Consider the following 72,089-nt stretch of genomic DNA (forward strand, 5'->3'; position numbering starts at 1 on the left):
TTAAACAAAAGTGTTTGAGAGGAAATCAATTATGGTCTTATGAGTAAAAATGAAAAAAAAAAAGAGGATGGTTATTTATCCTCATAAGACATAATTGAGACATAATAAGCAATCTTCAAATATGCAAAGTCAAGCCTTTTCTTCTTGTCTTTTTTTTTTTTCTTTTCCCTCCTAGTGGTAGTATATCACTGTTTACTATTTGCAGGTTAGACAGAATTATGGAAACTACAGGAATGGATTTATAACTGAAATTTAAAAAATACTCCTGGATGGACACTTTGATTCATTGAGTTAATAATAGTAACTTATACAAATATAACACTCTAAGGCTTGCTTGCAAAGGACTTTACTTATGATAGTTTTGTGATAGAGGTAATTCACTTATTATTAGTGCCATATGACAAGGAAGGAAACTAAAACTCAATGAATTTAAATGGCTTATCTGTATTTGAAATAAAACTAAACCAAGGTCTTCTCATTTCAATTGCAATACTTTTTCCATTAAAATTTTCTGCCTTATGTTTTAGCAAATTATTCTAGGTTATAGGATTCCCATTAAAGAGCATGGAAACTTAGATTTTGTCAGTTGGAAGGGAATTTAGAGGCCATCCAATCCAGGTCATCTTTTTTTACCTCCACTTTCCAACTCTATCTCCTCTACCCCCACATTGTCTTTATAATTGAAGAAATTTAAATCCTTAAAGGTAGTTATTTGTACTCAGTCATATTTGTACTAAATTTAAATCCTTTCTATTCAAAGGTATCCTGGGTATTTAAAAGTAGCCATATCTGAGTCCAAATCCTGCCCCTGATATTTATGAATTATATAAACATGAAAAGGTCACTTAATCTCTATGAACTTTAAAGCTTTTTCTCAACAAAATGGCAAGAGTAATTAACAATAATAGTAATCTCACAGTTTTGTTGTTTTGAGTACCAAATTACATCATGTATGTGAAGTGTTTTACAAACCAAATATCATCCATTACTATGTAATCTGTTCAAGTTTCCTATTAGCTTTATGTAATTATAGATAATTTTTTTCTATTGAAATATAATGCATTCTAATGAAATAAAATTTTGAATTAGGACATGGTTATGCCCTGTCATGCTAAAATATCTTCACTTAAAATAAATTCAACACATAAAGAACATCCTCAGGTCATAGATTAGTGGGGAGTAATAATTTATAGTCAAGTAGTTTAAGTTATTATGCCTTCTAAAAGGAACTTATTCTCCACACATACTTTGGTACTAGAAGTATATGACACAAAATAAAATTTTAATATATTTAGATTTTTTTAACTCTGTATGATTTAATGTGCATTTTGTTTGGGTATAAGGAGAAATGCGCACACACACACACACACGCACAAGCATGTAGTAGTGCCTCATAAGGCAGCATGAGTCCTATATTATCAAGTATGGTTAACATGTCTATTTTGCTTATCCGTACATGTGTCACACAAGAAAATCTTGCATTTTGGTGTGGGTATTTAAAAGTAGCCATATTTTTAAGGCATCAGAATTTTTTAAAAAATACAAAAACATTTGTTTCTCTATTTTGTTCATTGAGTAGATACATACTTTTTAATATTTTAGGTTACTATTTCCTAAAATGGTAGGTTTTTGTGCAACCTGGTTTGTGCTAATTATTTTTCAGCATTCCACATACAAGTCAATTTGAACAGAAGTGTTTCTCTTAAAGCTCAGCCTTTGAGTTAGTTGAGGTTTAGACTGCTATATTCGATTTTTCTTTACTATCCCAGAAAATGTCAAGATATACTATTGTATATGCATTTTCTTTCACACAGCCAGATGTTGACATTTCCTCTTTAAGTGTCCTGTTTGCCAGTAATATATCTAGAAAGTATTCGATCTAGAATGAGAACCCTACAGCTTGTTGCCTACTGCTGCTAATTTGGAACATACCAAATTGATTTCAGAAGATGGTCAGATGTGCTTTTATTCTAGCATTCAAGGAGATCCAATTCCTATACTAGGAAATATGAGTGAAAAATTCAAATGTATAACTGGAGGCAGAGTCAGCTTAATAAATTTGAAGAAAAAGAAAAGAACTGAGCAGCATTTTTTTCCTATAGAGATCCAAGCTTGCCAATCAGATAGTCAGGCTTCCATGCCCATCATAGAGACATAAATCAAAATGAGATGACACAAGAATTTCTCATTTCACCTCTTGATCATACAGGGAAACAAGATGCAATGGAATTGAGATATTTGTGTGAGCTTCCCCTCTTTCCCTGTCTTTGATTACACTCTTGTGCAGCTCATCGGTGACAGAAAGAAATAATGCATCACATAAAGAAAAGAAGCAGAGGCAGCAGTTGGGATGGGAAGCAGAAATGTTTTAGTAGTAAGTAGCTGGATTCTGGTATATACACAAACAATAGCAGGAGAAGCTGCATGAGTAGCAATTGTCAGGAAATAGTTTGGCAAAAATAGGGAAGAAGAGATTATAAACCAGAAACTTCTTACTTTCTGTAATCATTTGTTTAAAGTGTTTGTGCATTTTTGATGTAGTGGCCATATTGTGAATGAACTTTGAGCAGTAGATAATTACTGTTATAAAACTGTGTGAGTTAATTAATTATGGGATTGAAAATAAGTGCTATATTTATTAAGAAGTACTTGAGAACTATGTTTAATTTCTAATTATGTTATCATCCTGAATAACTGAGTAATCAAGAAGATTCCATGAAGTTAAACACTCTCTGTTATATCCACCATTTGAAACTAACTTCGCATACAACTTATGGTCTTGAATACAAAATGGGATCCTGTGTGAGTTAGAAATACAAAGACTAATAATAAGGAAAGAAGTTTGGTGTTTCAAAGTGAAATCAAAACCTATCACTTCTAAATAATGCATTCATAGTTAGATGAAAATGGAAGACATTACAAAGAGGAGTGCTGAAATGGACATGTGCCTTTACAAGTTTTTTATTTTTCCTACAAAAAAAATAAATGTACAAACAAAAAATACAGGAAGATATCATGAAGTTTATATAGTTAGATCACTGGAAAACTTAAAAACTGAAGTGAAATGAGAATTTATATGCAGCCAAGTGATTCCAGTGAGCAGTTCCCTTTGAATTCTCTATTTTTCCCCCAGACTTCAACCTGAACTTTGAAAGCATGTATCACACCTGTACCCCATCCCCCACATACATACATATGCATTCATGCACCTAGGGCTGGTTATTGAAAATTATCAGATTTGGGAGGTGGTGGTAAATGAGGCATAAATACACTTTCTCTTTTCAGTCAGTCCTCAGAATAATTCTCTCACTTACAAGTGGTCTAGGGCAAAGTAAAGATTTATAGATGGTAAATTAAGACATCTGCATATTTGCTTTATAACCAGGATCATTATGTAACCTCCCTTTGCTTGTTTCCTCTTCTGTAAAAAGGAGACATTTCTAAATTATCTCTTAAATTCAGGCACATGTTTCCTAGTAGTCTAGTAAGGTATCATAACCATTACAACCAATTCTATGGGTATTAATTGGAAGCTAGCAAGATAAGTGACTAGTTGAGTTGGTTACAGAATTGTTTTCATTTCCAACTGAAATATCATTTCACATATAAAACAAAATTATGGAAATTTATAGGAAAGCTATCTTCCCACAAAATTCTTAATATCAAAATTTTCTCTTCTGATTTAGTGTATTTTATTGATTCTGTTGCTGGCATTGCACATTAGAATATTAACAGGTTTGATTTTATTTCTTTTTAATTTCCGTCCCTTAATGTCTTTTTCTTTGATGTCATCACATCAGAGTCCATTCACAAGTATACATTCAGTTTATGTGATGTCCTTGTTCTCAAGAGTTACAGATATCATTTTCTCATTCAGGAATGTAAACAGTTTAACCTTTAAATTATATATATATATATATATATATATATATATATATATATATATAATTTCCCCTGTTTACTTTTCTATGATTTTCTTGAGTCCTGTGTTTGTAGATTAACTTTTCTGTTTAGTTCTGTTTTTTTCAGTAGAAATGATTGAAAGTCTCTTACTTCATTGAAACTCCATCTCCTCCCCTGAAAGATGATGCTGAATCTCATTAGGTAGGTAATTCTTGGTTGTAACCCAAGTCTTTTGCCTTGTGGAATATGGTTTTCCGGGCCCTCCAATCCTTTATTATAGATGCTCCAACATCCTGGGTAATTCTGACAGGTGCTCCTCGATATTTGAATTGTTTTTGTCTGGCAGCTTGCAATAGTTTTTCCTTGAGTTTGTAGTTTTGGAATTTCACAACAATATTCCATTGGGTTTTGCTTTGCAGGATCTCTTTCCAAAGGTGACCTATGGATTCTTTCAATAAGTATTTCCCCCTCTGTTTCTAGAATATCAGGATAGTTTTCCTTAATGATCTCTTGAAGAATGCTATCCAGGTTCTTATTTTGGTCACGATTCAGGTAGGCCAATAATTTTTAAATTATCTCTTCTGGATCTATTTTCTAGGTTGGCTGTTTGTCCAGTGAAGTATTTTACATTTTCTTCCATTTTCTCATTTTTTAGCCTTTTTGACTGATTTTTGCTGTCTCACCAAGTCATTAGCTTCCATTTGTGATATTCTAGTTTTTAACGTGTGTTTTTCTTCTGTTAGTTTTTGTATCTTTTTTTTTTCTCATTTCGTTAATTCTACTTTTTAAGAAGTTGTTTTCTTCAGACAATTTTTTTCCTTCCTTTTCACAGAGTTTGTTATCTGAGCTGAGGTTGAAAGGGCCCCACTGATTTGCTCCTGTTATATTCCAGAACTGAAGGTCTTAGTTGTGATTTGCTTTAAGACCCCTCACCAGCTTTCCTAAAGGCTATCTGACCTGGGCTGAATATTCTTTTCACACCAGGGAAACTGACTTTTCTTAAAGTTTTTTCAATCTCTCTTGAACTGGAGAGTGGTTTCCTTCCATCATACTCTGTTCAGATATTTGGATTCATGTGGTTTTCAATGGAAAACTGGGAGAGTTCGAGCAGCTTCCTGGCTTTACTCCAAAGTCTGCCTTCCTTTTAAGATAACTTTAGTAACCATCATAAATTTTTGATCAATTTACAAAGACTAAGTTTCACATAAAGCATAGATAGTGTATGCATTCCAGGGCTTCAGGACTTTCATTTTTATTTGGGTTCAGTTACAATCCTGTGATTTTATGTTTACATGGAAATTAACCAGAGCAACCAAAGCAGGTAAGTCATTCTTTTGATGCTTATCATATTAGAGATTTTCCTGGAGTACTATGAGGTTAAAAGCTTTGTCCAGAATCACAAAGAAGGGACCAATACCTAAGGTTTTTGAAATTTGACTCTGATAACTATTTTATATCTCACCAAACTTTCTTATAAATTTTATATTTCAAAAATATCCCTTTTTTGGTTATGTATGTGTCTCTGTGTTGTAAGAGTTGCAAAAATTGTCCAAAATAATGGAAACGCTTTGGACATAACTTAGCATTACACATACCTAGTATCATCAGTATTTATTAAACTTGGGTGAATCTCTAGGTTGTACTATTTCAAATTTCTCTTTCCTTTAAAAAATCTTGTTGTAGGAGTCTCTAGATAACCTTCTTGACATCTGGTGTTAGTACTGTGTGCTTGCCTTTAAATTCCCCTTGCTACTATTCCCTTCATCAGGCTAAATTTTGAGCACACCGAGCTCCACATCTCAGTGCTTTTTAAAGCAAGGTGCTACCAAACTACAGGAAGATGCAAGCTGTCCTGTGAAAACCCTTGGAAAATTAATCTTCAGATTGGCTTCCAGATGGCCTCCTATAAAAATGAGAGTGATAAGAAGTGTCACTGCAACTTTTCTGTCTTCTTTAGGAAATAAGCAAGAGATTCTTGGAGTAAGAGCATTAAGTGCTTAATGAAGCCTCTCTGTTACCAAGGTAACATAAGATACATTAAAAAAGGTTACAGCTTTATCCGTTTGTTCATGAATAGGCACTGAGCATGAGTCAATGTTCCTTATGCCATTCTCAGAGAGAGGAGATAACTAGGGGTGGGAGACTTGGGTGACAGTTTTGCCATAACAGTTCTTTATCAATAAAATTATTTTTTTTTATGAAAAAACATCCTATGAGCATCCAATATGAGTGATTAATATTCTGACACAGTTAAAGTTGACCAAATTAAGCTCAGTGATGTCAAGATAGAATAGTGAAGGCATGAATAGGACGGGAAAGTATAGCCCCCCATGAATTGAGCTAATCCAGAACTTGCTGTTTTTCCTCAATGAAATAACACTGTGGACAATGGTTTAAATAGGCTGAATTCTTTGTAACTCACAGGTTCTTTTCTCTGAGTGATGGAACTGTTCATAGAACCTTGACAACATCTCACAACAGCAGGACCTTGCAGGGAAGAACTAATAACCATGAAATTGAAGGTGTCAGCAAAACAGATGCTGTCATAAATTTTCATTAATTGATTTAATCGATTTGATTTCTTTCAACACATTAGCTCCTTGGTTCCTGGCAAGGGTGTGTGTATGTATAATTTCTTTTTTAATACTTGAGCACTATGCTCAGCACACAGAAATTTCTGGGGTGTGTGATTGTAGTTTATCTTTTGGGTGCATGGAAATATTTCATTGGTATCTTCAGGGTCACTGATTTAGAACTGCCAAGGTTTCAGTGGTCAGCAAAGTAGACATGGAATATTATTTTACAAAGGACAATTACTTAGACATGGTGTTCAAATAGCATAGGCATGCTATTTCTGTAAGTTCCAATATGAGTAGCATGGTACCAAATAGACATAGATAATTCTTTATTAAATACATCACTAGTGCTATACCTGTGATGGAAAAAGGCAAATTATAGGTAAATTAAAACAAAAGATAGTAATGAAAGAATGTACATGTATGTATATGTATATATATATATACATACACATATACATATATATACATACACATATACATATATATACACATATACATATATACATATACACACACACACACACATATATATATGTGTGTGTGTGTGTGTGTGTGTGTGTGTGTGTGTGTGTGTGCCCAGTCATCTATAGGTATGCACACACATATGTATATGCATTTTTTTTGGTATGTGCATATTACCCAGACCTTCCCTAAATTAGAATGATAGATTTAGAACTGAAAGCAAAATCTTAAGCTTTCTACTAAATGTCCTCACTTCTCACTTCTCATTTTATAAATGGAAAAATTGATGCAGAAATTCAGGTGAGTGACTTTATCAAAATAATACATATAATTAGTGACAGAAGTGAAATTTAAATTCAAGTCACTGGATTCTAAATTCTCTTCTTTTTCTAATAGATGTTCTGTTTAGATTGATAAGCTAATTAGATGGAATTCCCTGAGAATAATAATAAATGGAGAAAGAAAGGTAGCCCAGAGTTTAAAACCCAATATTTCATTCAATTATAAAAAAGTAATATTTTATGCAACCTTCATCAGAACAAGAAATATAAAATAATAATAATGATAGTAATACTTATTTTAGCACAGGTTCTATCTGAAACCTCTTAAAATGAGGATAATAATAAGATAGGGCCTGTGAATGAGAGGGACTTTCTCAAACATGGTCAAAATTGACTTTTGTCATGAAATCCTTAAAAGTACTGATTCTATGATCATCAAAACATCAGAATATACTCTTGATATGATCCCTTGGTATTTCTCTTACTAAGATTTCTACTATTAATACAAAGCAGAGCCCTTTCCCAAAAGAAAAGCATGAGGTAACAAATTATATAAGGACCCTCACTTTTCTTGAAGAAACATGTTTTTAGAACAAGATCTTCTCCCTTTTGTGAGGTTTTGATTTCTGTTTCAAAATCTCTTTTAATTTATGTTAATGTTGTAAGGGATTTGCATGTGAAATTCTTAATATTTTGCATTAGTTATGTAGTTCTTTAGAACCTAATTAAACATCTATGATAATTTATTAAACTAGACAAATTATATGAGAAAAGTATCTAAACTCTAGAAGTTGATGTCATTCTGGAATCCCTCATTTTTGGAGACTAGAAAATATCAGTGATCACAAGATGGTCAGAAAGTCATAATGGTAATGCTTATATTATTTTAATTTCTATATCCTCCAAAAATTTGATTATATTACTTTGATGTAATCAAAATTTTTGCTTAAAGGTATTTTGTAATAAGATTGTAAAACAGATATAGAAAGAGACAATATTATGTTTGCAGAGAACTATGAAAATTAAATTAACTTGTCTCTATTTTATAGCCAAGAATATTGTTATCTGTGACTAAAAAAAATGTGGAAGTGGGATAGGTAATGTTGGAGAAATTCTGAATACAACAGACCCTGCGTGAAAGTAGTTGAGATCAAGGTAGGCCAGTTTCAAAGGAGTGTTATAGTACTAGAATAGAAAGGTGTGAGGTGGCCCAGCAGTGATTATTTGATAGAAGTCTGTCCAGTGTTGAACCAGGAGTTGATGCACAAATGCAGTGGAGGAAGAATCCCAATTACTGCCTCGTTATTATAATTCTAAGTCTTATCCACCTCACGATAATCATAGCTCTTGGTCATCTTCCTACCTTCATTAGGAACTGCATCTGAACCATTATAAATACAGAATGTATGTTGGGAATACATAATGGATTTATTAAGTCAACATTCAAATCTACTCTAAAATCTACTATAAGAACTGCCTTGTGATAGATATTAAATAAATCGCAAAGGTAATCCCAGCCTTCTCGTGTAATCAAAGACAAAGGAGGACAAAGGAGGAAATACATGGCGATGCTTCAGCATTTGATCACTTCATTATTTATGACTTTTTCTCTTACATATATATATATATATATCTGATAAAGGTGGAGAAAATCACATGACTATGCTGACTGGGTCTACTACAAATTTATTTTACTTACTGTCAAGTATGCTCTCACTCTTGGTAGATAATTTTTTCAATATCTACTAAGTCATTAAAGCACTCACAACAGTAGCTCTTCCAAAACTTTTCTTCTCTTGTCAAACATTGGATTGATTCTCTTTGCTCACACTCTGAATTAGGAATTTTGCCTCCTATTTTATATTTAAAAAAATAAGTCATGGACAATAAGCTCTTTATTTTTTCCATCTCTTTCATATCATTGTTTTCTGTCATGAATTAATGTATTACATATATCTTCCAGGATTTGACTTTACTCCTTCCCAAAAGCAATTTTTCAAACCATTACATTCCTTACAATCTTCTCCAACAACTTGTTCCATCTGTGGTCTCCATTACATCATTTATTTTCAATCATTCTCTCGACTGTTTCATGTCTTAGTGCCTACAATTATTCCCATGTCTCCCTCATCCTCAAAAACAAAAACCTCTTTTAATCCTTTCATCCCTTTTAACTATCATTCTATATTTCTTCATCCTTTTTTTGCTAACATCCTTGCAATGGTCATCTATAATATCTGCCTCCACTTTTTTTCCATTTCTCTTGCCACTCTTTCTTAATCTGCTTTGTTGGATCCTCATTCAGATGACATTTGCTAATTATAAGTATTCCACATGGTTCCTTTTTCTGATATTTCATTTGTTAACTGCATCAGTTTGGATGGATTTAGTTACCATTTCTATACAGATAAATTCTCAAATCTACCTATACTTCTCCAGCCTCTCTGCTGACCCTCAATCTTGGATCATCAATTGCCATTCAGACTTCTTGAGCTAGATATCCAATAGAAATCAGAAAATCAACTTTTCTAAAATGGAACTTGTTATCTTTCTTTTTAAATCATCTCCTCCCTTTTACTTTCTTTATTACTGTAGAGTAAAATACCATTCCCTCAGTCCCTTTGGTTAAAGACTTAGTAGCCATTTACAACATCTTACTAGATCTTATCTTCCTCCATATTCAATCTCTTGACAAAGACTATTGATTTCACCTCTGTAACATCTCTCATATTTTCTCCTTTCTCTCTTTGACATTGATACTCTTTTGGTTCAGGCCATTATTACCTCAGAACTGTACTATAAGCCTATAATCGTGGATTTGCTTGCCTCAAGTCTTCTATTTCCAGTCCATTCTCTATTGGGTCACTAAAGTGATTTTCCTGAAGGGTACATCTCATTGGGTCATCTTCCTTCTCAACACACTTCAATTGCTCATTGTTGTTTCCAGCATCAAATGCAATGTTCTCTGCTTGTCATTCATCATGCTTTATAATCCAGCTCCCTGATATCATTCTAGTCTTCTTATACATTATTCCACTCTATGCACTCTGATCCAGTATTACCCTTTACTCTCAAGTACAGACATCTTCTCCGATTTCTCCCATGTTCGAAATGCTTTTGTTCTCCATGTCTGTCTACTATTTTCTACCTTTTCCTTTTAGTGCCAACTAAAATCCTATCTTCTACAGGGAGCCTTTCTCAACTCCTCTTAATTCTGGGGCATTGCCATTGTTCATTATTTTCCATTCATCCAGTACAAAACCTGTTCATATATATTTGTTCACTTATTATTTCCAATTCATATGATTTTGTTCAGGGATGAAACTGTCTTTTGTTTCTTTGTGTGTTTAGCATAGTGCTTAGCATAGTGACCTGCTGTGCACTTATTGATTGACTATTGACTTATTCACTGAAAATACTTATTTATTGATTAATAAATATATACCATGTGGAGTTCAACAAAAGTTAATAGTTCTCACATTCATAAATGCCATTTATTGAAAGTATATGACAACATACAAACTTGTGTTCATAGCCTATCAATTTAAAGAATTAAAATTATAGAGAGAATATCTATAACATGTAAGTGATTAAAGCCAGTACATTGGTGTTTGTTCTGTGTGTGATTCCCAGTTCAACATGTCTGACCACTACATTATTAATTAATTAATTAATTAATTAATTAGTTTATTTATTTATGCATTTATGCATTTATCTATCTATCTATCTATCTATCTATTTATGCATTTATCAATCTATCTATTTATTTATTTATTTGCTTATTTATTTATCCATTTCTTTATTTATGTATTCACTTATTTATTTATTTATCTATTCATTCATTCATTCATTTATTTATTTACTTATTTGTTTGTTTATATTTTTAATTAAAGGACATAAGGCATTACTTCTTGACTCCTTAATCCAAAGCTTAAATCATACATCAAAAAAAGTGATGACATTTAGGTGAAATTTTTAAGTCACTAAATTTACATATGTTAGAAATTACTAATAAAAGATATATGTGGCAAATAACCAATTAGTTTAGAAGTTGATTTCATTAAAAATAGGGAAAGTAGGATGTGATCATGAGAATGTTGGACTTGGATTCAGCAAGAACTCATTCCAAATATAGTCTCCAGCACTGATTCACTTTGTCATCATGAGAAAGTCACCTGAGCTCAGTGAGACTCAGAATATTTATTTGTCAAATTCCTATAATACCAAATTCATAGGTTTGTTGTTAGGTTTAAAACAATTCAATGATGATTAAATACCTATTATTTGTCTGGTTCTGTTATATTAGGCACTGAATGCACAATGGTAAAAAAATAGCCCCTTCCTTTAAATATTTTTCTAATAGGGATATGAGGGGAAGGAGACAATTTATAGAGAACATTTATATCGAAAAGTAAACACCAATGTATACAAAGTAAATTTGAGAGGACACTATCAACTGGTACAACATATTGTAACAAAGGACACTTAAACTAAACTCTGAAGTCACTAGGGATTCTAAGAGCCTGAGGTGAGGAGGAAATACATTTTAGTATGTGGTATTATTTACACATGCAGATGGGAGGTTTGAGCGTCTACAGTAGAAGGTCCCAAACATCTACAATTGGTGCTATACTACTTAGCATTTTATCAATGACTTGGATAAAGTTATTGAGATTACGCTTATTAGGCTGCAAACATCACAAAGCTGGGAGGGATGGTTAAAAGCTGACAATACAATAAGATAACTGAACAATGAGAATTATAAATTATTGCACATGTGTCCAGAAAGTCAGTATCATAAGTATATATAGATGGGTGAGACAACCATTGTCCTGAAAAGAGATCTGAGCATTTTAATGGCTGTGAGATCAATATGAGCCAGAAGTATCATGGGGCAGCCAAAAAGCTAATGTGAACTTGGTGTTCACTAAATTGGAACGCAGTACCCAGCTATTTGGAGAAACTATATTCTGCCATCATCAGAATCCATTTGGAGTACTGTGATCGGTTCTGAAAACTAAAGATTGTGAAGGGCACTGATAAATTGAAGATTTTCCAGAAAAGGGCAAACAAGATGCTGAAAGTTGATTCTATGCCAAATGGGAAACAGTTGAGGGATTGGGGCATATATAGTCTGGTGAAACACAGACTCAAGGGAAACATGAAAGCTGTCTTCAAATATTTGAATGGCTTGATGCAAAAGAGACAGTTGTTATTTTTGTGCCCAGTGGGCAAAAGCAAGAGTAAGATTCGAATTTGAAAAACTGCCAATTTAGACTTGAAGCAGAAAATAATTTTTAAAAACCAGAAGTTTCTTACAGTGTAATTAAGGTCTAAATAGCTGTTGCTATTCCCCTCCCTGGAGATCTTTAAGAAGAAGTTGAATGATCACTTAATCTATGACAGAACACTAAATAAAGTATCATATACAACCACCATATTAGATATGTTTACTCAATTGCTTCTCTTTATCATATGGAAAGGTTAAATCTAGAAAATGGAAAAGATCTTTTCCACCCCAGAAATAACTATTATATTTACATAAAAAGATATCATTTAAATAGACTAAAGAAACTATTTTAGTTTCTACCAATAGATGATTTTTGTTGTTTATGGTTATTTTATTTTTAATTTATGGAATCAATCAACCATTTCTATAACTTAGAACAATTACAAAAAATGACTCTGAAAATACATAACTTGCTATTCCTTTAACACATACACACACACACACATACACACACACACACACACAATTTCTTTTCTTTTCTTCCCATCTGCCCTAGAGCTAGCTACAATTAGATACAAATAGGTATATAAATGTAAAGTTATTCTGTACATACTTTTATTTATCGATACTTCCTCTGGATGCAAATAGAATCTTTCTTTGAATATCTTGTATAATGGTTAATTTGGGCATTTATAATAGACAAAAGCATTCTCTCAGAGTTATTCTTAAGACACTATATTTAATACTGAATTTTGCTTATAGTAGGAAAAATTTAAAACATTGTTTGAATTTAGGTTAAAAACATTTTCAAAACAATACAGTTTTGACCTAATTCAATCAAAATATTAAAAATATGTTTCTGCATTTTTCTGAAAGGATAAACGGATGTAACATCAAGAAAATTTCAAATTGATTAAGTGTTGTAGGACTTGCAAATGTTGGTAGTCAAACAAACCAAAGAGAATAAAAAACAGAAGAAAATGTGAAATACCTCACTGGAAAACCAGTCAACTTGGAAAATAGGTCCAGAAGAGACAGTTAAAAATCATTTCCCTGCAAGAAAGCAATGAAAAAAATGATTTTTTTTACAAGAAATCATTAAGGAAAATTGCCCAAATATTCAAGAAACTGAGTGGGAAATACTGATTGAGAAAATCCATTCATTACCTCTGAAAAGAGATCCTACAAGCAAAACCCCAAGGAATAATGTTGCGAATCTCCAGAACCACAACCTCAAGGAAAAATAATATAAACTGCCAGGGGGGGGGGTAAAAAAAAAATTTTATATATATATATATATATATATATACATATATATATTTATATATTTATATTATATTATATATTATATTATTTAATTATATATATATATATTTATATTATATATGCATATATGTATATATACATATATACATATATGCATATATATAATATAAGAAAAAACACAAAAGTAAATAGAAAATTTAATCTACAAACACAGGACTTAAAAGAAGCATAGAAAGCTAAACAGGAAGAAAATATATATCATTTAAAGGTTAAATATTTATATCCCTAATTGAGAACATATATCTATAACCCTTGAGAAATGTATATCTCTCTGGGGCAGACAGAGGGAATCATCTCATGGATTGAGGGTGTGCTTGTGAATGGATTCTGATAATAATAAGCAGAATCTATGTAAAATAAACAGCAAGTATTATTTTTGTAATGGAGAGAAGCTGGACACATTTCCAATAATATCAGGGGGAAACAAGGATGCCTATTATCATAACTATTGTTCAACACGTACTAAAAATTCTGGCTTTAGCAATGAGAAAAGAAAAAAAAAATAAAGTAATTGGAATGGGCAATGAGCAAATAAAACTATCACTCTTTGCAGATGATATGATGATATACTTAGACAATCCTAGAAAATCTTCTAAAGTCATGCTAAATAGTTCACAGCTTTAACAAAGTTCCAGGATATAAAATAAACCCAGACAAATTATTATTATTTCTATATATTACTGACAGAGCCCATTAGCAGGAGATAGATAAATTTCATTTAAAATTACTATAGACAAAATAAAATATTTGGGGTGTACTTGCCAAGAAAAGCCCAAGAACTATATGATCACAATTACAAAACACTTCTTACAGAAATAAAATCAGATATAAAGAATTGGACAATATTAATTGTTCATGGATAAGCTAACCTAATATAATAAAAAATGACAATTCTGGTGCAGTGCCATGCTGCCAATACATTATTTTATAGAACTAGAAAAAATAATAACAAATTTCATCTGCAAAGCCAAAGGTAAAGAATATCAAGGGAATAAATGAAAAAAAAAAAATACAAAGGAAGGTGGTTTACCAGTACCAAACCTAAAACTATATTGTAAAGTAGCAGTCATTAAAACCATTTGCTACTGGTTAAGAAATAGAGTAGTGGATTAGGAGAATAGATTAGATACATAAGATACAATAATCTAGGCCCATAGCCATCTAGTATTTGATAAACAAACCCCTAAACTTCAGCTTCTAGAATAAGAAGTCAGTTTATAACAAAAAATGCTGGGAAAATAGGAAAATAATGTGTCAGAAGCTCCACATAGAATTACATCTCACACCCCGTACCAAAATAAGGTCAACATGGATATATGATTTGGGCATAAAGGAAGATACCATAAACAAATTAGGAAAACAAGAGATAATTTACCTATCAGATCTTTGAGAAGGGAGAAATTTATGAGGAAAGAAGAACTAGAGAACATTATGAAAGGCAAAATAGACAACTTTGATTAAACTAAAAATGTCTTGCACAAACAAAACCAGCAAAAATAAGAATAAAAGGGAAATATAAAGCAGGGAAAAACATCTTTCTAGCCAGTGTTCCTGATAAAGGACTCATTTCAAAAATATGTAAAGAACTATGTCAAATCTGTAAGAATACAAGTCATCCCCCAATTGATAAATGGTCAAAGGATATAAATAAATGTCAGATGATGAAATTAAAATCATATGAAAGGGGGGCATCTAGGTGGCATAGTGGATAGAGCACCAGCCCTGAATTCAGGAGGACCCGAGTTCAAATCTGGTTTCAGACACTTAACGCTTCCTAGCTGTGTGACCCTGAGCAAGTCACTTAACCCCAGCCTCAGGGAAAAAAAAAAAAAAAAAAAAAAAATATATATATATATATATACACACACACACATGAAAAAATATTCTCAATCACCATTGATTAGAGAAATGCAAATTAAAACAATTGAGATACTATCTCACACCTCTCAGATTGGCTAACATGATAGGAAAAGATAATGATAAATGTTGAAGGGGATGTAGGAAAACTAGAACACTATTGCATTGTTGGTGTAATTATGAACTAATCTAACCATTTTTGGAGAATAATCTGGAACGATGACCAAAGGGCTATAAAACCATGCATACCCTTTGATCCAACAGTGCCATTACTGTGTCCCTATCACAAGTAAATCATAAAGGAGGGAAAAAGGACTCACGTGTACAAAATGTTTTCAACAGCATTTTTGTGGTATCAAAGAATTGGAAAATTAGTAGATGTCCATCAATTGGTAAATTATTGAACAAATTGTGATATATGAACATAATGGAATATTATTGTTCAATAAAAATTGATGAATTAATGGATTTTGGAAAAACCTAGAAAGATTTGCATGAACTGATGCTGAGCAAACAATCAGAATTACAAAATAATAGCAAGAACATTTGAAGATCAACTATGAAAGGCTCAGTTCTTCTTAGTGGTTAAGTGATCTGATGCAATTCCAACAGACTTTGAACAGAAAATGCCATCTGCATCCAGAAAATGAACTAAGGTCATTGAAGGTAAATCAATATATGCTATGTTCACTTCTTTTTTTTTTTTTTTTTTTCTGTTTTGTTCCCCTACCTCATTTTTTTTACATGTTGTTTTTCTTTTTCTCTCCCAACATGATTCATAAAGCAATATGTGTTAAAAAAAATTTTAAAAAAGGAATGGTAATCCATTCTTATGTCCTATCCAAAAAAGTCACAAATGGGATATTAAAAATTGGACATATGATAAGAGACTGTAATGAAAAGTTATATAGCACATTAAAGTTTTCAGAATACTTGTCAAACTGTGAATTTTATTTTTTTGATTTTCACAAAACTCTGTTAACATTTTTCATCATTATTTTATATATTAAGAAACTGAGGCTTAGAAAAGTCAAATCATTTGCCTAACATAGCTTACCTAGTAAATCCTTGAGATGGGATTCTATCTCTACTTTCTCTGTCTCGGAGAATTATCCTTCTTCACTTTTCATTAATTACAGAATGAAATCTTAGACTATACAATCATTTCTCTTAGTAAAATCACATAATAAAATTTTAGACTGCATGTCTATTCCATCTTTTTAAGCTGGAATTTTAAACTGTATGAACTTTTTTTTTTTCTTAAGGTTTTTCTTAATAGTTTTTATTTACCAGATATATGCATGGGTAAATTTTACAAAATTGACAATTGCCAAACCTTTTGTTCTAATTTTTCCCCTTCTCCGCCCCCCCCCCAAGATGGCAGGTCGACCAATACATGTTAAATATGTTAAAGTAGAAATTAAATACAATATATGTTGTATGGACTCTTAATATTACAGTTCACAATATGTTTTTTTTCCTGATTTTCTATTGAATCCACATATCACTGATTATCTATCCATTTATTTATTCTAGTATGATTCTTTGCCCATCAGCTGATGGCTTTTCACCTACTTTCCTTTTCCACTACATATTTAAAACATAGATGTATTTCATTTATCATTACAAAAAACCTGTTCAATTAGCACAATTTATTTCATTCCACTAATTCATTTAGTCCATGGAAACCCATTCTTCTCTTTGGTCAACATAAAATTGATCTCTGTCCTTTGTCAAATGAATTCTTAATGACATAATGATCTCTTTCTCACTTATTCCTTCCTTTCAATGATTATAGTAATATAGCTACCTTTTTAAATAGCTTAGTAAGATCTATTGCATGAAAAAAAATCATTATCTTCAGACTTATTTTCATCTTATTATTCCTTCTAAAGCTTATCTAATTCTAATTCTTATCTAATTATCTAATGGTATCTCTCACTATGCATTGCAGAACTTTTACCCCTCACAAATTTCTAAGAACTAAGCTTTTTTTCTTCCCTATAAGTAATATAGACTTACTGCAATATTTAATGACAAAACAATGATTTGGTATTTTTTTTCCTTTAAGTAATTTTCATTATTGAAAAAAATAATTTCCAAGTAGAATTATGTTTTGTAGGAGTACAATATAGTTTAAAATATCCGATTAATTGAGAAAAATTACCTCACTCCCTAATCAAATGGTCTGTTCACATAAAATTGGTGCTTTTCCATTGCTCCCCACTGAATTTTTGTCCATTTTGTTTTCATTGTAATAAAAATGTCCCTTTACACACTGGCTAGAAAAGTCCTATCTTAATCACAAAAGATCACATATCTAAATCTCTACTATTTCTCTGAAACTTACAAAATTGCATGTAAATTATCCTTTGTGAGGTGGTCAGAAATCATGTTTTCCATGGAGATCTTTAATTTTGTAATAAAAAATAAAAGGAACAAGTCTGAAGTTTAGCAGCAGAGAATTAATCCATTCTTTGCTGCATCTCAGCTTCAGAGGCTGCACTAAGGACACAATCATTTGAAAACAAAAAAGTTATGCATCAATACTCTCCATTTTCATTTTGACTCATAATCTTTTTAAGTTAAAGAATTTGCCATCAGTGTGGCAGTTGATCTTGCCGTCATACTTTTCCTCATTGAAGGCATTTAACAACATGACTGAAAACAAAATGATAAAAAGCACAGGAGCATGCTTACAGCCTTGTTGTATTCCATTAGTTGCTGGGCAAGGTCAAGAACCAATATTGTCCACTGTCCAGAACCCAAGTATGCATGCCATTATGAAATAGACATATAATACTAATGAACTTTTCTGGGTAACCATAACTTTCCGTAAGACTCACAATTGACAGACAGTATGAAAGCCTTGGTCAGATCATCACTTGTCATGTATCGACCTCCGTTTTTACCCTGGCATTTCTCCTGGAATTGTTGGGCAACAAACACTGTATTGACTGTTTCTTGGCACTTTCTGCAGCCACGTTGGCCTCAGATACATGGGCAATGATCAGTTTATCAAGGAAGACTCTGACAATGACTAAGGTAGACACCATTCCATGATGGTCACAGAACAATCTATTTATTTTAACTTTATAGAAATGGACAGTAGAAACATTCTGGAAATCCTGGGGGATAACATCCTCTTGCTATATAATCTGAAAAATTCCTGTCGGCTTTTGTATAAGCAATGGACCCCTCACCTTATAAATCTAAGCTGAAATAGAATCAACACTATGTGTTTTGGCACACTAAATGGCCTTCAAAACCTCTGGAATTTCAGCAAAGAAGGGATTGACATCAACCTCAGGTAAATGACCAATAGCTTCAGTACTGGCTGAAGACAGTCCATTGATAACATTATGGAAGTTTTCAGACCATCTCTCTAGGATCATGTCCTTATCACTACATCATCACTGAGTAGTTGAGATGCTACATAGGTGTTTGTTCTATCATTAAGAGCTTCACTAAAGTGCTTTGTATTATTACTATCAAGATAAAACTGAATTTCATCTGCCTTTTTATTGTGCCGAGAATACTGCATCTCTCCAAGCTTTACTTATACTTTAGTTTTGATTAAATTAATCTTAGATATTGATGAACTATAGTTCTGGTCAAATTGTGCAATGATCAGTTATGAAACTCAATTTTTCTCATTGATTTGGTGATCCAAGGCAATCCCAAAAAACTAAACAGAAAACATCATATGCATGCAGAAAGAGAACTAAGGTGATTAAATGCAAATCAACATATTCTATGTTAACTTCCTTTTTCTGATTTTTTTCTCTTATTGTATTTTTGTTCTGATTTTTTCTCTCCCAAAATGATTAATAAAGAAACGTGTTTTGTAAAAGTATAACATGTATAACAAGGAAAAAAATTAATCAGAAAAAAAGATCTATACTGATAGTACACCATGGGGAATTCTTCCAAATCCTGTTAAATTCTTTCTTTTTTTTCCATGTTTAATTCTTATTTTTCAGTTAGTAGCTCCTGACTTTTCCCAACATTTTTATCAATCTACTCTTTATGTTTGTAGGTATTCTGACCCAGATGAGTAAATTCAGTGCTATATAACAAAGCTCTGAAAGCTGCTGACTTCTTTTCTGCTCCACTATTTCTAATTGTGACAACTTTCCCTCCAAGTCAGCAACAAACTGTTCCCACTCAGAGAAGCTCTAATCTGTTGACATTAATTCTAATGATAATTGTTTGCCTTGAGGCCACAGTTTTTGCTAAAATTGAAGATTTAGTTGGAAGAGATTAAGTTTGTGATTGGTCCAGCACTTTGCACCACACATTGTCTTCATCACTATCATATTCTGGCTGCTCTTCTTATGATCACATAGTCAAAGAAATGCCAATATTTGCTACAAGGGAACATCCATGAAGTTTTATTGCATACGGTAAATAGAAGACAGTATTGGTGATGGGAAGGTTATGAGATGCACAAATTTTCAGTAGTGAGTGATCATTGCTTATTGTTTTTTTTTTTTTTTTTTTTTTTTTTTTTTGTTGTTGTTGTTGTTGTTGTTTGTTTGTTTGTTTTTCCCCCAACCTATTCTTCCCAAAGACTGCCAGCCATTTCTGGTACTCTAAACCTATTCTAACATTAGTCACCATAAACTTGTACCCTTTTGCCACATTGATGATGAGTCTCAAGTTTCATTTATTTAAAAAAAAAGTGCGTGTGTGTGTGTGTGTGTGTGTGTGTGTGTGTGTGTGTGTGTTTTAAACCTCATCAGGGTTTATGTATCAGTGTGGGATCATAGGCATTTAAGATGGTGGCCTGGCATTTTCTTTCAATTGGCAATTTCATTATCCTGTGAATAATCCTGAGCCTGTCATTCACAGGTAGGCTTCTTAAATAGATTAGTTTTGACGGCAAAACCTTCACCAGCTTCACTGTACACCCCTTAAGCATGGCCACTGAAGAAAAACCTATATCCAGTTCTGACTTCAGTAAGTTGACCTTCATTTATCATCTTCCTTTCACTCAGAATGATATTTGGATACCACACCTTCTGAGCAAGAGCTGTTTGTTTTTTAGGTCTACTGGATTTTGTATTATCCGTAAGTGTGTGGTGCACTGAAATTTTTATACATTTATTTGAATGTGTTTTGACCACAGGGTGGCAACCCATTTGCTGCAGTCATCAGGCCAGGGTTAGACACACATAGACAATTTTAGAGTAATTTTTCTAGCCCTTTCCTCACATCAGGAGGTGAAAAGTATCATCCTTAAAAGGATCCACAGACACACAGAGTGAGCTGTTGAAGTCAAGAAAACTGGTGATGGCTCCAGATGTAGTGGATGACCATGGTATCCTCAGGATCTAACCAAGTTCTTAGCACACCACAGCACCGACTTCAGCTGCTTTCACAGTCATTGGAACAAATTGCTCTCCATTCCACCAAATAAAGTCTTCACATGCTTGGGGTAGACACTTATCTAATTCACTGATGATTTTGAATCGCTTTGGTTACCCTCAACCTGGTTTAGCCTGTTTATCAGTATGGTTTATAGGGTATGGCCACTGTATATGCTACAGCTTCTTGGAACCATAAATAAAAATTGGGTGGATCAAGTGGGTATCAAAGGTGGAAAGCATTCCTCATATCAGAGACACTAGTCTTCCTTGGAAATATATTTTACCGCTGGGAAATCTCTACATACTTATATACACAAATACAGAGATATACCCATTTCTATATAAAGTCATACATTCTGATAGCAATATATATATATGTATATGAATATATATATATATATATATATATATATATATATATTAGGCATTTACATATGTCTATATATGATAATAGGACAGCTAGAATGTTCTGTGGATAGAGTACTGAGTATAGAGTCTAGAAGATATAACTTTAAAATCAGCCTCAGACACTAGCTGTGTGAATTAATCCCTGTTTGCCTAGTGAATAGCTAGGTGGTTCAATGGATAGAGTACTGGGAATGTAGTGAAGACCTGAGTTAAATGTGATTTCAAACTTTTACTAGCAAGTCTTTACTGAGAAAACTCTATAGATAGTATCCTACATTAAGTCATGAAGAATGGAAATGATAGAATTGCCATACAACAGATATAAAATGATAGACTATATGTTAAATACAATATAAACTTCATATTACATATAATATAAATAGCCATGCATGTATCTTTACATGTATTATATATTTTATTTTATTTTTTATTAAATCTTTTTATTTTCAAAGCATATGCATGCATAATTTTTAGCATTCACCCAGGCAAAACCTTGTTTACACGTATTATTATGCATTTGTATGTCAAACTATTGCTCTCTTCATAAAGAAAGAGAGGATCCTTCTAAAAAGGCCATCCAGAATAGATGTTTGACTACAGGGGCAGAAGCTGTTTATTAATTCTATTTTCTATTCTGTTGCTTAAATTCACTTTAAAAACAATATGCTCTCATTACTGTCAGCCTCATCCAATAATGCAAAGATAAGCATGCAGGGCTTTGCTTTTGTATTGGAAAAAAAGAAAAGCTGCTTCCTATACATAAAATAAGTGCTATGGCAAAGAACACCAGGTGGCAAAGTGTCAATGCTTTGGGAGGTAAAACACATCAGGGTTATTTGTGTGTTGTCCAGATATGAAATCAATGTAGCCAAACTGAATGAAACTAGATATTGCAATTTTAGATGGGAAAAATAAATGCCTGCTCTCCTTTCTTTAGGGAGAAGCTTCTGATTTCACAATGACAGCTAGCAAGCATCAGCTTGTGATCAGTGATTCCTTCCTCTGAAAGCTCTTGAACTTGAGAGAAAATAGTAATGATCCCACAGCTGCTCCCCAAGAGTCCGTGCTAGTAAGGAAGTAGACACTAATACTTTCTATATAAGCACCTGCTCAGGATCTAAATCTTGAGGCTGTTGACCTGGTTAATTGAGTAATTTAATAGTCTTTTAAATTCATTGAAGAAATAGTAATCTAATAATAAGAATGTACTTGTATGTAAGAATAAAAAAAGTTTTCAATGCATAAGGAGATATCTATATAATGTGTCCAGCACTAGGTAAATAGCTAATAAAGCAATTACTAAAAATTTGTCATGTGTCCAGCACTATATTCACTCATGTAATTCTTACAATCAAAATAAATAGATGCTATTTTCATTAGGCAGTATAATGGACTAAAGCAGACAAGGGTTAAATGACTTCCTCGGGGTCAAAAATATAAAAAGTATTTGAAACCAGATTTGAACTCTTATCCTTCTTATTACAAGCCCACCTAGTCTACCATCTATCTATCAAAAGCACAAATGACAGTATCCCCTTTCTTTTTAATTCTTTTATATTTAGTGTTTTATTTTCACGAATTACATGTAAAAATCAATTTTAACTTTTTTTTTTAAATTGAGGTTTACATTATTTCCCTTCTTTTCTTCTCCCTCCACATTTAAAAAAGCAAGAATTTAAAATAGGTTATTCATGTGTAGTCACAGAAAACATATTTCCATAAATAAAATAAAACAAAATATAAATATGTTTTAAATTATACACCCATCTGATTAATACTTTAACAACTCTTTTGTTGTTGTTGTTGACATCGATACCAATTTTTAGACCATAATGTTGCTGAGAATAGCTGTCATTCAACAGTTTACACAGGAATAGTAATATTGAATCATGACACACTTTTCTTCTAATTATGCTCACTTCACTTTATATCAGTTCCTATAAGTCTTTTCAGATATTTATAAAAGAATCCTGCTGGAAATTAGGCATGGACTGACACAACACCATATACCAAGATAAGATCAAAATGGGTCCATTATTTAGGCATAAAGAATGAGATCATAAATAAATTAGAGGAACATAGGATAGTCTACCTCTCAGATCTGTGGAGGAGGGAGGAATTTGTGACCAAAGAAGAAGTAGAGATCATTATTGATCACAAAATAGAAAAAAATTGATTACATCAAATTAAAAAACCTTTGGACAAACAAAACTAATGCAAACAAAATTAGAAGGGACACAACAAACTGGGAAAACATCTTTACAGTTAAAGGTTCTGATAAAGGCCTCATTTCCAAAATATATAGAGAACTGACTCTAATTTATAAGAAATCAAGCCATTCTCCAATTGATAAATGGTCAAAGATATGAACAGACAATTTTTCAGATACTGAAATTGAAACTATTTCCACTCACATGAAAGAGTGTTCCAAATCACTACTGATCAGAGAAATGCAAATTAAGACAACTCTGAGATTCCACTACATACCTTTCAGATTGTCTAAGATGACAAGAAAAAATAATGATGAATGTTGGTTGGAGGGGATGTGGGAAAACTGGGACACCGATGCATTGCTGGTGGAGTTGTGAACAAATCTAACCATTCTGGAGAGCAATCTGGAATTATAAAACAAAAATGCAAACAGTGAAAAAAAACAAAACAAAACAAAACAAACAAACAAAAAAAAAAACACAATGCTCACAGTTTACACTCATTTACCAGTGTTCCTTTTTCTGGATGTAGCTGATTCTGTCCATCATTGATCAATTATAATTGGATTAGCTCTTCTTCCATCAGAATACATCCTCATACATTGAAGTGTATAATGATCCCCTAGTTCTGCTTATTTCACTCAGTATCAGATGATGTAAGTCTCTCCAAGCCTCTCTGTATTCCTCCTGTTGGTCATTTCTTACAGAGCAATAATATTCCATAACATTCATATACCATAATTTACCCAACCATTCTCCAATTGATGGACATCCATTCATCTTCCAGCTTCTAGCCACTATGAAAAGGGCTGCCACAAACATTTTGGCACATACAGGTCCCTTTCCCTTTTTTAGTATTTCCTTGGGATATAAGCCCAGTAGTAGCACTGCTGGGTCAAAGGGTATGCACAGTTTGATAACTTTTTGGGCATAGTTCCAGATTGCTCTCCAGAATGGTTGGATTCTTTCGCAACTCCACCAGCAATGTATTAGTGTCCCAGTTTTCCCACAGCCCCTCCAACATTCGTCGTTATTTGTTCCTGTCATCTTAGCCAATCTGACAGGTGTGTAATGATATCTCAGAGTTGTCTTAATTTGCATTTCTCTGATCAATAGTGATTTGGAACACTCTTTCATATGAGTGGAAATAGTTTTAATTTCATCATCTGGAAATTGTCTGTTCATATCCTTTGACCATTTATCAATTGGAGAATGGCTTGATTTCTTATAAATTAGAGTTAATTCTCTGTATATTTTGGAGATGGGGACTTTATCAGAACCTTTACCTGTAAAAATGTTTTCCCAATTTGTTACTTCCCTTCTAATCTTGTTTGCATTAGTTTTGTTTGTGCAGAAACTTTAATTTGGTGTAATCAAAATTTTCTAATTTGTAATCAATAATGGTCTCTAGTTCTCCCATGGACAAACTCCTTCCTCCTCCACAAGTCTGAGAGGTAAACCATCCCATGTTCCTCCAATTTATTTATGATTTCTTTCTTTATGCCTAAATCTTGAACCCATTTTGATCTTATCTTAGTATGTGGTGTTAAATGTGAGTACCATGTATCATGGTTAAATTTCAGAACTAATGGACAAAGGAAAAAATATTACAAGCAGCCAGAAAGAAACAATTCAAATACTGAAGGGTCACAATAAGGATTACCCAAGACCAAGCAGCTTCTACCTTAAAGGATTGAAGGGCCTGGAATCTGATATTTATAAAGGCAAAGGAACTTGGAATGCAGTCAAGAATAAATTACCCTGTTAATCTGAGCATTTTCTTTCAGGGAAAAAGATTAGCATTCAATGAAACAGGTGAATTCCATTTATTTCTGATGAAAAGATCAGAGCTAAACAAAAAATTTAACCTACAAATATAGAACTCATGAGAAGCATAAAAAGATAAAAAGGAAAAAAAAACTCTTGAGAACTATATTTCTGTTATAGGTATACATAGAGAATGCATATATATTTTATTTTACTATTATAATCTAAAAAAGAAACTAGAGGTTGAAAGGGAATTTTCTCAGAAAAATGGAAAGTGAATTTAAAATGAGAGAAATTATATCTCTGGAAGAGGCAAAGAAAGTCTATTATAATTGAGAGAAAGAAGGGAGGGGGTGAACATTGTGTGAATCTTACTCTCATCATATTTTACTAAAAGAGAAATATTAGCAATATTTGGTTTCACCCAGAAACATCTCAGCTTATATAAAAGTAGGAGGGCAAAGGGAACAAGGGAAGGGATAGGCCAAAAAGAAGAGAAAAGAGAAATAATAGAGGAAAAGTATAAGAAAGGGGAAGGACTCTGAAGGGAGAGGACTGCTTGAGGCAAGTAGTGTTCATAAGTAAAATACCAGGGAGTAGGGAAAGGGAGGGAAGAGAAAAATATAATTTGAGGTTAATAAGATAGTAGGAAATACAGAATTAGTAGTTTTAACTGTAAGTATAAATGGGGTGAACTCTCCCATTAAGCAGATAGTAGACTGTATTAAAAGACAGAATCCTACCATATGTTGTTTATAAAAAAAATTAAAGCAGAACAATACATATAGAGTAAAGCTAAAAAGCTGGAGCAGAATCTATTATGCTTCAGGTGAAGTTAAAAAAAAAAAAAGCAGGGGTAGCCATCCTAATCTCAGATCAAGCAAAAGCAAAAAATTGTTCTAATTAAAAGAGATAAGGATGGAAACTATCTCTTGCCAAAGGGTTTCACAGATAATGAAACAATATAAATAGTAATCATATATATACCAAGTGGTATAGCATGGAAATTCCTAAAGGAGAAGTTAAGAGAGCTGCAAGAAGAAATAGGCAGAAAAACTAAAATAGTGGGAGATCTCAACCTTGGTCTCTCAGAACTAGATAAAGCAAACCACAAAATAAAAAAGATAAAGAATTTAAAGAAGGACATAGAATAATAGAAAAATTAGGTGTGATAGATCTTTGGAGAAAATTGAATAGGGACTGAAAGGAGTATACTAAATACATTTTTTAAAAATATTACAATGCAATAAAAATACATTCAATAAATGGGGAAAATAGACCAAAAAGTAATTGGAAACTAAATAATCTCATCATAAAGAATGAATGGGTGAAATCATAGCCAAAATCAGTAATTTCATCCAAGAGAATGACAATAATGAAGCAACATACCAAAATTTGTGGGAAGCAGCCAAAGTGGTAATAAGGGGAAATTTTGTATCTCTAGATGCTTACTTGCATAAAATAGAGAAAGAGAAGATCAAAAAGAAGCTAGAAAAAAGTACAAATTAAAATCCTCCAATCAAATACCAAACTTAAAAATTCTAAAACTAAAAGGAGAGATTAATAAAATTGAAAGGTAAAAATAAACCTATTGAATTAATAAATAAAACTACAAGTTGGTTTCATGGGGAAAAAACAATGCAATCAATAAATTTTTAGTTAATCTGATTAGTAAAAGGAAAACAGAAAATCAAATTGTTAGTTTAAAAAACGAAAAGGGAGAACTATCCACCAAGAAAAAGGAAATTTGAGCAATACTGAGGACTTACTTTGCCCAACTCTATCCAAAAAAATGATAACCTAAGTGAAATGGAGGAATACTTACAAAATATAGGTTGACCAGATTAACAGAAGAGGAAATAAATTACTTAAATAGTCACATTTTAGAAAAAGAAATAGAACAAGCTATTAATCAACTCCCTAAAAGAAATCCCCAGGAACAAATGGTTTTATGTGTGAATTCTACCAAAAATTTAAAGAACAATTAACTCCAATACTATATAAACTATTTGAAAAAAACAGGGAATGAAGGACTCCTACCAAATTCCTTTTATGACAGAGACATGGTACTGGTACCTATCAGTTAGGATGAAAACATAGAAAGAAAATTATACAACAGCCTCCCTAATGGATATTAATATAAAAATCTCAAATAAGATATTAGCAAAGAGATTACAGGAAATCATCTGCAGGGTTATACACCATAACCAAGTAGGATTTATGTCAGGAATGCAAGGCTGGTTCAATATTAGGAAACCTATTAGCATAATTGACTATATCAATAATTAAATTAACAAAAAACATATGATTATTTCAATAGATTCAGAAAAAGCACTTGATAAAAGCCAACATCCATTACTATTAAAAATACTAGAGAGTATAGGAGTAAATGGACTTTTCCATAAAATTGTTAGTAGCATCTATTTAAAACCATCAGCAAGCATCAGATGTAATGGTGATTAAAGTGAAACCATTCCCAATAAGATCAGGGGTGAAACAAGGTTGCCCACTATCACCATTAATATTCAGTATTGTATTAGAAATACTAGCTTTGACAATAAGAGAAGAAAAATAATTTAAAATAATTAGAGTAGGTAATAACAAAACCAAATTATCATTCTTTGCAGATGATATGATGGTATACTTAGAGAACTCTAGAACTAAACTAAACTGAAAAAAAACTGTTAGAAATAATCCACAATTTTAGCAAAGTTTAGGACACAAAATAAATCCACATAAATCATCAGCATTCTTATATAGTGCTAACAAAATCCAAAAGCAAAAGATACAAAGAGAAATTCTACTTAAAATAATTGTTGATAATAAAAAATGTGGAATTAATATACTGGAATGCTCCTTCTTAATATCCCATCATGTAACACTGCCACCAAGTGAGTTTTTAGATGCTGAATCAGATCATATCATCAATCTTAGTTCAGATGTTCAGAGATAATCTAATCAGAATAGTTTTAAAGACCCAGTCTTTAAAATTCTTAATTGTTTTCACATGTCTATTTTCTTTTTAACTTAAAATACATAACTTTTCCTTTTGTTTAAAATGCACAATAATTTGTTATATCCAACCTCTAACATCATTGATAACTCACTTTTAACAAATAATAATCAATAAATTCAGTGACTGTATCTGATAATATATATAATAATTCAACCTCCCACATTGCCCTCAAAAGGCAGTTAAGGAGAAGAATAGATTGACTGCCAGACCTATAGTCAGAAAAGCCTAGAAGTTCAAATCTAGTTTCATTTACAAGCTATGTGATCGTAGCTAAGTCATTTAGCCCTTATGACTTCCATTTCTTCATCTGCAAAGTGATTTGAAGAGTCTTTCCCAAGAAAATGTCAAATAAGATCATGTCATATATGATGGAAAAATGACTGTGCAACAGTAACCTTCCATCTCTTTGTACATGAGAGATAATATGAGAATATTTTATCAGAAAAATGATCAGTTAACCTCATTATGTAAAATAAGAATAAAACTAGAACTGATTATTTGCTATCATGTGGAAAAGATCTTAAACCAAGTTGTTAGATTTCATTTTTTACTTTTCAATCATTTGTCCTGACACATGGACTTATCGTCAATGTGCGATTTATTTAAGAATGAGAGTACATAATTTTCATTTTAAAATTACATCTAGAAAGTATATATTGTAACAAAGAGGATATAAGCAAAAAATTAAAATTGAAAATCAATTACTTTTTCAGAAAATAAACAAGGTTTGGGGTTTTTTTGAAGGGGTAAAAATGAACAATTTCCTTGTCCTCAACATGTCTGTATATGTATAGATACTCAAAAGTTTTTGTAAAAAATGTGAATATTCTATTTTAAAATGAAATTACGAAATTCATGAAGCTGATATTTCATTACTAATATGATTGTCATGTCATGTGAACTCAACTCATCATCACTGGCATTAGCTACTTTTAGAAATTGCACCTTTCTGTCACACATATGCCAGTCTATTTGGAATGGCAATATCCCAAGGTTGTGAAGTATTAAATACAGATTATTCATTTTAGAGGAGGAGAGAGAAGGTATATTAATAATTACCATTTTCACATTTCCTTATTTAAATAATGTGAGTCATTACATTCATACCCCAAACAGGTATATTTAATTTTAAAACTCTAGCAAATATAATTGCAGTTGTGTAAATTATAGATAGAAATATTATCAGTCTCAGAAAATTGTGAACTGAGATGACCTTAGAAATAGAGAATTTATTTCTTAGCAGCATTTGAGAGAAACCCAGATTATTTGATTCTTTTCAAATTCATTCTTTGGATCCCATCTGAGTCTAGATGCAAAAATTTTTTAATTGTTCTCCTGACCTCCCAACACACTGACGCTAGGGCTTGGAAGCTCAAATAATATTTTGCCAAAAGCAATTTCAAGAAGAAAGATAGTTCTACTTCATCTGTTTATTCCCTGTATACACTGATTTCATAAACACTTGGAACACACACATAGTTTTTCTTAAGTGGGCTAGTCCAATTTATCATATTGCCTATTCATTTCAGTGACCCTATTATTTAAAGATAGCTAAGAATTTAACAATGTCGGTAGCTAAAGCAAATAGCAGTCATCATGACCTGTTTTGCAACTTAATTATTTAATTGAAACCAATTTTCTTGCTTTTTTTTTCTCCTTTACTACCAGTCATGAATTAATGGCCATTACTTCTACAGAGACTTGTGTTTCCCCAGTTCTACTTGTTATAGTTCATTGACTTTTATATTCAATATACTAGATTCAGGGGGAAAAAAATCCCCTTGAGAACAAGGAGATATCACACCAATTGTCTTCATTTTCACTGGAGCAATGTTGTTGCTTTATGGTTCGATAGCTACAGCATTTTTTTTAACTTCACTATGTGTATGAAAGAGATTTAAGCTGGTCAAAATTCCAAGTTGAGATTTTCATATTATTCTGAGGCTCCGGATTTCTTTCCAGAGATATAAGCTGTCGTAAAGTAAGTGTGTTCCTATCATGCTGTCCTTTCAAGCATGACATCATGACTAAAGATGTGAGACATATACTGAATTCTTGTTACCTGAACTGAATTTTGATAACTCTTCTGAAACATGACCTGAGGCTTATGTTTCCCTTAGGGACAGAAACTCACCCCTCTGATTCACCTTTGTGTCACTTGGTATTGGAAAAGTAGGAAGAATAACTTCCTGACAAAAATAATAAAGAAGAAAATGAAAATAGTGCTTATTTTTAGTGAATACCAGACAATACTTTTACCATTTTGTTAAACATACTAAGTATAAGGTAAGGTAAATTTCTTTCAGTTTATCTTTGGTTTCTCCTAGAATGGGGTCACAATTCCTGCTTAAATGTGTCTTACAATCAATTCATTACATTAAAAAATCTAGAAAAGGCCTTTAAATATGAATTTCCCCCTTTTTTAACCTTTGTAGAATTACTGGATTTCTTTTTAAAGTTGTTGACAATTTATTTTTGTATCATTAAGACAAGTTCTTAGAAAAGTTCAAGCAGAAGTTGAATGATGTAGAGAAAATACATGTTCAGAGTAAAGAAATTTGACAGGTTAACCTCCAAGGTCCTTTCCAAGTCTAGTGCTCTGTGCTTCTATAACCTTGACTCTTCAAACATTTGGAGAGATGTAAATGTCATTTGTCCTAATCTAAAATCCTCTGATTAATTTGAAATGTAGTCCATGGATATGCATATGAAATAACTTAAAAGATAATGAGCTCACATTGATGTAGTACCAAAAGAAGAGCTAGAAATAAAATCAATGTATTTTTCAATACTGTTCTTGAGAAAAGAAAAAAAAATTATATTTTCATCTTGGTTGTGAAGCAACATCTTTCACATGTTCGTCAACTGCCAAAGGCATTTTTTATTTTTTTTCAGGAGCCTATTTTTTTCAAATTTCAAATGATAATTGAATTATAATTCTATTAACATAGAATTTGATTTATATTCTTCATGATGGCTTCTTTTATTCCTTTCTGTCTGTCTTTAAAATTCTAAAGGATTCTAGTGCATTCTAGGAAATTCAATCTCATCAGTATGGGTGTTATTTTCAAAAATGCATATTATATGAATGGCTATTATTCTTTTTCCACTCATATATATGTCCTTCCCAAAAGTTCACATAGGGTGCTTGCCCTTGAATATCAAGGAGAATTTTACTCAAGTTTTTCTAACATTTTGAGGATATAATTGTAACATCAAGACAATCTTCCAGTTAGCCTTTGCTCCAGCTCTGAAGCCAAGCCATTTCTCTTTTCTCCTCCAGATTAATTAATAAATTGATGTATTTTATGGCAATCTTTATACCATTTCTTGTTTTTACTTGTTACAGTTTGTTCACACTTTTCATACACTTCTCCATTGTACTTCAAGTAAATCATGTTTTCAATTTTCAGATTATATAGTATTTATTGACTTGTACTCACATAACATTTTCAAAATAGCATTGGTGTTCAAAAATAGATTACCACTTCTGCTCTAAGTTATTTCTTTTTCTGAACTACCCAAGACTGTGAAAAGTATTTTGGCTTTAAGTCATAAAATTATTGATTGAAAAACAGCTTAATTTTTTCACTTTATGATTAATAAATCTGATTATATTCTTCCCATCCTGGTGTTTCTAAATATTCTGTAGCTCATGATTCAAACTCAGTTCTCCATCCTTATCTACCCAAATCATTATTCCCATTTCCTTCAACTCACTCCACTCAAAATTGCAACCAAACATTGTCTGACTCAATCCATTTTATGGATTAAAAAAAAAAAACAAATAACTTTCATCTTAAAATTTCTTCATTTTCTAATTTTCTACAAAATTGGATTCAATTTGATGCCATAACCTTTCTGGCTAACTTTTTTTTTTTTTAGAACTGATTTCATTTACACTCTTTTTTTTTTTTTTTTTAACTTACCAGTCAATATATCAGTTGAAATATTCCTTAGTACCCATAGTAAATTTTACATTCTCTCCCTACAGCCTTCTTTTAGTAATGTTCTGTGAGGTTCATTTTATCCTCATTAGCCACTCAATGAAATCCCTGCTATTTCTTGTCTGTATAAATTGAAGATACTGCCATTATTCTACAGTGAGTTTAGCTCCTAAGTCTCAATCTTGTTTAGTTTCTTTTAAATCTTCAATATTGTCTTCATACTAAGTAGTTTTAAAATACCTGCTGATAACTTCTCAATGCTCTAACCTGCCAGTTTCTCAATCTATTCATTTTCTATTATCTACTCTTCTACTTTACTTCCTTTGTCCAAACGGTAACAAAATCTCTGTTCTTTTTCAGAACATCATTCCTGCCATAGCTGTATTCTTTTCTTTCCCTAACTTGACGTTTAGAAGAATTCTATCTCATTATCTTTTTCCTTTTGTTGCTTTATCAGATCCCCACTGCATTTTGCTTTGGATCGATTTTACAATAAATTTACTTTTGTTTATACACATGACTGAGAATATATGTGGATAAAATTATGCATCAATTTTAATTGGATCTACTAAAATTTTATTTTACTTAACCGTGAATAGTCCTCACAACTTATAGGTAATAATATATGTCTGGTTAATTAATTTACTGTGTCATTCAAAATGTTTTTCCCCAAAATCTTTTTTATCACTTTCAAATACCGGATGATTGTTTCTCCCTCCATCTCAGCTGAGACTCATATCTTATTTTAAAGATAAAATTAAGGCAATTACCCAAAAGACCTCTTCTTTTCCTTACTTCATATCACACTGATGTCTTCTAGTGCAATATTATCTATTACTCCTTTCTTATATAAAAAGCAGTCTCTTTTCCTTGCCATTAAATTGCCTCTATCTGCATAAGTGATCCCCTTTCATCCTCTTTTCTTTAGCCATTTTCCTCTCTGTAATCTCCATGGTTTTAGTTACTTTCAAAATCTCTCTGTCTACTCGTTCCTTTCTTACTTCCTACAAACATGCTCATGTCTCTCTCATCCTCAAAAACTCCCACATGATCCTTCAATTTCTACTATCATCTAATATCTAGTTTTCTCATTTTAGCTAAACTTCTTGAGAAGACTGTATATAATAGGTATATCCACTTCATCTTCTCTCACTTTTTTCCTCTCAACAACCTACCTGTCAAATCCATAATTCAACTGAAACTTCTTTCTCCAAAATTACTATTTACTATTATTATTACTATTTAAACATTAATTTTATTTATTTGGGTCATGTATAATAACAAAATTTATTTACCATCTCAAACAATTGGAATTCTAATTTGAACAAAAACTTTAGTAAAAGACAGAAAATTAGGAATCTCATGCAAAAAGTCATAATTAGTTCTCCACAATGATATTTTACCAGAAATGGAGTTGCTTGTACTGAATTTCCATAACCCATGATTTTCTAAGCCTTAAAATGTAATTACATGTAGTAATTTATAATTGTTTTGCCTGGCTTTTTTGCACACTCTAATAGCCTCTCTGATAAATGATTATTTTCCACAATCTAGTATGCCAACAACTGAGTCAGAACAACCTGACCATATGCCCATCACTGCAGGAGAAGTCTAGGAAAGAGGATGAGATGGCACAGAAACACTGGAAAAATCACTTTATAGTCAGAGGGAAGTATCAATAATGACACCACCAGTCCTCCTACTAATATTATTACTCTGATTATGATTACAACTACTAGCTAGCTAGCTAGAATTTACATAGTATTATAAAGTTTTTAATTGACAAGACTTATTAATAGATATCAAATGAGATGCTGAATAATAGATTAAGTGTTTAGACATGGGAAACCAGCATGTACTTAAGGAATATTCAATGTTCAGGCATAAAATCAAGTAGTTTCCGCTTAGAGAAATATATTTTCTTTTTTGGACTCCTCGTTTACAAAGCCAAGAGAAGCAAAATTCATTAATTCCAAATGCAAGAGATCCAGACCATAAATCTGGATGAGGGTTACACCTTTTTAAAGCTGCAAATTGAAGTTAACTGATCAAAATCAATTAGGTTCCCTAATCTGTTCACAAAGGTGTAAATTCTTAATCAGAATTTATTACAAAGCTGACAATATAATTGAATGGTACTTCTTAAATCTTAAACAGACTCTCTGGCCCTCAGAATTTGGTCCACTTTATTGTTTTGGAAGGAATAACAGCCCCTTAAGTTCACTTTAGATCCCCATTAAATGGATGTGGAGAATCATATAGGGAAATACTTGCAAAAGTTATGCACAATAACATTTGAAATTATAATATCCTTCTTAAGTTAGGTGTCTTAATACATTTTACAAGAGCTTACATTCAAGTTCACATCAGTCATGAAGAATCTCAAAGAGCTCTCCCTTTTTATTTATTTGTTTTTCTTTAACTTATCTTAAAACCTTTTCAATCTTTATCCATGCCATTGAGAACAGTGGTTATGTCATTTTAAGGTGGATTCACTGGTGTTCCAGGGTTTGACTTCAGTAAGTAAAATATTTGTTTTGTTGAGAAATACTTACTGAGAGAAAGGCAAGAAGGAAGATTGGACCAACATCAGAGCCACTGTGGAACGGGTTACTAATAAAGGTTTATTTCTATAGTGTTATAATGTGACTCAAGCAGAATCAGGTAATGGGTGGGAGGCCTGGGAAGAGAGCTAGTACCCAGATCAAGATTACAGAATGGGCCATATTCTTGTGTGGTTAGAAGGGGGGATGGGAAATTGACTGCTAGTTAATATTGAAACTCCAATAAAATGGAGGTAAATGGAGACTTTCTGTCTTATTGCAGGAGTTACTTTGATAGGAATCCTCTGGAATTTATGGCTTTTATTTTTACCATGTCTAGAAGGCTATGGAAATATTTTCCTTTAGGCAACTAATTCTCTATTAGGTTTTTTTTTCTTTTTTTAATGTAAATGGTGGACTATTCTTCTTATATCCAGATACCCAATTGTACATAAATTATGATAATTTTTTTACATTGGAGTCCTAAATATATATTCTTCTGTGAGCCAACCTAATATGAAGATATCATGGACTAGAAGTCAACAAGGAAAAATGGGTGTGAGTCCTGACTTTCTTGTCTTACCACTTATAAATAAATTCTCTTCGAGTTGTAATTTTTTTTCCTATCTGTAAAACGAGAAACTTAGACTTTTCAAAGTATCTCACAAAATCTCATAAAAAAAGTTTTTACCATATGGTGAAAGAATGTACAATAAACCAAAGCTATGAAATAAAACCCTTGTTTTGTTTCAATACTGGATAATGCTTATGAAATGGTATTTTCTCCTAGGTATTAGATTTCAGACTTGAGAAGGATTTAGAAACTCTAAAGTTCTCAACTTAACAAAATTGGAAATAGAGAACCAGAGCAGTTAAGGTACCAGTTAGTGAAAGAATTAACACAAAAACCCAGATCTCCTGATTCCTAACATACTGCTGTAAATGCATTACAGTGAACATCATGTTTTCTCTTTTCAATGATTGGAGATGACACAGTACCTTGGGGTTATAATCCTCAATAAGAATTTTTACTACTTTGTAATATAGTTACAGAAGTGTGGGAGATTCAGCTGGTTCTGTACTTACAGATCTTAGAAGCTTGAGAGGCAGCTTGTTTATATGTTATCTTGCTTATTAAAATTTTTTTTTTACATCATAGTCATCAGTTTGTTTTCTTATCATTTAGCTAGAAATCTGCCTTACTTGATGGACTATAATATGTTAAGCACTTAAAGCTTCAAAGAAAGACAACTGCAAACTTACTCTGGTGTTAATTAGATAGGACTGAAATTCAGAAATCAAGCTTCTTTAAAAGGAGAAAAAAAATGAATCTTCCTTTAAGTACTCCTGTCTGGCTTTCATTTAAAAAAAAAAAAGGTGGGATGATTGAGGATTAAAAGGTTGAAGAGGATTTATTCAAACAAAGATTTCTTGGTAGGTAACGGAGTAGAAATGTTCCTATTTAATCAGATTGACTTCATTTCAAGTCATTTTTTTAAACTGAGTAACTTCTTCACAAAGTCTTCTAATGGCATATATATTTTTAGCCCTATCAGGTTAAAATGGCTAACAGCAAATTAAAAAATGCCCTTTCAATGTTTCTAAAAAGAGTAAAGAGCCCCAATGAACATATTTAAGAAAAATCTTGTATTTCTTTCATCTTATATGTGTTAGACTGCACATTTAGGAATTTGCCATCTTAACACATTACCCGCTCCATCCCCAAAATTATTTTAATAAATTTCATTCTTTCTTTCTTTCATTCACTCACTTATGTATTTATAGTGATGTGGCTATTACAACAATATAATGTGGATCCAGATGTTTGTTCAATTTGAATTTGTTTAAAATGAGGCCTCTAATTAGAATGTATCTTGATCTTGGATCTGCTCTTGCCCCTGTATTGCTATTTTTTTCCTCCTTTAGTAATGATGTAAGGGCATACAGGACATGCTTCTCAAAGTGGCAAATGACATAGATCTAAGGGATGGATAATATTTTAGAAAACAACATTGACAGTTTAAAAAATAAACTGAGCAATGATCAGCCAATTCAATTAAGATGAAGTTTAATTGAGATAAACGCTGAGGATTTTTTTGGGGGGTGATTTTTGTGGGGAATAATCTTTTGATTTTATATTTTAGTCATGGCTTGAAATAGATTTCTCTTTAGCACCTTCATATATTTCTTCCTTTTTCTGGACCTCATGATCCTCAAAGTATAAAGCTATTGGTATAGCTGGCTTCTACAATCACTTTAATTAAGTCTTTTAGTCAGGAGTATGATTATGAGGGTGGGGTGTGTGTGAGTGTGTGTGCATGTGTGTTTGTGTGTATTTTTGTGTGTGAAAGTGATGCGAAGAGTTTAGGTGGGACTAGAACTTCAGGTGTGAGGGTTTTCTGTGCCCTTTTCAGGTTTATTCATCTAACCTGATGTGCTCACCTCTATGTCTATGAAGTTATACAATGAGCAACAGTTATAGCTAAGAAAAACAATCTCAGCAGACTAAACCAAAATAAGGGTAACTAGCACGCCTCAACCCAATTAATGAGTTGGGGGGATTTTTGCCCCAAGTATGGGAAGACTTCCTGTGGAGAATGGGTAGATGAGACCAATTTTTTTTTCCAATGGCTGCTGAGCAGACACTATGAAGTGTTTAGAGCTTCATTACATATTGAAGCTTCCAAGATCATCTACCGAATACCAGTTGATCAACCAGTGGTTTGACTTTTTTCTTGCCACTGGACTTTGATGACTCTGCAGGGGAGTAAAGCTGACAACTTTGTACAGCTCTGACACATTTAAATTGAGTTCATGCATAAATGAAGACATTATATATCAGCCACCATTTTATTAATTTGTTTTCTTATTATTTTACCTGTTTTAAAGAGTTATAGCAATGGGATGGAGGAGTAGATATGGATATACTGGAAACCGGGGCTACAACATTGCACACAGGCAGCCTAGAGCATTGGTTCACCATCTCACTGAGCTGAAGCAGCAGTGGGTTTCTGTAGCCCCCTAGGCATTTAAGCAGCATTTTTGTGGACTCACATGAAGAAGATGCTAAAAAAAGATACCTTAACATTATCTTCTTCACCCAATTCCAACCTGCTTATTGAACTAGGTGGGGATCCTATAGTCAAAACACACACAAGAAAGTGCAGAAATGTTTTAAAAAATAATTCCACTCACCATCAGTATGTGAAATGTTCACAATTCATGTACAGCAAGAAATATTGTAGCCCGGAGAGATGAACAACTCCTGTTGTGAGAGAACTCTGTGGGGATTGATGAACAGATGGATGTCAGAAAGAGCCTAGAAAGACATGAACTAATGATGAGTGAAGTAAGAAGGAGCAGAAGAACATTATACACAATAACATCATCATTGTGAGATATTAAACTATGGTAAACTTAGCTCTTCTCAATAATTATCTAAGACTATTCCAAGGGATTCAGGATGAAAAATGCTGATTGCATACAAAAAAAGAACTTAGGAATCTAAATGCAGATTGAAGCATATTATTTTTCAATCATTTTTTTCTTTCTCATCATTTTCCCCTTTTCTTCTCAAGTCTTTTTTTTCATAGTATGACTCATGTGGAAATATGTTTAACATGATTGTACGTATATAACTCATGTCAGATTGCTTGCCTTCTTGGCAGAGAGAAAGTGAAGAAGGAAGAGAAAAAACAATGCTCAAAATCCAATGTTGAACACTATGATCATATGTAATTAAAAAAAATTCCCTTAAATGAAAAAAAAAATACAAAAATAACAACAACAATAAAAATATATCTCTCAGAAAAAGTGAACTTGACATTGAGACTGGAATTGTAGGAAACTTCTATGCCATTGTCATCAATGTCTATGCTCCCACCATGATGAATGATGATAAGCTAAAATAAATCTCTGAAGACCTAGAAACCCTCGCCATGAATATATTGAAAGAGGAAAAGCTTGTAAGTATGAGTGATTGTAATGCAATAATAGGCTGTATTAGTCATGGTGTGTGTGTGTGGAGGTGTTAGAACAGGAAAAAGCCACAGCAATGGTCAATTATTTCTGAAGAAGTGTTCATCTCATGACTTCCTCACTATCACCATCTTCCATTTATGTAATGGCAAAAGAAAAAAAAAGTCATGGACACATCCTTGAAGGGAGCACTAGCATGTAATAGGGTATGTCATTCTAAGGAGAAAATACAAGCAGAATGTGAAAGTGATGAAGGCAATGTGTAGTGAAGAGACACATCATGCTTTCCAAGATAAACAAACACATTCACACAAAGTGGCAGCTTTTGGAAAGATGACTATCAGATTCAGCCTCAATAGATCAGAGTTCTTCTCCTGGTGTGAACATGATCATTGCTGATTTGAGGGAAAGTCAAGTCAGCCCTATAGTTAGCCACAATGGAACAGAGAGTGGGCAACTTTCAGAACTGGTGTTCAGAACTTCATTTGCTCATCTGGACCATATAGTTAAATTAAAAATGGGGCAAAAATTAAATTAAACAGGACAAGTGCCAGACATGTGATTTCAATTGGTTGAAATTAATTACTCCTTCTGATAAGGTATAGATTTGGGGTACCCAAATAAAAATGAGGTCTAGTGGCAGGTTTGGGTTACAGGGAGTCAAATAGAACTCCCCTGCAACTCCTTTGGATTCAGTGCAAAGATAGGGAGCTAAATGAAGTCTAGTGGCGGTGCAGAGTTCCCTGAAAGGAATTTACAGACTGGAAAATCTCGATTGATAAAAGAGGTTTATTATGGGGTTTGGAAATAAGGTTAAAGTCTAGTTAGTAAAAGGTGTTAGGTAAAGAGAAGAGGGCACTGGAAATATTATTCCAGTAGGCAGAGACCCTTGGCATGCCAGGCATAAGGTTGGCATTTTTGGAACCTCTGCAAAGAGAGGACTCTAGCTTGCTTCTTTTATAATGAGAGATTTAGCTAGAGGGCCCTGTGGGTGGAGTCCCAAGTTGGCTCAGATCCAATGGGAGCTAGGACAAGCCTGGATCTCCTATTGGAATTCAAAAGGGGTGCTTTTGATCAGAATTTGTGTCTCAAAAGTCCTAGCTTCTTGAATTGATAATGCTTCAGCTAGGAGGGGCTGGAAATCAGAAAGGAATAAATCAATCTGAAAGGACTAGTTTCTTAAAGGGACTACAATCCCCTTCACTTCTAATCTGCATCCTCTCTAAAATTATATTTTTGGAGAAAAAAATTGACCTGAATATTGGAGGTTAAGTAACTTGACCAGTTCCATTTACCCAGGATATGTCAGGGACAGGATTTGAATCCCATCTCCCTCACTTCTAAAATTTACAAGTTACTTTTAAAATTAACAAATAAATAAAACCATGTCAGCTGTGAGTATTTTTGTTGCTGGATAGTAAAAATCAGAAGACTAGATAGAGTGCCATTGTTAATTCCCATTAGAATATTCTGAAAGATTTCCTGGACAAATGAGATTTCACTTATCAAATGTTCAGATTTTTTTTTTTTTTTTTGACCACTGTGACAATGATCATGATCTATTAAGGCTTGTTACCAAATAAAGACCAACAATACATTTTAGCACTCTTTGGTAGTCCATTTCTTCTCAGCTAGTCAAACTGTTGTTTACCCAAGACAGTATTCACAATTTTGTAAGTTGTTATGAAAAAGAATATCAGTTGCATTGAAAAAAACTGTGAAAGCCAATATTGTTGTGGGGGGGAAGGGGTAAGCATTGTTCTGGGAAATCTATCTGTATACCTATGGCAATAACCATGAAACCAAGTCAATGCTTCAATTATAATTCAATTCAATTACAATGCAGCCAGTATTGTTTTTCAAATTTTACTCATCTTGGAGAAAGAGAAGACTAGTAAGGGAATTTCAAGAAAGCTTAGAGCTATCTAAGATCTTCCAGGTATATTTCTTTATGTTTCAAAATCTTGAGTCTTGCAATAATCGTATGGTTAGTTGTCTTATGAATCCATGAGATTAATTATTTTATTTGCACTTTGCATGTAATGTTTATAGGAAAAAATATGAGACAAAATGTTCCTCACTGTCTTTGGGATTTTTCTCATTTATCTTCATTCCTATTTCTCAAATGAGAAAACTTAATATAAGCTAATATCACCCTTATCCTAATATCCTTTCCAATTTCTAAGTATACCATGAACAGTTATTTGAGGGAAAAAAGACAAAGAATGTAGACTAAAAAAATGGTCCTAAAAAGTCACAATGTAAATTATGTAGTCAAGTATAACCCCAAGTATGAGTGATGCCCTGTCAGAAATCTTCAGTCTCTGTTTTATCATTTCCTGCCACTTTTTCTAAGTAGCTCACAGCTCTGCAAAGGGACTAAATTGTCACTACCTTGCTGCTATTAGCAAGTAGTCCTGCAGGTAACTCCAGGTAGAGCCTCCAGGAAGCTCTCTGTCATCTCCAGCTGGTGAGATGCACTTTACTGTGATTGCCAGCAGAAATATGAGTGCTAAAATAGAGACTTCACTATTTACAACCACTCCTGCTTAGTAGTTTCTTCCCTATTCATAGCTATAAATAAAAATTTTGCTGTCTAGGGAAAGAAGACATAAGGCTTCATTGAAGTCAGCACTCATTTGGATAAGATCAATAAAGGTTTCTCTGTCTGGTAGCTTCCTATTTTAACTATTTTTTTTTCTTTATAACTGAGTGTGAAGTTAAGCTTTTTTTCTACATTTCTGAAAAAGAAAATGAGCATAGTACTATCATTGTTCTTTAAATTTGGATGCCTTAGGACAAAGTCCTAATTGTGCCATTCTATTTATAACCCTAAAGGCAATTTCCTTGTAATCATATAGAGAAAAGATAAAGGAAAAAGAAAGTGTCTCTTTCACACACACCCAGAGTGGCAAGAGATGCCAAAACAACTTCATTTTCCTTAATAAATACTAGCTTAAAATAGTTGTTTAAACCCATTACTAAGTTTAAATTCATACTCATATATTCAAGAAAATAGGTGGACTTCTCCTTGGAAGTCTTTAACAGTATTAAATCAATCTTTTGTCTGATGCCATAACAAAAAGTGAAAGTGCTAGTGAAAATTGCTCTCACTAATCTGAAATTGTAAGCATTCCCCAGAAGCATTTCTCTCTTCCCAGCTTTTTTAATTCCTGATGTCTGGTGCACAAAACCTTCCTACATTTTTATGTAAAAATAACAGAATTCTATGCACTCTCTTTTAAAAGACCAAACAAAATCATGGGTTGAGCCTTAACATCAACAACAACAACAAAAACTTTTAGTTTGAATGAGAGATTCTACTTATCGCAAAACTCATATTTAGTTATTGATTAAAGGGGGAATGCATACAAAATTTATTTTTGAAACATCCAAAATAAAAATTCAATTAAAGAACTAAAACAAAATTAAATGCATCATAAAATTGCAATTGACAAAACTTAAAAACTCTATTAAAGAAGGTACAAAAGCTTAGTAGGATCTTTACAGGTCTATGGCAGATGGCATATACACTAGGTCAGAGGAAAATTTGGAAAGAAGCTCAGGGAAGGAAATATTGCATAGATTAATTTTATAGAATGTCAATAGGTATCTCAATTTCTAAAGAGGGAAACTCTTATTTCAGTATGAAAAACTACAAATTGAAAGTTATCTTCATGAAGGACCTCTTCTTTAAACAGAAAAACAAAGAGAAGTTTAGCTTGGAAAAGGAAGTGGCTTTTGCTATTCTTTGTTGCCTTTTAAAGCACAATTAATCTAAAGAAATATTAGAATTAAAGTGGTCAAAGTAAATTGATCAAAAGTGTGAAAAAGACAATTTAATACTTTCATTGTTTTTAATTTAAAAATAAGAATAGAACAACAACAAAAAGACAGAAAAGGAAAAGAAAAGAAAAGAAAACAGAATGTTATCATGTGCCCAGCAGAACATCAGGGAAGATTCAGGCTATGTAAAATAAATTTTAAGTTCAAGGAATGATATATAATAGTAGAAGAAATTATATTTGTGAGGGTCTTTGCTTCCTTGTCCATTGTTCTTTTGTTCTCTACTGCATGATTTTTTTTTTTTTACTTTATTCTTTTTTTTTTTCCTATTCATCCTCTCTACTTCCCCTAAGCAAGCTGTCATGAAGCACAGAGATGTTTAATAAATACACATAGACACAATCACATCCATCCACAGGCCTACCTACATAGACATATATCTATACAAATAAAAATATATATTTATATATAGCAACATTTTGTTGATACTTTGATACTATCCTTTCTTTTCATTTCTAGATTTTCTTATTGGATAAAATGATCATTGCCTTTATGTGCTATTGTGAACCAGTAGCTTTATATTGTTTAAAATTTGTTCTATTACTCAAGTATTTTTAGCTAACACTTGTGAGAAAGAGGACTATATACGATGACTAGTACTTCCAGTTAACTACTGGAAGAAGTTAAAGGGAAAAGAAAAAAAAAAGTGGTTGTTACACAACTTAATAAATAAATATCTTATATTTCCCTAGCCCCCCAAAAAAATAGAATATAAGGTCACATGTAAAAATAATGGTTCTTATCTATGCCAATCTCTTTTTCAGACACATTTTGTTTCAGGCAATATATGCTTAAATGTATTAAAATTATGCCTATCACATAACATATACAAACTGATAAAATATAAGATATTCCTCACAACTTAAACACTGTGCACCAGATAACAAAAAGCTTTTTAAGTTGTATGCATTTGAAGCTAATTAAAATTTTCAGTTTTCTAATCACAATGCAGCCACTAAATATCAAATGATACTTCAGGAGGTAAAAATATGTTGGTATTGATGCTTAAGCTAAAAGTATATTGGAAAATAAAGTTATTTACATATAGTAGACCTGTGGGCCAACAAATGGACATTTAGACCAAAATCTAACCAGAAGAATTAATTGTTCCCTATAAACAATGCATTGTATGTTATATTTGGAGGAAAAATTATATTAAAAATCTTATCTGCTTCTGAATGTATAATATGCTTTTGGAAATACTTCTGATGGTGTCAGAAACTCATCATCTTCTCCAATCCAAAGGCAAATTCTAGGCTGAGGTAGCTGATTTAAAAAATAATATTTTGTAAATCCAAAGTGTTTGGAATCATCTATTTTTCTTCTTTCCTACCTAAAGTTAACAGAATTGAGTTTTATTCTACTTTCAATAAGTTTGTGCTAGAAGATATTCATAAAAAACCAAAATGCAAATTATTTAGTAGTGACAAAATGGATATTCATAATTTATATTTGTCTAATTCAAATGTAAGCAGAAACAAATAAATATTAAATATGCCTGTCAGTAGTTTTATCAAACAGAACAAGTAATGATGTAGCAAATTGCATTACTAAGAAATGAAAGGAGTGACTCAATAAATGAGATTAAAATCAGTTATTTTGGATGAAATGTAACAAAAGAACATCATACTTAGAATTGCAGATCTTTAAGGATTCCAAAAGTGGCCTAGTTGAAAGCCCCTTCTTATAGAGGTGAGAAAATTTAGGCTCCAGGAACTTATAACTTATTCAAATTCACAGCAAAATAGTGGCAAAGGCAAGACTATCTCCACCATTTTTTGCCTATGAGAAATGTGGCCAGTCATTTAATATCTGCCCACAGTTTCCTCATTTTTCATCTAAGGAAGTTGAATCAGATAATTTTTAAAATCTCTTTCAGGTCTAAATTCTTACTCATTGTGTTTACACCATAGAGCAAAAACCTGTAAATAACACTGGTCAATGAATGCTAGTGTACCAGAGTGTATTCTTACCAGACCAAAAGATAAAAACTGGAATCTCACATTGAAATTTATACACTTCATGGGGCAGGCATATTCTTATATGGAATATAAAATCATGCTATGGTTTGAAGGAGTGGATGAGAAGTGACTAGTATTTTTGATAATGTTGTTCTACCAGAGAACATTGTGAAAGGCAAATTGGACAACCATTATTAAATTAATTTTTTAAAAATGCACAAACAAAAAGTGCAGATACAAGATTAAAAACAAAGTACAAAGCTGGGGAAAAAATCTTTACTATCAGTGTTTCTGATAAAGGTCTCATTTCTAAAATATATAAAGAACTCTGTCAAATTTATAAGAATACAAGTCATATCCAATGGTCAAAGGATATGAACAGACAATTTTCAGATGATGACATTGAAGTCATCTATACTTATATGAAAAAAATGTTCTAAATCACTATTGATTAGATAAATTTAAATTTAAAAAACTCTGAGGTACCACCTCACACCTTTCACAAGGCTGAGATAACAGGAAAAGAGATGATAAATATTGGAGGGGATACTGATACATTGTTGGTGGAATTGTAAAATAATCCAACTATTTTGGAGAGCAATTTGGAACTATGCCCAAAGGACTATCAAATTGTTCATACCCTTTGAAGCAGAAGTGCCATTAGTTGGGTCTGTATCCCAAGAAAATCAAAAGAGAGATAAGGTTCCACATGTGCAAAAACTGTTTGTAGCTCTCTTTTTGTGGTAGAAAAGAATTGGAAAATCAGTAGATGCCCATCAATTGGGGAATGGATGAACAAGTCATGGTATATGAAGTTAATGAAATATCATTGTTCCATAAAAATGAAAAACAGATTTCAGAAACTCCTGGAAAGGTTTACGTGAATTGATGCTGAGTGAAACAAGCAGAACCAGGAATACATTTTACACAATAATAGCAAGAAGATGCAAGAATCATCTAGGAAAGAGTTGGTTCTTATCATTGGTTCAGTGATTCAAAGCAGTCTATTGTGCAGAAAATGCCATTTGCATCCAGAAATAGAAATAAGGAGTTTGAATGTAAATCAACAATACTATGTTCACTTCTTTTTTTTTTTTTAATCTCTCCCTTGGCTTTTCCCTTTTGCTCTGATTTTTCTGTCTCACATGATTAAAAAATAATGTGTATTAAAATTAAATAAATTTACTAGATGAAAAAAAAGACAATGTTCTAGGAATATTCAATGATTTTTATTTTCATAATTTTAGTTCTTAAAGGCATCTTTATAATTTTAGTTACGATAGTCATTGGTATATTTGCTTATTAATGCACTAGATACAATATGATACAAAGTTGAACATAAATTTCTCTTGGTACCAGTGCTCCAGGTGGCTTTCCAATAGCTGATACCACCTTGATGTCCCCCCAAAGATGCTTTATATAATTATATGATCTTCAAATTCTCTATTTCCAGGAGAGGATTACTGTTCCATTTTCAACTTAAAGTGACTAAATGTGCATAGAAGGGGTGCCATTATCCTTATTATAATCAAATAAAGTGGTGCAATCATAGTACAAAGATTTCGCTAAGAAAAAAATATGGAGGAGTAACCACTTGAGAACTGTTGTTCAAAAATTAAACTAACATTTTAGTTAAATTCACAAGCTTTATCTGACTAAAAAATATATATTTTTTTCCTATTTTAACATAGTATTGCAGCTAGAAAAGGGGTGGGGGGAAACAATAATGATCTTGATCCAATACAATAAAATATAAAGTTAAGCTATATTTTTTAGAAGCTTCTGAATTTACTTTGCCTTCAGCTATGAATGATACGACAAAGAATACTGTGTCTTATTTTTTGATGTTTGAGTTTTCTGCCTTTTACAATCAGAATTTTTTAAAGTATCAATATGTTTTCAAGCTTTTTATCATATTAAAAAGCCAAAATAGAAATAGTCAAATATTTGTCTGAGCAAAAAATCTTAAAATAGCAAATATCTTAATTTAGTCCAAAGCAATCTAAAATATTTTCAAATTTTAAGTTAACATTTTTCTTTTTTGAACTAAAAGGATAAATTCCGTCTTGTAGCTGTAGATTTTATTTTTATAAAATCTGTTTTCTTTCATATTAATATTACTATTTCAGTCCTACTATAGGAAATCCACACTGAGATTAACATACTATAGTGTTTTACATAAAAACTTCAGTGTACTATCATGCTGATTTGTACATGTATATGGTAGTATGCTGTTGTTTTAATTATAAAAATACTGTATATCTCAATAAAATGAACTTGACGTAGTTTTTAAAGTATATTATTAACATATATTGTTATTGCATTGTAATAGATTCAAATTTCAATTTGAATTAGAATTCAATAATTTTATGAGGATGTATTCTGATGGAAGTGGATTTCTTCAACATAGACAAGAGCCAATCCAATTCCAATTGATCAGTGATGGACAGAATCAGCTACATCCAGAAAAGGAACACTGGGAAATGAGTGTAAACTGTAAGCATTTTCTGTTTTTCTTCCCAGATTATTTTTACCTTCCGAATACAAACCTTCCTTTGCAACAACAACAACAAAATTCGGTTCTGCACATATATATTGTACTTAGGATATACTATAACATATTTAATATGTATGGGAATGACTGCCATGTAGGGGAGGGGGTGGAGGGAAGGAGGGGAAAAATTCTGAATAGAAGGGAGTACAAGGGTTAATGTTGTAAAAAATTACCTATGCATATGTACTGTCAAAAATGTTATAATTATAAAATTAATAAAAAAGGAAACCTAAAAAAAAATTCAATAATTCAGACTAGAGGAAGAGTTTAGAAGCAGCTCAGAATGAATGAATTATATCCTGAGATATTTTGAATTAAAAATTCTTGATACATGGAATGATTTAGAAGTTCTACTCCCTAACCTGTACCTTAATGTAATCATTCCTTCCATAGTATGTCTTAAAATTGGTCTTGAAGTCTTTGCTTATTTCTGTGAATGAGACAATCACTGCTTTAAAAGGTAGGGCATTATACTTTATGACAGTTCTAATTATTAGAAAGTTCTTATATTGATCAGTCAATTGCCTACCTATTATTTCTCTCCTTTGCTCCTGATTATGCCATTTAGATTTAAAATAAATTTACTCATTTTCCTCTTCCTTGAACAACTCCTTAGATACCAAGTTCAGCAGCCATTCTTCAATCAATATTTTTTCCAATATAAGATTTCCAGCTACTGTAATCATTCATGTGACATATAGCAAATATGGTATATGGTAAAGAACATTAGATTATTGTACGTTAAACAATGATATTTCATTCTTGGCACTACTACTTTTTAGCTATATGATCTTACCTAGGATGTTTAAGTTCTCAATCTCAGGGAATATAATCTGAATTCCCTATCTCAACAGTATGATTGTAAAGATCAAGTGAGACAGTATGTAGAAGTTTTTCACAACTTATACAAAGCTTTGTGAATTCATCCATTCAAGGCAAACATCTATTGTAGATCATGTACTATATTAGATATTTTTATAAGAATTTTTAAAGGAAAAACTTGTCCTTCCCAAAGTGGAGGTGGAAAACTAAAAGACACATCTAAATGCAAGTTTCAAAGTAATTATGAAGTAATTGAGGAATGCATGATTAAATGGGAGAAAAGGAAAAGCTTCAAGTAGGAGATGAGACTTGAGCTGAGCTTTAAAGGAAGCCAAACCTCTTAAAGTAGAAGCAAGAACATTATAGGAATGGAGGCAAGAAGCATTATGGGAATGGGGAGTAACCTATATTAAACAAGAGAGAAGAGTGCCCAAAAAGTGCACAAATAAGAGTAAGCTGGCCAGTTTGGTTGAAAAATAGAAGAGTAATATGACTTTTAAAAATGAAATATTTGCTAAAGTTCTAGTTTTGCGATGCTAAAACTAATGTAATAAATATTATTTTCCATTCTTGTAATTTCTTCATTCTTATGTAGAATTTAAAAGATAATATGATGATGGAAAATGTAAAAATTTTATTATTCTTATCTAAAATCAAATATTTAAACTATATTATATATTTATTTCTTAGATGTATGCATCTGCAAATATATGTAAAGTTTTAAAAACAATTTAATTATCAAATGCACTTATAAAATATTTGTTTTTTTATAAAATATTTTTATAAAAAATAATATTTTAAATTAATTTTTTAATAAAATATTTAAAATATACAGAAATGTCAATGGAATTTTCAATGATATATGAATAGAAGATTTTTAAAAATTGACCAATGCTTGAGATATGAAATAAAAACTCTTTTCTAATCACATACACCAGGGCTTCAAGCATATGTTTACCATAATATTCACAGATCTGTGGACTGTTAAAATTGTCTATAGTTACCATATGCTAAGAAGAATATTTTATTGCTATATAAAATCTGAAAATACTCTGTTTCCCTCTGCCCTAGTCTTTCTTTAGTAATGTACATGCAAATGATGCTATTTGCAAAATCTTTATTTATTTATTTATTTATTTATTTATTTATTGCTTCTCAGCCAGTTTGTTATCCTAGAATACTTCAGACAGCAATTTCATCAACAAATATATTTTGAATGCCTACTGTGTACCTGACATATAGAAGCCCTCATTTGTGATTTTAAAATATTTCTTTAATAAATGACAGGAGTCATTATGCTTAATTTCTCTTAATTATCACCAAGATTATATATTTAATACATCACAGAATAAATGTGTTTCATAAACAATTTTCTATGAACATCTTGCTTAATTCTTTTGAGTTATTTCAACTACATCTGACTACTGGTGATTCCATTTGGAATTTTCTTGGAAAATACACTGGAATGGTTTTCCATTTCCTTCTCCAACTCATCATACAGATAAGGAACTGAGGTAAACGGAATTAAGTGACTTGCTCATGGTGACAAAGCTAGTAGTTTCTGAATCTGGATTTGAACTCAGATCCTCCTAATTCCAGAGTTGATTTTCTATTCACAATGTCATCTACCAAATTTAAATGATACATTGAAATATTCACTCATTGATCAATAGATGTATATAATTATTCATTCACTCTTTTACTTTATTTCTCTACTGTAAAACACTCAAATTGTCTCTAGTCCCCATCACTCTTGCATTACTCCAAAGTCTCATCTTCACACATCAGCTCTACAAATCCTACTGGTAATTTAAACTCAATATCTAAATTTCAGTTTTCATTTCTCCATTTTTCCCCCTTAATGGCAATGGCAAAACTATCATTTGGACTTAAAATGTTTAAAATCATGGCATTACCTTTTGAGTTATTTCATCATATTAGTCGCCTATTTCTCTCATAACTAATTCTATTTCTCTCATATCTCTCCCTTTTAATAAATAAATATGTACAAATAAACTCATAAATTAACATCTAGCTTTTTTTCTATTACCTTGATAAGAGTCTGTTCAAATTTTTCTTGGCCCCTTTGCTATCAAATAAAATTCAAACTTCTTTACCTCCGATCCTATACAACCCAAACCTATGTCGCACTGAAACCCTTTTTCAGTCCTTTTATATTGTTGTTACGTTCCTACATGTATATACCCAAAAAACATAAAGAGAGCTAGATTAGAAACTCAACATAGGATCCATGAAAAGTAAACATTATCTTTGACTATTACTGATATCTTTAATGTTTTTATTTATGAATTTAAAATATTATTCTGAGAAGGGACACATATGATTTACTTCACTCTCAAAGGAAACCATGAAACAAACAAACAAAAATCAAGTAATGCTTAAGGATTCTTCATGTAGAATCAAAACCCCAGGATACTGAATTTCAAATTAATGAGCATATCATGTTTATTGGGTTCAATTGATTATAGTAAATAAAGTACTCTCACTGATATGATCACAAACCAATCGAATATTTATTAATGTTTTTGTAGTTATCTGTTGGTGTCCTACTCCCCTATTTGACCAAGGATCATGGCTTATCTAAGTTGTCCATCTTCCCTAGCAAGTAGCAGAATGCTTAGTGAATATGAAGTATTTAATGATTGTTTAAATTAAGTTAAAGAAGTAAGATTAGGATAGCATTTCTGTATTTAGCATTAATCAGGCCACATCTGGAATGTTTTATTCCATTCTGGATTTCCTATTGTGGGAGAGGAGTAGAGGATTTGGCATATGCAGAAGGAAACATACCATAGGGAAACCAGCATATCCTAGCAAGACAGCAGAGAGAAGACCTAAAGCAAAACTTTTGCAAGATTTCAAAAAAACTATTTCAAACAATCCTAAATGGAGTGAAGGTGACTAAAAAAAGAAGGAAAATGTAGAATCTTAATTTTTAAAAGTCAATAGTATTTTATTTTTTCAATTATATGTTAAAATGGTTTTCAACATTCATTGTTAAAGCTTTTTATTTTCAAAATACATGCATAGATAATTTTCAATATTCATCCTTGTAAAATGTTGCCTTCCAAATGTTTCCTTTTCCTTCCCACATCCCCTCTGCCATCCTATAAATAATCCCTATGTTAAACATGTGCAATTCTTCTATATATTTCCACAATTATTATGTTGCAAAATACAAATCAGATAAAGGAAAAAATAATAAGAAAGAAAACAAAATCCAAGGAAACCACAACCAAAAGGTGAAAATGTTATGTTGTGAGCCATACTTAGTCCTCACAGTCTCTTTACACCCTTTCTTCATCACATGGTAATTGGAACTGGCCTGAATCTCCTCGCTTTTGAAAAGAGCCATGCCCATCAGAGCTGATTATTGTCTAATTTTGTTGTTGCTGTATACAGTGATGTCTTGCTTCTGCTCATTTCACTGAGCATCAGTTCACATAAGTCTTTTCAGGCCTTTCTAAAATTATCCTGCTCATTATTTCTTAAAGAACAATAATATCCCATAACAATAATATATCATAATTTATTCAGTCATTCTCCATCTGATGGGCATCCACTCAGTTTCCAGGTTCTTGACACTACAAAAAGGACGGCCACAAATAGTTTTGTACATCTAGGGCCTTTTCCTTCTTTTATGAACTCTGGGATACAGGCCCAGTGGAGACACTGTGGTATCAAAGAGTTTGATAGCCCTTTGGGTATAGTTCCAAATTGCTCTCCAGAACATCAACATTCATTTTTGCTAGACTTGGGTTCCATTTTTTTTTCTCTGTCCCTCCCTTCTCTACTCCTTCCCCATGACAGAAAGCAATCTAAGTTAGACATGTGCTGTCATCTAGAATCTTTTGCATGATAATTATTATGGGGGGAAATGCTCACAAGCTTGTTCACCTCTCACACTCCTACTAAGCTCCTCTCAATCTATGACCTGTGGGTTTATGACATCCTTTTCCTCATAGCAGCTAAAGTTTTAAGTATTAACTTTCAAAGTTAATCCCTTGACAGTTTCCCAGAGTGAAAACTTCTCCCTGAGTAGGTTTAGGCTATTAATCAAGAGAAAAAAAAGGGGATGTCTTTGGAGGTGTGGGGAACTTAAAAGACAAGATGATTAAGGAGGGAAGAGAACAGGATGTGATGCTTCAATACTGCACAGGAGGGAACAGTCAGATAATAGGAGTAAGAAAATAACGTGGATAAGGGACCCAAATGCAAAGAGGTTTGAAATTGTCCTCTCATCTATACCCTGAGAGATCCTCCCTTAATATTTTCCTGACTAGCCCCCTCGTATGACCAAAAAAGTCAGTTTTTCTGCACAAAAGGGAAAGTGGAACTAAAAACAAGACAGATTACAAAGGTAGAATATTGTTATCAACCAAATTAACACAAACAAAACAAATCTGTCCTTTCAGGATCTTTTTACAATAATGACATAAAGGATTACTCTTATCCCTTAATGGTCACTGATTCCCTATTATCCCAATATTCTGAGAAAACAGACATCATGTGCTGCAGCAGGTGTTGTCTACCACAGTGGAAGGAATAATAATAACATGATAATATGTTATCATGAGTCTTCCTATAAGAATCATAAATGACTGATGGAATAATGAATAATAGATTTAAAGTTTACAAATCACTGTGCAAATCTTACCTTATTAGATCCTTTTATACTGAGTCTTTGATGCTATGATATTCACATTTTACAGAGAAGGAAACTGAGGCTGAGGAATTTTGAGCTTCTTGCCCAGGGTCACACAGTTAATAACTGTTTGAGACAGAATTCAAACTACAAATTCAATATTCTTATCTACTGGTATCAACTGGCTGCTTCAAAAATGGGTGAATATAAAATTATTTATTACTTTTTTAATAGATCAGACATTGTGCTACATGTTTGGGATTAAAAGGCAAGGCAACAAAAATGTCTTTGCTTTCAATGAGCTTATATTTTAATAGTGCATCATTGGTGACGTTGTGAATTGATATGACCATTTTGGAGAGCAATTCGAAACTATTTCCAAAGATGAATGAAATTGGGCATGGCCTTTGATCCAAGAATATTATTATATCCCCTAGAGACCATAAGAAGGAAAAAGAATTAACATATAAAATATATTGATAGAAGTTCTTTTTCTGATGACAAAATGTTGTCATTTAAAAGAATGCCCACCATTTGGGAGATGGCTGAACAAGTTTTGGTATATGAATATAATCAAAAATCTTTGTGCTATAAGAAATGGTGAGCAGGTAGACCTCAGAAAAACCTAGTAAGACTTTCATGGTCTAATGCTGAATAAAGTGAGCAGAACCAGAACACAGTGTACATTGTATTAGCAACATTGGGAGAAAATCAAGTATGACTGATTTAGCTCTTCTCAATAATGACTCAAGATTCATGATGGAAAATCAATCCGGGGCCAGAAAAAGGACTATGGAAGATGAATGCAGATCCAAGGATACCATTTTTACTTTGTTGGATGACTTTTCCAATCTGTTTTGTTTCTTCTTTCACAACATGACTAATGCGTAAATATGCTTATATGAATGTACATGCTTAACCTGTATCAAATTATTTACTATATTGTGGAGGGAAGATAGAAAGGAAAGAGAAAAATTGAAGTTCAAAATATTATAAAATGAATGTCAAAAACTACAAAAACATTATAAGGAATAAAATTTTTGGGCATCTGGCTAAAATTGATAAAGCCATGAATGTTGAAAATAAGAATCTCTGATTTTATTTTTAAAAATTTGTACATTTTCTGAAAGGTTTTCAGAAGACAAATGAAGTTTCAATGGTCCAAAGAATGTAAATTCAAGAGGGGAAAAGGAACATAGATTTCAAGGGGAGGGACAGAATGTTACCTCACTTGGATTAGTACATGAGTAATAGTAGCTTATGACATCATATTGCTCAAGTAAAAAGAAAAAGAGTAGAGTAGAGGACTGGATAGACTATTCCAGATCAAAGAGGAGAGTCGAAGGAATGATTTTCAAGAACACTATCATTATCCTACATCTTAGAAATGATAAAACCAAGGAAAGAAGATTGGGTATAGATCACAAAGGGAACAGAAGTCACAAGATATAAGTTATTGAAAGAAAATTCAGAAAATTAAAATAAGAAGTTATTATTAGTACCAAAAATAGCAATATGATAATCCAATATTGTTTTTGAACTGGAAAAAAAGAAAATTATAAAAAGGAAGGTGTGAGGTTAAACAAATTACTGCAATAATTAATGGGCCACCCTATATTTTATAATGAGTTATATAATTTAAAATGTCCATATTTGTCAAATTCTATAGTATATTATAAATCCCTAAAGAAACTTTGACATGGACAATTATGAAGAATTTTAGACTATATACATATAGACATATAAAGAACTTTATAATTATAAACACTTTATAATTATATAGAATTTAGACTATATATGTATGTAGACCTAGAAAGAACTTTATAGACTATAAAAAAATAAAAAATAATATATAGGAAATTTTGAGGAAAAGATGTAAAAAAAAATGGAAAGTAAATAATGACTTACTAACTGATTAGGAGGCTAAATAGTATATCAAAGAAATGAATTATAATTTTAGAAATGCACCAACATTATAATAATTAATGGTGCACAGTTAAATAGACTTCAGAGGAATATTTATAACTTAATATTTTAACAAAATAGAACAATGAATTAATCATGAAATTTAAAATACTAGAAAATAAACAAATTAGGAACCACTAAGCTAGTATAAAGGAAAAAAAAATGTTAAAAATTGGAGCATTAATGAAATAAACCAAAATAACTATGCAACTGAAAAATCTGGAAAAATGTTTTTGTTCATCCTAACTAATTTAATAGTTAGATCTCAGCAAGTTAAAGAGAATAACAACCTTCAAATTAAACAAGATGAATTTGTAGCATACAAAGTAAATAGAATCATAAAAAAATTATTAAAATGTCAGAAAAATAGATAATTCAAAAGTAATATAGAATATCCAAACCATCAAATTAAGAAAACAGGATAAACAAACAAAAGAAAATCATAATTTAAAAAATCTAGCAAAACACCCAACCTTGACGGGTGAGGGGAAGCAAATTGATGAAGCTGAATATAAATACCAATGATTATTCATATTTTTATCTAGATCTATCTAAACTTTCTTTAAAAATATTTTTTTTTCTCCTGAGGCTGGGGTTAAGTGACTTGCCCAGGGTCACACAGCTAGGAAGTGTTAAGTGTCTGAGGTCATATTTGAACTCAGATCCTCCTGACTTCAGGGCTGATGCTCTATCCATTGCACCACCTAGCTGCTCCAAACTCCTCTATTTTTAATAACCTATATTTCAAAAGATTTATAAGGAGAGTGATTATAAACCAATATTAAGGAATTAGTTACATGAACTGATGCTAAGTGAAATAAGTAGAACCAAGACATCATTGTACTCAGTAACAACAAGATTATACAATGATCAGTTCTTATGGACATGGCTCTTTTCAGGAGCAAAGTGATTCAGGTCATCCATCTGTTGTAGTAGAGAGAGCCCTCTCCCTAGAGAGAGGATTTTGAGGACTGAGAATGGATCACAGCACAGTATTTTAAATTTTTTTTGTTGTTGTCGCTTGTGTTTTTTCTTTCATTTTTTTCTTTTTAATCTTATTTTTCATATGCAGCATGATCAATGTGGAAATATGCATAGAGCTACACAAGTTTAACATATATTAAATTACGTGCCATTTAGGGAACAGGATAGAGGAAAGAGAAAGAGAAGAATTTGGAATATAAAGTTTTGCAAGGGTAAATGTTGAAGCCTTTCTATACTTGAAATAAAAATAATTTGGAAAAAATTGAGAATAAAAAGTTTTATTAAAAATGAGTCAATACCAAATGAAGATCTAATTGAATAGGTAACTTAGCTATTAAAGATCACACCATAAGCACACTTGAGAAGCAAGCAAATAAATTTCTTCAAGATATAAAATTTCATGCCTAATCAGAAGCTAGTGAGAATCACAAAAGTCTAAAATTAATTTTGAAAGCAAAAAGTCATTTTTGTAAGGGAAACAAATGCATCACTATAAATCTCTGATAAAATCTCATTTCCAGGATTTATAAGGGTTTTACTGAACTATATAAGAGTAAATCTAAATCCCAGAATTGATATATTATGTGGCTGTTCTCAAAAAACCCTTAGTTATCTACAATCAAAAAATCTTCAAAAACACCTACAGAGAAAAGCAAAATGATTCAATTTTAGCTCATACTCATCAACTATAAAAACATTTTTCAAAAATAAAATAAAATTATTAGAAAAATTATGGGATATTTCATACTCTGATATATTGATACTCTGTTGTTGGAACTTTGAATGAATATGACAGCTTTGAAACACATTTTGTAAACCTACACAAAAAGTATACGTTCTTTCACATAGTTTTACCAACACTCGGCATATATTTTGAAGATATATAAAAAAGAAACGTACATATATATCTATATATCTATATAGATATATCTATATATAGATATAGATCTATAGATCTATAGATATCTATAGATATAGATATAGATCTATAGATCTATATCTATAGATATCAAGAGAGAGAGAGAGAGAGAGAGAGAGAGAGAGAGAGAGATGCTTATTTCGCAGTAGTAAAAAAAAAAAAAAATTAAGGGGAAGCCCAAATTAGGGAATGGCTAAGGAAATTGTGTCATTGAACATTATAAAATGCTTTTGTGATACAAGAAATGAGGAAATAGTTGATTTCAAAGAGAAATGGAAGGCACTAACTGTTCTTGCCCATCTTGTAAAATAAACGGTTGATAAGTATCTCTGGAATGAATAAATGAATACTGAAGTAGGGTAATATCTTTGTCAATGGATCTTCTGGGCAACTGACATAAAATTAATGCTCTATTTCTAACTACAAAAACTATTTTCAAGAGCTGTATTTATATTCTTTTTCTCTATATACATTACCAGAATCATTCATTTGAAGAAGTGATCATACTTTTATATTCTAAGAAAAAAAAATTAAATCTACAATTGATAATATGAAATCATAAAACATTAATATTTTTCATGGATTCCCACCACCATCACCAATAGATTCACAACTGTAAAAAAAATCAAAAATAAAATAAAAACTATATTCAGGAAATATTTTTTACAAACTAATAATGCTTTGAAATACAACCTATACTGTGTTTGCAATTTCATTTCATCTCCTAGTGAAACAATGCTTCTAACAACAGAAAAGACAATCACAAAAGTTCGGACATTAAAAAAATAATTTATGCCATTGTGGTGCCCTAAAGTTGCCATCACCTAACTTAATACAAGTCCAGACACAGGAGCACTTCTTTCTGTGATGACATGGGGTGAACTACAAGATTTTTTCATCACATTTCAAAAGCCTACACAAATATCTACCCATCTATTTATATAAATATATTCACACATGCATAGTACATATACATACACACACATATATATATGTATATATATAAACAAATTTCCTATCCTCCAGAAATTCATAATCTAATGTAATAATTACTATTGCTGTTGAGTTGTTTGTTCAGTCAAGTCAGATTCTTCTGAGATCTTCTCAGCAAATATGTTGGAATGATTTGCTGGTTTTTTTTCAGTTCTTCATACATATGAAGAAATGAAACAAACAGGATTGTGTTTTACCTAGGCTCCCTTAGCCAGTAAATGTCTAATCCAAGATTTGAGCTCACAAACATAAAGCTTCAGGACTTTAGGTTGACCCTCTAGCTGACAAGCCACATAAATGCATATACTTAGGTGCAGACAAAATAATTACTGAGTAGTTGGAGGTAGTCTCAGAGGGGAAGAACATAACAGCTCAAAGAACCCATAATACTGAACCGTAAAAAAGTAGCATATGGGCTGAAATATGAAGGAGACCAATAAATAGGGGAACTGAGGGAAGAGAATCTTGGGTACAATGAATGAAAAAAACATAGATACAATTATAGAGTGCACTGAGCAAGGAACCACAAGTATGATAAACTAGTTAGATAATACAGTGTTTTGAGTGAAGTAGAGGACAATTCTACAATAATATGAAAGGCTAAAAATAGTAAGTACCAGGTTATAAAAAGAATACAAGAATAGAACACTTGATATATTCTGGTGGAAGTGACAGAGAACCAATGGAGTTAACTCATTATGGAATAGTGAGTGATGAAAGGAGACAAGTAATGTTTAAAAAAAAAAGACTGGCATCAAGTGGTCAATAGATTCAAACTTGGAGAAACTTCAGAAGGTTGTGCAGTTATTGCAATAATCCAAGGAAGAAATAAAGTGGTTCTAAATTAGGGTTGGTTTTTCCCCTTTGATTTAATGGAACATATAAGACAGGTTTTGTGAAGGTAGAATTGATAAGATTTGATAACAAGGAGGGATCAAAAATGACAAAACTGTAATAAATTTGGTTAACTAGGAAGATGGTTAATAATCCAACCTTTCTGAAGAGAAATCTCCAACTATGTACAAATGGCTATCAAGCTTTGACCCAGCAGTAACATTATTGGGTCTGTATCCCAAAGAGATCACAGAGGGAAAAGGATCCATATGTGCAAAAATGTTTGTGGTAGCTCTTCTTGTAGTATCAAAGAAATGGAAACTGAATAGATGTCCAGCAGTTAAGAGATGGCTGAACAAGTTGTGGTATATGAGACTATTGGAATACTATTCTTCTTTTAAAAATAATGAACAAGCAGATTATAGAAAAGCCTGAAAAACTTTACAAAACTGTTGCTGAGCAAAACAAGCAGAACCAGGCATACACTGTACATAGTCACAGCAAGAATGTGCAATGATCAATTATGAAAGGCCTGGTTCTGCAATCCTAATAGACATTGGACAGAAAATGCCATTAGCATGCAGAAAAAATCTATGTAAATCAACAACATACAATATTCACCTCTGTTTTATCTCTCCCATGATTTTTCCCTTTTGCTCTAATTTTTCTCTCCTAGCATGATTTATAAAGGAGTAGTTATTAAGAATAAATAAACTTACTACAATAAAAATAGAAATAAAATAAAGTAAAACAAAATAAAAAATATAGTATATATAGTATATATTAAAACATATTAATATTAATAAAATATTATTAAAATATATATTAAAAAAACTAGAAAGATGGTTTCCTTATTTGTATTATAACCTGAAGAAGGGAATGGCAAACTAATCAAGTATCTTTGCCAACACCAAAAGAGATCACAAATGAGTTGCTTATGACTGAAAAAAATTAAAAACAACAACAAAGATAGACATAATAGGTCATGGAAACAGATTGTATATGTGGAAGAAGAATAAGAAGATGAAGAAGACACTTAGTTTGCAAACATGGGTAACTGGATGGTAGAGTTGCCTAAACAGTCATAGGTAAATGAGAAAGAAGCCATGATTTTAGAATAAAGATAATGAGTTCAAAGGCTGAAATGTTGAATTAAAGATGTCCAAACACACCAAAAACAAATTCCCACCCCCCCATAAAACCTCAAACCTTAGGCAGGGAGACTGAAGATAAATGAGAGGTATTCTGCTGTGTTCTCTCCTGGGAAGTTTCTTCATTAACTGTCTTAGAACCATTGACACCTGAGTATTCAGAACTGACCTAATTTCAGCAAAAATCTCCAGCTGTGTCTAAAGTTCTTGGTTAGGTTTTATATGGAAGATGACAAATGACAATTCCTGGGCACAAAGGAGAAGCTGAAATTCTCTAATAAAGATGCCAGGCTCAGAACCCAATTCAAGTCTCAACTGTTTCATTAACAATTTACTTTTCCCTCTATGGCTAAACTCCCACCTTTTGTTTCTCTTCCTATCCCTTTTTAACCAGTAACCATGGTTATGTAGCAATAACACTTTATTTAAGACTCTTGATATGATTCTATTTTGTGTTTTCTCTAAGTATATCAACCCCTCTCACTTTATCCAATTAAATTCCGATTCCATAGTACATAAACTTCCTTTCAATCTGGGTGTCTTTCTCTTTCACATGCCTTTTATCGACTAGTATTCAATGAAATCTGTCTTTAACTTTTCCACTGCACATTGATCCCAGAAGAGGTGATGGGAAGTTTTTACAACCCCACTGCCCCTTTCAGTCTGTCTCTTCACCACTATCACACAATGATCTTTCCTATTTCAATGTCCAATAGGTCAAATCCCTCACTTTTCTCAAGGACCTCAGTATCTGACTTTCAATCTCTTCCACTGTGAAGGCTAAGAAATCATTAACTCTTTGTTAGAGCTTGGGAGGAGTCTACTTTGGTTCACATCTAAGGCAGGAGGATCCTGGAAAATTCTGAATATAAATTATCAAATCATCCATAAAACAAGGTCAATGTTACAGAAATTTGCTTGTTTATTGGGATATCATGGTTTTTTTTTGTTTGTTTGTTTTGTTTTGTTTTGTTTTTTATTCAATTGCAGTAAAGGGATTCTTGTTAGATGCATAGTAAGTATGTTTTTAACTGTACCAAGTATGGACAAGTCACTTTATTTGCTTATATCTTTCTAAATGGTTCTTTATAGATTAGTAGAAATGATGCTTTACTGATGAAAAGTGATATCCTTTCTATCTATGGCTTAGAGACAGTTTCCTTGGAATCCACTTGGAGAATAATGTGAACACCTCTTTCTCTTAGACCTCATTCTTTTTCTTTAAGTTTATGCATGCATCCCACCACCTTTCCTGACATCATCCATTACAGTGGATGGGATATTTGACAGGTTGATTAGTGTGCAAAGGGGAGAAAGCCAGGGCTTCCTTTACAGTATCCAATTCTTTCTTTTTCAACCTTAGGCAGGCATGAGCTATGTATGCTCTTGTACATGCAGAGGAGTTAACATTTTTGTGAAAAATGACTCTCTTCCCAGGCTGAGTTTATCCTCAGCAAGCAGGTGAACCATTTTTATGCTGGTTTGTGACTGTCAGAAGACAAGGAAAGATGCACTGCCTCTTAGCCAGGTATGTCATTCCACTTTCTAGAAACGACACCATTATTTTTTGCCCTGGAGCCTCAATCTATGAGACAAGTTAGCTTTTAGGATCTGCTGCCATTTGCTTGCCTGCTTTCTTTAACATGGAAAGTGCCCCATACATATATACATACACTCCGTTACACAGATAGAGTGAAAATAATAATATATCCCCTGTCTCATATATGTGTCCCTCCTAAGCATCTTCCCAATTTTTCTCTCCAATCCATCAACATTTCTCTAGTAATAATATGTTTTTAAAAAGTCACAGTAAGGTGAGAAAAATCAATTTTAAATACTATCAAATCAACAAATACTGATGAACCTCTTTCTCTGAGATGATGCAAAGTTTAGATGATTCAAGGTAATAAACCTGAGTGAATTTACAGATTTCTTAAAATTTAAGATACAAAAATCTTAATAAATATCTTATTAGAGGGTTGTTTTTTTAACAGTTACATAAAGGTCATTTCCAGTTGCAGAGAGAAGTACAGGGTTCCCAATAAATCTTTGGTGTAAGCACATAAGGGCAAAATCAACTCTCCTTGCATTTAGTACAGTGCTTAAACAGAGGAACTTGGAACATCACTTGGAACCAATCGGGTAGGCTATGAGGAAATTCGGGAATCATTGTAACTTCAAAATACTTCTCCCTATTGTCAATATTTTTTTTTCCCTATATACTGTGTGCCCTTTTGGTTTTACTGATTCTGCTCTCTCCCAGAATTTCTCCTACTTGTCTAACTACCTCTTTTTATTTTTTCTTTGCTAATGGCAAGCAACTAAAGTAAGGATTTGGATTCTAGAATCAAATTAGAAATGCAAGAAATTTATACTGACTAATCATATTTTGAGCTTACTTCTTGATTATATTTTAATAACACAAACCATTTAAAAGTATATATTCTCCAAAAATGGCAACTATAGTCAAACACATATAATTCAGATTAAATTCTAAATTAGGAAAAGATCTAATCATATTTTGGGGTTCATCCAGGAATTATGATATTATTAACTTTTCACTAGGAGGGTTCCAGTATGTTTTTGCAACTATCCACCTACTGATTTTTTCCCACACTGTCTTTAAGACATTTATGGAGATTAGGGAAACTGGGGTGATATTAACACTGGATTCCCCAGATAACGATCTATGGTTCATCAGATCTAATGTTGATATCTTTAATATCTTTAAATTGGAACTTCCAAATAATGTAGTCACTTCCTAACCCAATTGAATGACGCTTTGACAAATGACATACAAAATCAATCATTTCAGCAATCTTCTTAAACATAAATATAAATATATTCAAAGATACCCTATGTACCTTTCTGTAAGGTGGAGAATTTATATTTTAGCTTAACATATGTAAATATAAAGGTCAAATAAGTAATTGTATTTTAATTATTTTCCTCTTTTTCTGAGAGCATAGCCTAATATTCAATGCCTATTGTCCTACTTTAATTAAAAGTTAGTGTTAAAATTGAAAAGTATTAATCCAATGATTTTATGAATAATGAATTAAATGCTTTTGTATGATCTGTACCTTTTGCCATTCATTATATCATCCTATTCTAATTTAATAAGCCATATGTGTGGCAATTATAAGAATTTAGAAAAAAACACCTTACGGTTAATATTAAACCTTGAGCACTAATTAATGATTAGGTTATATAAAGATAAACAAAACAAGGCAATTTAATTTGACATATGAAATGCCATATAACCCATTACAAAAGTCCCAGGTTAGGTCATCTGATTCAATGAGGATATTTCCCAGTGTGTTTATTTCAAATATATTACTTTTCTAAATAAAAATAGACTCTTAGTTTTATAATATCTTCTGTTTATCATTTAGAGTCATGTTTAATGATGAAAGTGAAGGTCATTGCTTCAAAATCACCTTAATTTAAATTACAGAAGCCTTTAAAGCCTTCAAATTGTTTTTATTCCATTTTAATAAAAAAAAAACAAATACATAGTGTAAGAATATATATATATATACATACAATACACATATGCATACATATTTTATACATATAAATACAAAACTGTAATCACTATGTAATATATGTAAATTATATAGAGAGATATGCATATATATATTGTACAGACACACATATGTATAGACACAAATATATGTATATTTGAGAAAGCATGGTAGATATAAGATCATCCCTAAGTTCAGTAAAAATTGGCCTTGGTCTTATCTCTTATACATATAAACATGAGACTAGACTTATCCATAAATGTATAGTTATTATTCTAACACTTTACATTTTTCCAATAATTCTAATTCAAATGGATCTCAACTTTTTTTTTACCTTTTTATGTATTCATTTTATTTTATGTTTTTATTGTAGAAAGTTGATTTATTTTTCATACACATTGTTTTATGAATTACGTTGGGAGAGAAAAATCAAAACAAAAGGGAAAAACCATAAGAGAGATTAAAAAATAGGAAAAAAAAAAGCATTGAACATAGTATGTTGATTTACATTTCTTAGCTCTTTTCCTGGAGGCAGATGACATTTTCTGTTCAAACTTTATTAGAATTGCTTTGGATCACTGAACCATTGAGAAGAACCAAGCCTTTCATAGTTGATCATTACACATTCTTGTTGTTATTGTGTACAATGTAGTCCTTATTCTGTTTTTGTAAATCTTTCCAGGTCTTTCTATAATAAGCTTGTTCATCATTTTTATAGAACCATAATATCCCATTATCTTCCTGTACCACAACTTGTTCAGCCATTTCCCAACCGTTAGACATTTGCTCCTTGTCCAATTCTTTGCTACCACAAAAAGAAAGTCCTTTGTGGGTCCTTTCCCAGCCTTTTATGAATTCCTTGGAAAACACACCCAGTAATAGCACTGCAGGGTCAAAGAGTATGCAAAGTTGTATAGCCCTTTGAGCATAGTTCCACATTGCTCTCCAGAATTGTTGGATCATTTCACAACTCCACCAATGATGCATTAGTGACCCAGTTTTACCACATCCCTTCCAACTTTTCTGATTATCTTTTCCTATTATTTCAGTCAATCTGAGAGGTATAAATAGTACCTCAATATTGTTCTAATTTACATTTCTCTAATCAAAAGTTATTTAGATCAGTTTTTCACATAACTGTAATTGGCTGGATCTCAACATTTAACTCTGAAGGAAGTTATTGTTTAAGGAATACAATTTCTATCTTATTATTTATTTATATAATAACATATGATCGTATATTATTATGATTATGCATAATACAACATTTTAAATGGTTTTTTTTCAATTTTCTTTAAAATAAGTTGTTGTAGTAAGCACAGTTTACATTTTATAGTCAGCATCATTACATAAGGATCCTTCAATTAATCTCTGTTTTCTGAGTTAGTAATCTATTTTAAGAAATTAAGTGACAATCCAAAGTCATACAACTAGTAAATAGCATAGCTGAAGCTACAGCTCATTTCCATAATCATGAATCTTGTAAGAATTCTACTATATTTTGTTCCTTCATATTACATAATTTATTACTTTGCTATGTCTTATTTCCAATTTTTAAGTGATGCTTTATTTACCTTTGAAATGTTAATTATCTGAGATTAAATTTTGTGTATATACACACTTCCTAGTCAGATAAAAAGATATATAAAAGCTTTCCCTAAGAATTTACTATGTACCAGTCACTGTATTAGTCATGCATATATACATATATACATGCAATATATATGTATATGTATATATGTAACAATCAATAAAATGTTATTGATTGCTATCTATTTGAAGATTGTTAAACTGGATTATTAGTGGACTAGTCAATTTGCATTACATTTCTGTTTTAGAACACATCTTCTTAAGGCAAGATTTGCTTTGAGATCAAAATTAACCCATAGTGATTTAATCAAAATATGTCATAATAATACATTATACAGGAATATAGAGAATACAAGGTATACAACTAAGTTAAAAATTAAAGCTTTTTTCATAAAACACTATACACATACCCACATACATACAAATATACATTATGCATGTATTTTTCCTATGGAAGGGGTTCATTCTTTTTGCAAAATAACCTTGTGATTAGATTCTCTGTAGTTTTTCACTTTAAATGTAGCTTCAACACATATTGTCAAAATGTACAACCTTGGGAAACTTCAGGGAAAAAAACACACAAGAGAGTTTAGTTCTTTAAAGAACATAATTCATCTCAATTTCTAAAATGCAGATTTGATCTTCATTACAAATGTTGTTTTCTCTGGATATGTTTTGCATATTCAGGAACATGATCAGAATTCAGTAAATCTGTAATGGTAATGTATCACTATAACTTTATATCCCATTTTGACTTGCTCTTCGATTTTCATTAAATTGAGTCCTAGATTAAAGATGTTTTCAAATATTAGTGTTTGAAGCCAAGGGAGTTGTCTGAGGCATGAGGGAATGAACTCCAAGTATGAATTATTCCAGCTTTCATTTTGTGTTCCAGATTTATAGTTTCCCTTCATAATCAAGTCAGGTAATACTCCTGGATGGTTAACTGTAATGACCCTTTGGGCAGCTTATGCTTTTCAATTTTTTTTTTGAAAATCAAATATATTGTTGACCATCTCATCAGTCGTGCATGATGACAGAGCTTTACTTGAGGGTTTCTTTTAATTAAGTGGGGCAAAATTGCTTTCAAATTCTTTTCAAGAAGACTGGCATATATCCAATTTGGGGAGCTTAATACTTGGAATCAACCATAGTTGTCAACTTATGATTCTTTAATAAGATTTCAAAATTAATGTTTGCTGAATTTCTATATTGTATCTATTGATCAGCTTAGACCATTAATCACTCATTAAATGATGCTATATATCTAATGTTTTCTTTCTTTTGTTGAGTTCACTTAATTACTATGTCATGGAAAATTCTCTAGTTTTTCTGATAAAAGTTTTCTGCTTTATTCAGCTTTGATAGAGAGTTAGAAAAAGCAGTAGTATTTTACCATATTTTTGAGACTTCTGTGAAATTCAAGAGATCATTATCTATCTTGCTACCCTGGGTCTTTTCTACAAGGCCATCAATGATATTCATTTCCCTTATTTTACTTGAAAAACAAATTCTCTGAAAATGAGGTCGATTTTTTTTAATCAGACAATAGACATGGAAAATTAGCCACATACCTTTGCTTCCAGGAAATTAGAGGCCACATTTAAAATGCAAAACTTGTTATTTACTTATATCAACTTCTTGGTAACATCTCTTCCTTTTATTCCATGCACTGTGGTGTTTCAAATTTACATCTATTCTATTCACATTGTGTATAGTTCTATACTTGCACTGATTAGAGAGAAGTAGATGTGGGAGGAAGAAGAGCAACCAAGGAGGTAGAGAGGCAGGGAGTCAGAATGGCACAAAGCAGTATGGTTCAGTGGACAAAGAGCAGCTGAAATGGGTTCCTGGCTGTGAATTCTACCTCTCCCACATAATATTTGCTAGATTTCAGTTTCCTCCTTATTAAAATGTAGATTGTCTGGAAGAATTTTAGAGTCTCCAGGTTTCAAATCCTGTTTTGTTTATATATTTGACATTCCTTTCCAATTTACATGTAGAGTTTCCAAACACAAATTCTGAAAGAGAGCTGTCATAAGTTCATGGTTAAATATAAAAGTCAGATGACCAACGTTTTATGAAAAAAACAACACAATTTTATTCTGAAATTAAACTATTCTCTAAAATACTGGGCAAATTCACGTCCACTGTGAGTTCACCAGAATGGCAAGAGGACAGGTTGGAAAGGCTACCTAAACTTTTCTGTTGTAATGCTTGTTCATTAGTTCTTCTCTAAGTTTTAGGATCCCTAAATTATTATGTCCCTTTTGGGAAGCTGGTGAGCATTAAATGCATCTCTCTTTACTTAAGTGACATGACCAGTGATAATAAGAAGGCAGATGAAATAAGATCACCACCAAAGATAGTGGACCATTTAAGGGCCAATAAATTCCCCAAACTCCCAGCAGGTAGTATTCTACATATTGTACCCTCTTTCTCTTCTGATATCTACTCTGGTGATATTATTGCTGCCACTGCATAATTCTTTCAATTATTCAATCATGCAAATAAAAGATGAGACTTGTTAATTAGAATGTTAATAACTCTAAAAATAAATAACATTAATTAATTTTCTTAATTACATACTATATGCCAAACACTATGAAAAAGGAGGGATATGACTACACAAGCAAAGTGTATATATACTCCTGGCCACCAGGAGTACATAATTTAATATGAGGTATAATACATAGATAGGAGAGACAGCTACTAGGCAGAATAATTTCATTTTGGAAAGGTAAAATACCTCTATAATATTCAGAATGTTCCGAAACATTTAAATACATGCTATTTTATTTGATTCTCACCATTACTTCAAGTTAATCCATTTTGCAGATGGGAAAATAGAAGCAATAAAATATTATATGGTTTTCTTTGGAACATACAGGTAGAGCTTTTTCAAAATATATAGAGGCAGCTTTATAGACTCCCAATAATTCATATCATCCCCCTTAACTTTATAGACAGTAAGTTTTGTTTTGTTTTGATTCTTTTACAGCAAGTCTTCATTGGATCTTTTTAACTTCTACCTATTATTTCTAAGGTTAACCTCTTAGGTTAAAGAAAATACATTTTTGTCATTTTTAAGGTAGTCTTTAAGTATCTGAAAACACCTATTATGCCTAAAAAATTTATACTTTTTCGAGGTTCTTGACTACAAGATATATGTTTCTTCATTCTTTCCCATTACAAAAACCCTCCTAACAATTCTATGAACATATTCTCACGTATTTTGTTCTTCACAAGTGTCATGATATTTTCTAAATGTGAATATTCAAAACAGTGAAAAAATGTTAAACTATAATATGTGACGAAATGGGAAAGAAAAGACAAACTAAAACATGCTTTGGTCATCCATTTTTTACATCCATTTTACCTCCATGTACACATATGTACACATATTGATGGATAGAGAAATCAGTAGCTATACATATAAGTGTGTATAGATACTAAAACTGAAAGCTACATCAAACCTATATTTCATATTTAGTATATAACATATACTATAGGGCAGCTAGGTTGCATGGTGGTTAGAGTATTATGCTGTTAGTCAAGAACACCAGAGTTCAAATCCAGCTTCAGATATTAACTAGCTGTGTGATCCTGAGCAAAGCACTTAGCTCTACTTGCCTCAATTTCTTGTATTTTTGTACAGTTGAAATTTTTATAAATTCAGTAAAATAAGGTGGAAAAATGAGAAGTTATCAACTATATATGTATAAATATCTATTTCTATATTTATCTCTATCTATCATAGCCTCTGATGATTCAATGCAATAATTTCAGAAACAGTTTTTTTTTTTTTTTTTTGGTAATTTCCATTTTCAATACTTTGTTCTAGGTGCCTTGAAAAAGGTAAGGTTTGAAAGACATTCCTATAAGATTAATCGAGAAGTAGAATTTGAAAAATGCAAAATGGTATTGAGTAAATATATTATCTATACATTATATTATATATAAATTGTTTTATATTTTATATTATTAATATATTTTTATAAATCCATATAAGTCAATAGGAAGGGAATGAACACTTATTAAACACCTAGGAACTGTGCTAAGCATTTTTATAGATATATCTTATTATTTCCTTCAAAACAACCCTAAAGTAGTTGTTATATACATTTTACATAAGAAATTGAGAAGGATAAAAGTTAAATGACTGACCTAGAGTCATACTAAAGAGGAAGTATGTGACTCTCAGGTTTTCTTAATTCTACATCCACCACTGTATTGACAGTGTCATCTAGCTAGAAACATTGGAGTAAAAATAAAATTAATTAATTAATTAACTACTATAATTATCAATTACTCAAAAAGTATTTATTGATCAGTATTAGTTAATCACAACTGTAGGAATTAGGCACACTTAATAAGAAGCAGAACTGTTCCTATCTTGAAATTTTATGGGGTATGTGTATATGTGTGTGTGTGTGTGTGTGTGTGTTTATAGGACAACTAGCTGGTGGTTAGAGGAACATGCTAGGAGGCAGGAATTCGAGTTCAAATCTAGCTTCAGACATTAACTAGTTATATGAACCAGGAAAATCACTTAACCCTGTTTATCTCAATTTATTCATCAGCAAAATGAGCTGGCCAGAGAAATGGAAAACTATTCCTATATATTTACTAAGGAAACCCCCAAAATGGGGTCAAGAAGAGTCAGGTATGATTGAAACAAATGAACAACAAGGAATATTTTACTCTGTTCTATTTATCAGCTTTAAATTGTTACACTAGATCTCATCTCATCATAATCTCTTCATATGGAGAGAAAAAAAGGCATACATAAGCAAATAATAAAGATAAGAATGAAAGGTGAAAAATGAATTTTTTCCAAAGCAAACTGAAAAGATGAACCAGATCTTCCATTCTCAATTATGGAAAGTTACTGGTTAGCTAAAGTTTTCATTCTAACTCTACTCTTTATGGTAGGTATTAAAATCTTATCTTTGAAAAGAATGAATAGAATGCAATTGAGTGAATTAGACAAATACTAAAATTGATGATGCTGTAGTATAAGAATGGAAATCTTTACATAATAAATCATTTTAAACATTTTTAGAATTTCCTATTTATATGTTGCCTGAACAAAAATAAATATCTTAAATAAAAAGTCTGTGAAAAATAAGTGATAAATATTACAGAAAAGCATTTGGGAAAACATTAAATATCTCAGAGATGTTGACTAGTCAGGGCTGTTCTCTGATACAGTCATAAAAATGATCACTGCAGCATATTTTGTTTCTGATAAAAGTCCTATTTATCTCAGAATTTTGACAAAAAGTATTCTAACCTAATTGACTAGATATAGGATGATCACCAGCATTCCAATGAAGAGAATAAATGCCCTAGTGGCTTAACTAACAAAACAAAAACAATAAACAACAACAAAAAAAGGTTATTTTATTTTTTACCCCCAAACTCATTAGCCATTTGAAAAGAGTTTCTTTTCCTTCACTGTTTCTAAGGGTAGTGTTGGTAAATGTAGTTCTATTACTTCACTCATTATTATTTCCATTTGTAATTTATTTTCTACATCTGCCATATGTTTTATGCATTTTTTTAGCCTTCAGGTTTCAACCTCCAGTGAACACTAATAATGTGGGCTGAAGATCCCCTTTAGGATTAGTATGAGCTGGGGCACTATAACCACATGAAAGGGTTCAATAGACAAATCAAACTCATTAGAAGGAAATGAGTGTAAAAAGGTTTTCTGGCATTAATTCTACCCCTCCTATTCGTATCTGAGTAAGGGAAGGAATAATTTAAGTAAAAAATTTCCTTATAATAAATCATTTATTTTGTTTTGTCATTGTGAATTTGTTCTTCATTAATTCAATTAATAGAGGCAGCTTGATGGTAGGGTAGATAAAGAGTGCTAGACCTGAGTTCTAATATAGCCTGAGAAAAATATAGCCTAGCTATGAAGTCATCTCACACTATTTGCTTTAATTTTTTTATCTGTAAAATGAGGATAATAGTAAAGGGATAAGAAAATGTGAATAATAAAGCCCCAGGTTCATTATGAGGATTAACTTAGATAATAATTGCAATGCTTTTAATTCAGTACCTGGCTTGTAATGAAGTATTGAATAAAGGTTAAGCATTATTGTTATTATTGTTGTTGGTGCTGTTAAATGTAATAATAAATATAACAATTTCTTTATTTAATAAACAATTTTATTACTTTTGTGTCCGCATAATGATATTACTTGGTCGGTGGTTGAGAACTATGATCTTGTTTCTTGCTTTTTTGCTAGAGTTTCTCCTGCCCCCCCCCCAATTTAACATCTGCTGCTGATAAAAAGCTTTAGAAACCATAGAATAATTTGGCAGCAATATAATCTCCGATGAAAGTGAGATAGTTTCAACACTGATTCAGAGAAATCTGAGCTGTTAATTTACTTTTATCTTTTCACTGGACATCAAATGCTAGTGATTATAAACAGAAAATTTCTTCATTTTAGGTAGTGCCCACCTGTCACTTTAAGGAATTTTGACACCTGATCTTCAAAAGTAGCTCATGATCAAATTGCCATTTATTTTATTTCTCTCTATTCTTTTTCTGAGATTATTTGGTCTTTATAAATTAAATAAAATCCAACTTTTAAGAATGCAATTCCCCCTTCCCATTGCTTCCACTCAAAATTGTGAGAGGGGTCAAGGAACCCAATTTATTCTATACCTAATTTTTCCTCACCCCTTCTCCCTAAGTGATGTATCTGTACAGCACAAAAATATAAGACTTCACTTTTCAGAGCTGTCAATTCATCATATTTCACTGCCAGAAACATTGTTAAATGAGGTCAGACAAGCTTCCTTTATTGAACTAGTTCCCAATAAAGCTGCAATTTTATTAATACAATACAAGGCCCTCAAAACCTTTGGCTCTAAATCCTGGCAGCTCAACAAAGAAACGGAGAGTCTGAGGTTGCAGAGGCTGACAGCTCGGGCCTTTGAGGTACAAGTAGTGACTTGGACTATACCTCTTCTAGCTTGGGTAAGGCAGAAGAGCATGTGAGGAAGGACCCTCAGGCAAAGATGAGAAAGGTTTAGGAAATCTACAGAATGGGGAGAGATAGAAGAAATAACAAGTCTCTGAAATGTTTTGTTTTGAGACACAGAAGCACTGGCTTAAAGTAATTTATTTTTCTCAGCTTCTTAGTTCTTAGACTTTCTGATGAGAGTATGAATTAGTAAGTATCAAATCACATCAACTGCAATTAAGATATATATATCTGATAATGGTCAATTATTCTTTAAATATCAAAGGGAAATGCTGTTTTCCTCACCAATAATATCAGGGATTTAAGCTGACTTTAAACTTGAAAAAAATCAAACTTAGGATTATGTTTACAAAATCATTATTCTATTTATCAAGTATATTATTTATTA

The 72,089-nt window shown here is 31.9% G+C and overlaps 1 long non-coding RNA gene across 1 annotated transcript; it reads right to left on the reverse strand.

Moving 5' to 3' along the window:
• Positions 1-13,379: 13,379 nt before the first annotated feature.
• On the reverse strand, positions 13,380-59,663 carry LOC141546172 (uncharacterized). Its single transcript, XR_012483258.1, has 4 exons — positions 59,633-59,663; positions 38,097-38,220; positions 23,906-24,033; positions 13,380-13,508 (listed from the first exon to the last, which is right to left on the reverse strand). It is a non-coding gene; the product is annotated as an uncharacterized LOC141546172 (long non-coding RNA).
• Between the last annotated feature and the right edge of the window lie 12,426 nt (positions 59,664-72,089).

This window comes from Sminthopsis crassicaudata, chromosome 6 (assembly GCF_048593235.1).
Source record: "Sminthopsis crassicaudata isolate SCR6 chromosome 6, ASM4859323v1, whole genome shotgun sequence".
Classification (NCBI taxonomy): Eukaryota; Metazoa; Chordata; class Mammalia; order Dasyuromorphia; family Dasyuridae; genus Sminthopsis; species Sminthopsis crassicaudata.